At 44.3% G+C, this 72,089-nt stretch overlaps 2 protein-coding genes across 3 annotated transcripts; one reads left to right on the forward strand and one right to left on the reverse strand.

Annotated features, from left to right (window-relative positions):
• Positions 1–18,567: 18,567 nt before the first annotated feature.
• On the reverse strand, positions 18,568–40,052 carry LOC140721970 (uncharacterized). 2 transcript variants are annotated; one of them, XM_073036796.1, is made up of 3 exons: positions 39,976–40,052; positions 38,862–39,028; positions 18,568–23,222 (listed from the first exon to the last, which is right to left on the reverse strand). In XM_073036796.1, exon 3 carries the CDS (start codon positions 22,827–22,829, stop codon positions 21,456–21,458), a length of 1,374 nt encoding a protein of 457 aa, XP_072892897.1. In that variant the 5' UTR covers positions 22,830–23,222; positions 38,862–39,028; positions 39,976–40,052; the 3' UTR covers positions 18,568–21,455. The 2 variants fall into 2 exon arrangements, with proteins under 2 accessions (XP_072892897.1, XP_072892898.1); XM_073036797.1 differs by having other exon boundaries at positions 38,862–39,024; positions 39,976–40,048.
• Positions 40,053–54,117: 14,065 nt separating this feature from the next.
• On the forward strand, positions 54,118–55,840 carry LOC140721986 (uncharacterized). The gene has a single exon (XM_073036808.1). The coding sequence runs from the start codon at positions 54,449–54,451 to the stop codon at positions 55,400–55,402; it is 954 nt and encodes a 317-aa protein (XP_072892909.1). The 5' UTR covers positions 54,118–54,448; the 3' UTR covers positions 55,403–55,840.
• Positions 55,841–72,089: the final 16,249 nt, after the last annotated feature.

A 72,089-nucleotide genomic window follows, 5' to 3' on the forward strand; every position in this document is an offset into this window, starting at 1 on the left:
GAGTTCCGCCAGAATTTTGTGTGTGTTGTTTGAATTTCCAGCATCTGCAGATTTCTTTGTGGTTGCTCTTTAAAGTCTGCAGATGCAAGAAATCCAGAGCAACACAAATCGATATTCATGCCATCAGGTTGTGGGGTGGGGGGGGGGGGGGGGAGCTACCCAGACGGAATATAAGGTGCAGATCCTGGACCTAGAGGGTGGCCTTAACTTGGCACAAAAGGAGGGGATGGGTTGGCACGTAGAATCGGGTGTCATTCGACGTGTCGAATGAAAATGTTTGGACACCGGGAAGTCCCGCTGGGAGCGGATAGTTCAAAGGTCAGTTTATTATCAAAGCAGGTATCCATACACAACTCTTGCGTTTTTTTTTTCCAGAGAACCACAAAACAAAAAAAGAGCATGAAAGTCGTTCAGAGAGAAAAATCAATCTCCCACCCCACCCCCCGCATCAAAAAGAACGGCATCCGGATCATCAAACCCCGAAACCCACCCCTCCCGCACAAAAGGGAACAATAACATCGATCCGCCCCCCAAAAAAACAACCCTACCCCGCACAACTGCGGAGGAGCTGGTGTCACCAGTGTAGAGGCGGCCGCATCGGGAGCAGCGGACACAATAGGCGACCCCGGAGGATTCACAGGTGAAGTGTCGCCTCACCTGGAAGGATGTTTGGACAACGGAGAGAATTCGGCCGTCCGGCCCTTTCACTGTGACACCCCGAACTCCACATCAAATCCGTCCAAACGAATCTGGGCGAACTTTAATGACCAATAAATATAATTCCTCTCAGCGATCAGCTGTCTGAATGTATAACTGACTTTAAAGAGGAAGGGGTATCTGTGGTCCACATTGTCAGGGTGTTGAGTTTACCGGGGGACAAAGACTGCAGGGACGAGAGGTTTTCTGTTGACTAATACACTGTGTGTGGACCCCGCTGGCAATTTTGGTGGTGTGACCCGAATCGAGACAAACACCACGCTGCCCACTCCACCAACAACACGGCACAGCCGGACACATAACAGGGGACTTTACATCTCACAACACTGGATTCAGTGATGAAACCCGTGATTAATGTTGTTGTCCCACTGAAATCATCAGAAACGTCCATTCAGGCGTTTTTAAATGTGAGCGCTCCGCCACAGGTGACGTCACACAGCTCCGCCCCCCCACGAGACTGACGTCACATATAGGCTCCCCACACCGGGATCTGCCCTCACTTGCGCGGTGTCTACGTCACCCGCGCGCTGCTGTGCTCGAGCTTTATCGGGGAAGGTCAGCGGGAGACGCTCATGGAGTGAGTACTGTTTCAGATCCGCTCCATAACCTTTACTTTTTTTAACCTTTGATCACCCTTATTCAACTTATTGTTATATACACCAAAAGACTTTTGCTACTTTCTCGGGCTTATTGTTAAGATTTTATTGTGAATTTTGGAAGATATGCAAACAGAAATGGCTCTTAGATCCAAAGGACGAGAACCGGGGCGAAACCCGAACGGTAATGGAAAGAAGCCAGCTCAACCGCAACGCATTGAGTTAACTTACGAACTGCTTATGGAGCTTTTGGATAAAAAATTTGAGGAACAACATCAGGCTTTTCAACGAGATATAAAGGCTTTTCAAGATTATATGGTTAAGACGGATTCAGTAATTAACCAGCAGCAAGCGCTTATCAAATTGCTGCAAGAAGAAGCTCGGAAACGAGATTTGACAATTGAAAAATTGCAACAGGATTTAATTTCGACTATTAAACTGGTGGAGACACTTAAAGCCAAGAGTGTCGATTTGGAGAATCGGTCCAGAAGACAGAACCTACGCATACTTGGTCTCCCAGACGGTACAGAACAAGGCGATCCTTCGAAATACTTTGCTCAATTTCTAAAAGAGGTGTTTCCGTCGGTTTTTCCAGTAAACCCTCCGCTACTTGACCGAGCACATAGAATTTGGAGTCGTTCACCGACGGTTTCAGATAAGCCCCCGGTGGTAATCGTCCGATTTCATTACGTACACGATAAAGAACAACTCATTCGTGAAGCTCGAAGGGCTGGGATGATTAAATTTCGTGATTATTGCTTTCGCTTGGTGCAGGATTTCAGCCCAGAAGTTATGAAAAAAAGGCTGCTTTTTAAACCTCTGATGTCTGAATGTTATGAGAAAAATCTAAAACCTGCGCTCTTATACCCGGCGAAGCTCAGGATCTCCCCCCCGAATGCTCCGCGTAAAGTATTTTTGTCTACCTTTGAAGCGAAAAAGTATTTGGAGGAGAACTTCCCTACTGATACAGTTACTACTAGCCATTAAATGAGTGATTCTGATCGTGAAAGATGGTTTTCGATTTCTTAAACCAGGGTTAGTCTCTGGTTATTGGTGTAGGTTTATCCTATACTTCATATTTAAGTTAAAGTGTGTTTTCGTTATATTAATCGCTCTGTCTTATACACTTTAACTACTATACTATATTTTTGTCTATTATTTTTGCTCCCTTGAAGGTATATTTTTAACCTTTCGAACTGAATTTTTTGTTTAATATCAAGATAATGGTTTTTTGCAAAGTATTGGTTTAGTTTAAGATGGCGTTATTGTTTCTTTTTTTCGTCTTCTTCCTATAATGCATCGCTTATCATAGTTTAAATACTTCTTGATTTGTTTGGGATATAACCCGTTTTATAAACTTTTAGTGATTATATTCCCTTTTTCTTTACAACTCAGCATATTAAGAAGCGCAGTTCTTAGTACTGCGATCATAATTCTTAAAGTTCGGGTGGTTTTTTTTAATATATATCCGTTAAACAGGAGTGGTCTCCCGCTGATATGGGGTTAGAGTTAGTTTATTTTTTCTTTTTTCTAGCCATATTTTGGCTTTTTTTCTTTTTCATGCGGGGGTGGGGGTTGGTCTGTTTTCTTTTTTAATTTTTCTCTTATCAATTTGTTTTAGTTTTTTTACTTGGGCTGTTCTTGAACTACAAATATGTCTACGATGTCGTCACTTCCGGGTCCGCTCTTTATTTTTGTCCCTCTTCCGGATGCATGAGTTTATAACATGGTTATCCCTTTATATACCAAAGGGATGACTTTAGAAACATGGCTCAAACCATTAACTTTGTGTCTTGGAATACTAATGGATTAAACCATCCGATTAAACGAAAGAAGATTTTTAAAGTATTCCAAAGACTTAATGCTCATATTATTTTTGTACAAGAAACTCATGTGAGGAAGGAGGACAAATATCGCTTTTTTAGGTCTTGGCGGGGTCAACAGTATCATTCGAATTCGAATGCCAAAGTTAAGGGAGTTTCAATTTTTATTGACTCCTCTATTGCATTTGTTCAACATGATATCCTTTCGGATCCGAATGGTAGATTTTTGTTAATTACGGGTTTACTCGGTAATAAAAAGATTGCTATGGTTAATGTTTATGCCCCGAATGTGGATTGTCCTGACTTTTTTAAGTCCTTATTTACTTCTTTACCTAATTTAAATGAATATAAGTTAATAATGGGTGGTGACTTTAATTGTTGTTTAATTCCTTTGATGGACAAATCTACACCTATTCAGACTCTACCCAATAAGTCGGCCACTTGTATTAACTCCTTTTTGACTGATAATGGAGTTTTTGATATTTGGAGATTTCGCCATCCTAATGACAAAGAGTTTTCTTTTTTCTCACATGTTTATCACTCCTATTCGAGAATTGATTATTTTTTTATTGACTCTTGTTTTATTCCATCGGTAATTGGTTGTAATTATGATATTATAGCTATTTCAGACCATGCTCCATTAAAACTTTCTATTAACTTTACGGATACAGCTTTAAGTGCTAGACAATGGCGATTTGACTCTACCTTAGTGCAAGAACCGGACTTTATTAAATTTATGAAGGAACAGATCGATTTCTTCTTTTCAACTAATTCCACGGAGGATATCTCATGCGGAACACTTTGGGACACTTTTAAAGCGTATATACGTGGACAGATTATCTCTTATTCTGCTGGTCTGAGAAAACGCATTAAGAAGGAAACTCTTTTACTGGTTGATAAAATTAAAGAGATTGACAAGAAATATTCGACTACTCCTAGCATGGAACTTTATAAACAAAGGGTTGAACTTCAAATGGAACATAGTTTATTACTTACATCTCCGATTGAAAATCAATTAATGAAAACCAGATCTGATTTCTATATACATAGTGATAAATCGGGAAAACTGTTAGCTAGTCAGCTGAAGAATGTTTCAGTTAAACGCCAAATCACTAAGGTTCGACAGCAGAATGGGGATTTGACAGTTAACCATGATGACATAAATAAGTCTTTTCAAGACTTTTATACCTCCCTGTATAAATCTGAATTCCCTCAGGATCATAATACCATGTGTGATTTTTTCGGGAAATTGAATTTTCCAAAACTATCATCTGATGATCTTTCAGTAATAGATACTCCGTTTACGGATGCGAAAATTAAAGGGGTTATTTCCTCAATGAATTCTGGGAAAGCACCAGGTCCAGATGGGTATACAGTAGAATTTTTTAAATGTTTTTCTGATACTCTATCTCCTTGGCTATGCAAGGTTTTTGAAGAAGCAATTAGATTGGGGAAGTTGCCACAATCTTTTTATAGAGCTTCCATTTCTTTAATACTGAAGAAAGATAAAGACCCTACTGATTGTGCATCCTACAGACCAATATCTTTATTGAATGTGGATTCTAAGATCTTTTCCAAGTTGCTGGCTTCTAGGCTGGAGAAGGTATTACCCGAAATTATTTCGGAAGACCAAACTGGTTTTATTAAAAATCGCTATTCTTTTTTCAATGTTAGGAGATTATTGAACATTGTTTATACTCCTTCACATAATACTTCAGAATGTGTTATTTCATTAGATGCGGAAAAAGCATTTGATAGAGTTGAATGGCCTTACTTATTTTATGTGCTGGAGAAGTTTAATTTCAGTCCGACCTTCATTTCTTGGATTAAACTGATATATCAAACTCCAGTAGCCTCGGTGTTTACTAATAATCAAAGATCTCCATTTTTTCGTTTATTTCGGGGCACTAGACAAGGTTGTCCTCTTAGTCCATTACTATTTAACATCGCTTTAGAACCTTTGGCAATTGCCATCAGAGAATCACAGGATATTTTGGGTATTAATCGTGGAACAGATATTCATAAGGTATCTTTATATGCAGACGATTTATTATTATTCATCTCTAATCCTGAGAAATCTATTCCAGCAGTCTTATCATTGTTGGCTCAATTTAGTGAGTTTTCTGGGTATAAGTTAAATCTTAATAAGAGTGAATTGTTTCCTTTGAATAGACAGGTCCCAAATTATGGTATTTTACCTTTTAAATTATAGCTAACGATTCTTTTACTTATTTAGGGATTAAAATTACCAAAAACCATAAAGAATTATTTCGGTTTAATTTTTTACCCTTAATTGATCAGATTAAAGGTTTGTTTACTAAGTGGTCACCATTATCTTTATCTCTGATAGGTAGGATTAATGCTATTAAGATGGTTATTTTACCTAAATTTTTATATGTTTTTCAAGCGGTACCAATTTTTATTCCGAAATCCTTTTTTGCTAATGTTGATTCAAAAATTTCTACATATATATGGCAGAATAAAAATCCCAGGTTAGGTAAGATATACTTACAGAAGACAAAGAAGGATGGTGGGTTGGCATTACCCAATTTTAGATTTTATTATTGGGCAGTTAATATTAGATATTTGATATGTTGGTTGAAAGAATGGGATTGTCCTTTTGGCCCTCATTGGGTGAGTTTGGAAACCAAATCGGTTTCTGTTTATGCTCTGGGTTCTATCTTAGGGACATCTCTCCCTTTTGCTCTTTCTAAATTGCCGAAGCAAATCGACAACCCGATAGTTAAATATACCTTACGTATATGGTTTCAATTTCGGAAATTTTTCGGGTTAACTCAATTCGTGTTAAATAGTCCTATTGTATCTAATTGTTTTTTCCACCCCTCAATTATAGATCAAGCTTTTTTGGCTTGGAAAACTAAGGGATTATTAAGATTTTCCGACTTATTTTTGGACAACTGTTTTATGTCCTTTGAGCAATTAGCTAATAAATATACTTTGCCTAGATTTCATTTTTTCAGATACTTACAGGTTAGGCATTTTTTAAGTACGGTACTTCCTTCGTTCCCAAACTCTCTGTCTTCAGATACTTTGGAAAGTTTGTTTGAATTAAACCCTTTTCAAAAAGGGCTTATATCAAAACTTTATAATATAATTGATATATTATTACCCTTTGATAAGACTAAAAAGGATTGGGAAAGAGAACTTAATCTTATTATTCCTATTGAGAATTGGGATAGAATTCTTAAATTAGTTAATACATCATCTATATGTGCCAAACATTCATTAATACAATTTAAGGTTGTACATAGGGTCCATATGTCCAAGGATAAATTAGCTCATTTTTATTCTCATATAAACCCTATTTGTGACAGATGTCAATTAGAAATCGCTTCTTTAACTCATATGTTTTGGTCATGTCCACTTTTGAAAAAATATTGGAAAGATATTTTTGATATTATTTCGGCGGTACTGAACATTGATTTACAACCCCATCCTATTACCGCAATTTTTGGTTTACCGATGATGGACTTACTTCACTTATCTCCTTCCGCCTGTCGAATGATTGCTTTTCTCACTTTGATGGCTAGAAGATCTATTTTGTTGAATTGGAAGGAAATTAATCCTCCCACGGTATTTCATTGGCTTTCTCAAACTATGTTATGTCTAAATTTAGAAAAAATTAGAAGTGCTGTATTTGATACTTCTATTAAATTTGAAAAGATATGGAGACCATTTATTCAATATTTTCATATGATGTAATGGCCCTGTGCCAGGCTTATCGGTTTTTTTCAGCTTTAATCGTTATGTATGTTGAGAGGATCGGAGTTGACGTCATTGATGTTTATGTATGCTTGTGAGATACTATGAACAGCCCTTTTTTTTCTCTTTTTTTGATAAGTTTTTTTTAGTTTTTTTTTCTTTGTTTTTTTTTCTTTTTCTTGATACTAGATTAGTAGATTAGCTAACTTTCTTAGATAGATTTATTATATTTTTTTTCTCTTTTTTTTATATTATATATTATGGAATATCTAAACTTACCTTGTTCATATATATACTATATGGTTTATGTTTTGGGAAACTTACTTATGCTGTATTCATTGCTTATGTATTTCTTTATGTATAATGGGAGTCTATATATTTGTAATCCCTTACCAATATTTGAATTGTTTCTCATTCATAATACTTTAAATATTAATAAAAAGATTGAAAGAGCTTTATCGGTTTAACGGCTGAGCTACCAATCACGTGACCACCCCTCCCCCACAGCTGAAAAACAAAGCTTCAAGAGCTTCGCTTTTTCCATTGGTGCGCAGGAATGTCAATCACTGCTTACACCCAATAGTGGAGGCGGACAAGCCGATAGGGCGTTACCCCACTGAGTTCGTCTCTCGCTGCGGTGCCGGAGTCTGGACAGAGTGGAACAAATCTCAATGTAAATGTCCGCGTTCTGATTTCTATTTCCCTCCGAGGGAAGTTGGGGAGTTTGTGCAGCGTTTCCTGCGGCCGGAGTCTAATGTATCACTGAGAGGTAGGAAGAGACCGCTCGGCCCGTCGGTTTGATGCCGGTTCCCCGGGGTGAGGGAGGGAGAGGGGGATTTTACTGAAAGGATGAAGATGGTGAGAGACGGGTCGGACAGGATGTTTGTCCCGGTGAGGACAGGAGGGGCTCATCTGTGGAAATGTCTGAGCCCACTGTGGAGGCGATCAGAGGGATTCACCACATTGGGGGGCAAACACCGGTAGACTGTTGCCCTGCAAGCGGGGCCAATGGTCCGGCAAAGTGACAATTATTTGGGATTTGTTGAGACTGTACCCGGAATATGGTGTAAAATCCCGCTCCCCACACTAACACGGGTTATACAGACCAAAGAACAAACTGCCGGAGGAACTCAGTGTGTCGGACAGCATCTGTGGAGGGAAATGGACCGTCAACATTTCGGGCCGAGACCCTCCCTCTGGACTGAGAGTGGACGGGAAATAGTCAGAGAAAAGAGGTGAGGGGTGGGGATGGGGCAAGAGCTGGGGAGTGAGAGGTGGGTCCAAGTGAGGGGGGAGGTGGGAAGGTGGAAATAGTGATAGGGGTGGGAAGTGAGTGATTGGCGCAACATGGGGCTGCAGACGATGGAAATAAATTCCATAAAGGATCAACAAAGAGGTTAGAGAGTATTTGTTATAGAGAGTGTAATGAAGATTCACCAGACTGATCCCTGGAGTGGTGGGTCATCACATGGAGAAAGATCAAATGTGATAACCGTTTGATTTAGAGAGTAGAGGACTGAGAGGTGAACACATTGACATGTACAACATCATTACCGGTTGATCCAGGGATCTCAGTCTCTGAAAAACGGGGTGGACTGTCCGGGACTGAGATGAGGGGAAATGTCTCCCCTCTGAGGGTGGCGAAAGTCTGTAAATTACCACCCTCAGTGACCGTCCTCACATAAAACCGAAGCCAGCAGATGTGTGGAGACCAAAGGGATCGAGGAAATGAGGATCGGGCAGAAACATGTGGCTGAGATGGGAGAGCAGCCGCCATCTTGTTGATGGTCAGAGGGGCTGAATGGCCTCCTCCTGCTGTTTCTCACTTGATGTCTCAGTGTTCCTGTCCAGTGAGGCTGGAGGAATGTGAATAGACTGATTTAAATGAAACCTGCGCACTTCCTGTTTGGGTCAGAGTTGTGTGTTGTACCGGGATGTGAATCGAGCCCGTGACTTTGACCATGGAGGTGGAGGGAAAGGGATGGGGAAGACATGGACGGAAGAACGAAATATGTATCTGGTGTAAATATGAAATAATGTGGGAAATGCGGCCAATGGGTCGGGCAGCGTGTGAGGGTGAGGAGCAGAGTTAGCGGTTCAGGTGGGAGACCCTCCACCCATCACCTGATCCCGTTTCCTGTTCACGTTTATCTGCAAATCTGCAGCATCTGTGGGTCACTGCTCTATGTGTACGTGTAGCTTCATCTTTCACCCGTACAGACAAGGCAGTGAGATCCGGATCTGTCACTTCCTCTCATGGTGGGTGGACAATGTTCTTTTTCTGCAATATTTTCAGCATGTTTCATTCCACTGCTTTACCTGCTGAAGTGCAGCCGATGTTTCTGGATGTGTGACCCATTTATGTGAGAATTTAGCCTTTTGATTTATCTCAGCTTCTCATAAATGTGTACAGTTCAGCTAAGCTTCACTCCAGAATTTCCAAAGCAACAACCCAGTCAGTCAAATAGTTCCACACAATTAAAATAGTTTATTACATTTTTTGTACTACTTATATAATTTAACTATTTAATATGTATATTCTTATTTTAAATCACAATTGTCAATATCTATTGTTATGAGTTAGGTTCTACTGCTACCGCAGAGACAACAAATTTCATGACATATGCTGGTGCTATTAAACCTGATTCTGATATTGATATGGGAGACCCACCACCGGTCACGATCCCAGTTACCGCAGATCGTAATGCGAGATTGAAGCCTTTTATATTTATTTGCATTCCTCAGAAAAGTCAACAGTTAAGTTTCCTTCTGTGGTTCCAAAGCAGAAGCTCAGTCTGTCTAATATTTCCACACAATTAAAATGGGGATATTATTTATTATCATCATGTACTGAACTACAGTGAATAGCTTGCCTGATGTACCATCCACACAGATCAATACATTATGACAGTACATTGAGCTGATATACGACAAGACAATAACTGTAACAAAGCATTATGGCTGCAGAGAAAGTGCAGTGTAGATAGACATATGGTGCAGAGTCACGTCGAGTTACATTGTGAGGTAGAGTCCATTTTATCATTCATTTGGCTTATAACCGCAGACAGGAAGCCGACCTTGAGCCTGGTGGTACACATTTTAAGGCTTTTGTATAACTTCCTTGAAGGGAGAGCAGGTTTGCAGCAAGAATGTCCAGGTTGTGAGGATCTTTGAGTTCATATCCTGCTTTTCTGAGGCAGGGGAAGTGTAGGAGGAGTCCATGGAGGGGAGGCTTGTTTCTCTGATGGTCTCTGCTCTCCAAAGCTCTCTGCAGTTCCTTTCAGTCATAGGCAGAGCAGTAGCCATACGAAGGCGTGAAGTATCAACAAGAAGCTCAGAGACCTCGGCCTTCACCCTGTCTTGTGTAGCTGGATCCTGCACTTCCTGTCAGATCGCCAGCAGGTGCTAAGTGTGGACTCCCTCACTTCTGTCTCTCTGACCCTCAGAACATATACCCCACAGGGTTGTCTACTTGGCCCCTCCTTTACTCTCTGTGCACCCATGACTTGTGTCGCCACTCACAGCTCCAATCTGCAAATTAAATTTGTTGACGACACTACATTGATTGGCCTAATCTCAAATAATAATTTTCAATCAATTTTCTGACAAGGCTCGGTCCAAACAAACTTTTCGCCCTTCTTCAGGAGATTAGTCAGTGGAAGAGCAATACCAGCAAAGTTCTTACAGAACTTACGATAATATCCAACTGTTCCCTGAAACCTTTCAAGAGCCTTGTTACCAGTCAGAATAGAAACTTCAGAAAATTGTCTGGACTTTTGCCTGAACAGGAACCAATTTGCCTTGACCTACAACATTGCCAAGATAGGTCACAGTGACATGGCCAAATTCACTCTTAGGTAAGTTAACTGTAAGGTTGGCCTGGAAAAGCCTGTCAAACAGCTTTTCTACTGCAGAGATATGCTCTTCCCAAGTGTCACTCCCTGTGACTACGTCATTAGTACAGGTAAATGTGTGTTCCAACCCTCGAATTACAGAATCAATCATTCTCTGCAACGTTCCTAGAGCATTTTTCATTCCAAAGGGCAAAACATTGTATTCGTACAACCCAGAAGGTGTCACAAACACAGAAATTTCTCTACCTTTGTCCGTCAATGGAACACACCTATACCCTTTCAACAGGTCAATCTTTGTAAGAAATTTAGCTTTTCCAGCCTTATCGATGTAATCATCCAACCTAGGGATAGGATATGCATCTGTTTTTGTTACTGCATTTACCTTTCCATAATCAGTGCAAAATCTAGCAGTGTTATATGTTAAAGTGCCGGGGTCAGGACTGAGCTTAAGTTACCATTCAATGTATTTCTTAGTAAACTATTTAAGAACTTTTTAAAAACTATTTATTAATACTTTTTGAGAGGGTGATTTTAGATGCATATTTATATTGAGTTAAGTATTGTATGTAATTAGTTTTGCTACAATAAGTGTATGGGACATTGGAAAAATGTTGAATTTCCCCATGGGGATGAATAAAGTATCTATCTATCTATCTAGGTGTAAATATATATTTCCCAAACTTAGCTGGTAAATGATGCAGTCTTACGCTGGTGTGGTAAGGATATTTAGTTCAGTTCACGGGATTGAAGTGAGTGAGAGATCTGGCATCCAAACAGGTGTCGTCGACCCTCTTCCGATGTCCTCCAAATCTTCCAAGTTAGCCAAACATGACCAACTTAAGAGCACCGTCTTCAAGTGACAATCTACCAACCCAGGCAAGGGTTTCTAGCAGATTTCACAGGGTCGCTCTTACACGCACTAATAGTCACAGACTGATTCCTCTTAACTGATCCTCAATCCCCTCCCCCCCACCCCCCGTGGGCATTTAAAACTTCAGTGACAACTCTTCCCACTAGCCTTTGTGTGTCTGCCTGTCCTAAAAAACAAACAGCAACACTCCTTTAAATACCATTGTATTTAACAGCTGTCCATCATGCAGGCCCTCCGCTCTATCTGTCTCTGTAACAAGCTGCTTGTGCTCGTCTTCTCTCTCTTTTACAGACATGGTTCTTGGAGGCACAGTCCATAATCACAGGTCTAATAATACCATTGTTCAGCATATATTCAATTTCTTGCTCAACCAATTTACACTTTTCTACCTTCATGCAATATGGGTGTTGTTTAATCAGTTTGGCTGGACCGAAATCTACGTTGTGTACTGCGACCGTGGTTTACTTGGGAACATTGGGAAATAAACCTTTAAACTTCTGAATTAATTTCTTCAGCTGTTGTTGTTGCTTTGGCTGCAGATGAGCCAACTTGTTATCAATGTTTTCTTGAACAACCGAGTTCATTAGCCTAACTGGGACCGTGCTTGGCTTGTGAAAAGTCTCAGATGAGTTAATTGTTTCATTCTCAGGGTTGCCAGATTCATATGTTTTGATAACAACACCCACAGATGGTGCCTGCTTGTCAAAATAAGTCTGTATCATATTTATGTGTAGCACCTGTGTTGGTTTGCGTCGGTCGGGTGTCTTAATAACATAATTCACATCATTAACGAGAGACTATTTCATACGGTCCACTGAATTTCGCCTTAACTGGATTCATCCACATTGGAAATAAGGCAAGCACTTTACCCCCCACCTGGTATTTTCTTTCACAAGCCTGCTTATCAAACCAAAACTTCATTTTGCTTTGAGAAATCTATAAGTTCTGTCTTGCTAGGCTACAGGACTGGTGTAGTTTGTTTTTGAACTTCAAAACATAGTCTAAGAAGTTAACATGTACATCCCATCAATCCACTGTTCCTTTAACAAGGTCAAAGGTCCCCTCACGCTGTGACCAAATACAAATTCAAATGGACTAAAGCCCAGTGATTCCTGTACTGACTCTCTTACTGTGAACAAAAACAAATATATTCCTTCATCCCGGTATTTTCCATTTTCAACACAGTATGTCTCATTCATTGTTTTGAGGGCGGAATGAAATCTATCTAAAGCCCCTTGTGATTCCGGATGGTATGCAGATGATGTAATTCATTTAGCTCCCAGTTCATAAACCACCTGCTGGAATAAACCAGATGTAAAATTACTTCCTTGATCAGACTGGATTACTTTAGGCAAACCAAATAGAGTAAAAATCTTAGTAAGAGCCTTCGTCATGGTTTGAGCTTTAATATTCCTGGGAGGTTTTGCCTCTGGGAATCTGGATGAGGTACTCATAATAGTTAGCAAATACCGATGGCCAGCTTTAGTCTTTGGCAATGGGCCAACACAATCCACTATAACTTTGGAAAAGGGTTCACTGAATGCAGGTATAGGCCGGAGTGGGGCCACTGGGGTGACCTGATTAGGTTTATCCACAACTTGACAAGTGTGACAGGTTCTGCAAAAGGTCATATCATCTTTCCTCAAATTAGGCCGTAAAATTCCTTCATAATCCTTTTTACAGTTTAATTCACTCCAAAATGGCCACCTAAGGACATACTGTGGGCCAAAGTTAAATTTTCAGTCCTGTAAACTTTAGGAACTACAACTTGGTGAACAATTGCCCATTCCTCACTCACAGGTGTAGCAGGTGGCATCCACTTCCTCATTAACACACCATCCTTGAGATAATACCCTACTTGCATTTTCTTAATCTCATCATCTGAGAGAGCTGTTTCTTTTAAAGCTTCAATCTCAGGGTCTCGGTTCTGTTCTGCTATAAACTCCTTCCTAGACAGGGATACGTCTTTCTCATCAGACTGTCTACATGAATCCTGTTGAAACAATGAAGGCAGAAAAGTCCCTGACAAGTCAGCATAATCTGAATCCCGAATTTGGCTATCACTGGTATCAGAATCATGCTGCACAGAACTGTCTGCGTCAGCAGACTTTTTAGCCATACTGTGAGTTACTGCACAGGAAGGATAAATGATAAAATCCATCTGAGGGTCGTCAGTGGTTGGCTTAGTTGTCAACTGCACTACAGGAACAACTTTACCATCTGCCAGGTCATTCCCTAACAGCAAAGTAACATCTTCCACCAGTAAACTGGAGCACAATCTGATTTTAACAGGTCTGGAAACCAACCCTGACTGTAAAGGTACCTTCGGCAATGGCACAAAAACCACGCCGCCCCCAATGCCTTTAATAAGATTTACCTCACCAGTGTCAGTCTTATCACCAAACTTTAGAACGCTGTCTCATATAAGTGACTGAGAAGCCTCAGCATCTTGAAGAATTTTCACTGGTACCTTCGTAGACCCTTCCTTTACTAATACAAACCCATCGGACATAAAATAATCAAATCCCTTCTTAACTCGGTCAGACCTCTCAGTTCTTAACTGAGTCTGAACAGAATGTTCAGAACCCTGTGGGGTTATAGGTGCTTCAACATACTGAACACAGGCATTTGGGACTGCCTCCTTTTTCTTTTTCTTCTTCAGGATAGAACAGTTAGCCATCATATGAGCAGCTTCTTGCAATAGTAACAAGTAAGACCAGAATATTTCTCCTTCAACTGCTTCCCTACATCCTTACTCGTGTCACTAGTCCCAGCTTTAATTTCTGGTTTACCCTGGTGATCCCTGCTACTCTTTTTGGAAACTCTTATTCTGGGTAAATTTAACATTATGAGTTAAAGCGAACTCATCTGCTAATCTAGCAGACTCCTGCAATGTAGCAGCATCCTTTTCATCTAAATACGTCTTTATGTCATCAGGGACGCACCTTTTGAATTCTTCAATTACAACCAACTCTTTCAAGCTGTTAAAATCATCATTTATATTTTTATATGTGCACCAGCCAAAACACAAACTTCTCACAAGAAAATTCCGTATAAGTCTGGTTCACAGATTTCCTTGAATTTCTAAACTTTTGCCTGTATGATTCTGGGACCAACTTGTAAGTTTGAGCACAGCCTGTTTCACTATGTCATAATCAGCTGCTTCATCAACTGTCAAAGCAGAATAGGCTTGCTGAGCCTTCCCCTCAATTACACATTGTAAGAGAATAGGCCAACCCTTTTTGGCCACTTTAAACTCTGAGCAACCTTCTCAAAATGCTGAAAGTATTTATCAACCTCTGCCTCGTCAAGTGGAGGTACCAATTTAACTTCCCGACTGTCCTCAAACTTATCACCAGAGTCTAACGCTAGACCCCTTTGCTGCAATCTCTCTATCTTTTCCAGCTCGAACACCCTCTGTCTTTCTGCTTCCTCCCCCTGTTTTTCTGCCTCTCTAGCCTCAAACTGCCTCTGCCTTTCCGCAGCCTCCATCTTTAACTTTTCTAACTTGTAATGGAGCTCAAGCTCACTAGGTTTACTTTCAGGAAACACCTCCAACTCCTCCGCTTTAAACACACCTCAGATACATGATGTTCAGCTATAATCCTCTGCATCTGTGCCTTCCTCATTGTCAATTTCACCTTAGCAAGTTTAAACCTTTTCACAATACACAACAACACGATCCTTCTGGCGTCCTCTAATGCCTCAGAGGTTGGTGCTTCCAGACATTTATCAACATCCATTGCTGCTGATTTTGCAGACAAATAAATCAAAAGGGATTTCCCCAATGAAATCAATAATTAATTAATCAACACGCCCTCAAATTTGTTCATATCCCAGATGCAGGCCCCAATTTTGTTATGAACAAATATTTAGAAACTAAAGCTTTAGAAATTAACCAGCAGCAATAGACTACTCCTGGAGTCTAGTTTTGATGTTAAAACCACTATCTTTATTAGTATCTACTTATAATAAATTAAGCAAGATACTAGCAAAAGTTAACAGTGTTATGTGTATATATGTGTGTAAATTGTTACGTACCCATAACTGGGTCACTTACCAGCAAAGATAGAGAGGTCCGTTGAAGTCTGATGGTACTATTTTTAACAGTATTTATTGATAAAAATACACAAAAATAATATCAATGCAAACATACAGATAATATATGTCGTCAATACTAAATCTAAAAGCACGGGTATAATAATAATCAATAAGAAATAACTATCGTTGTGTAGGGGATAATGTATTGTCCGATGGAAATATAAAAGTCACTCAAGTTCATGCAGGCTGCAGCCTTTTGTTGCAGTCAAGAGAGACAGATGTTTTAAACTTGCCGGCTTTCCTTTTTATGATGTCGATCCTTCGAGAGTTCCATTTTCGTAGTCGGTCCTTTAGCTAAGCTGTTCCATGGAAAACTCGTCATCCGGGCAAGGATGGACACACACACGAGTCACCACCGGCTGTCGCTATTAAACGCTGTCACGGGATTTCTATCATTTCTCCTGGTGCGTCGAAAGGGGTTGTTCCCCAGGCCCTCTTTTATCCTTACTCACGGGGTCTCAGATGTCAATCAGGTTGGGATGATGTAATCCCTCAGCCAGCCCCCTCAGCTCATTCCCTGAGGGCTTCAAATAAATAGTAGAGTACTCAATACACAATTCCGTCTCCAAGAGAAAATGGCCGTTTCCCCTGGCTTTGTATCGCTGAGGGGCCAGGACATTCCAAACCCCCTCTCATTTCCTGGGTCTCCTGAGCTGAATTAATAGCGATCTTGTGATTCTCAAAAAGGAGGGTGCTACTTTGTACCCTTCAGCCCCTCAGAGTTGGGGCACAGGCGTAACACCCCCTTTCTTCAACGTGTTTTTTACCATCGGTAAAAAACGAAGTAATACAGAGTCTTACAGGATTAATACAGTTATACATTCAATTCGGCATCTGAACAGTTAACGATTACATTGTCACTTCCTTTAATACCTTAACAACTTATACCTTACTAAAGTCTTGTAGCATTAGACTTCAATTTAATAACCACCTATTTTTATTTATTTCCTTCAGCAAACAAAACTAAAGAGTTGTGATCTTAGCTTACGTGTGTACTACAAAAGTTCATGCAAAATACTAATTTTTATGTTACTTTCAAACTTAACAGTCAAGCTTCCATGGGGGTTGTCTTTATTATTCACATACTTTGTCAAAATCACTTAAAAACGGCTTCTGCTATTTAAAAATGGCGTCCCCATTAACCCTCGCCTCTTTTCCGGTTAATTCCCTCGTGGTGATCTTGGGCACCCTGGCGAAATAGGCTTTCGCCCGCTCCTTTCATAGGAGTTATTTTATCAACAATGTGTTCCAAACTTAGACCATCTTCCGAATTTCCACCCAATTCTTTAATTTTATGCAAGTTGTTAGTTTCCTCTTCAGGAACCTTCAGGCTATTAGTTTTCAGTTTAAACTCTTTGTTCAAACAGCATTTCAAATTCTGCCTTTTCACACCACAATCTAGAATAACAATAGCGTGTGGGGCCCCTTTACCTTCCAACTCAACCTGTAATTGATTCACAGGCTTTGTGGTACCAAGCCATTGTCTCTGTAGCCTGGTTGCTGCTTCTGATATCAGTCCAGCCTTTAAATTTTCTTCATTCAATTTGGGAACTACACATTTTCCTTTTCCTTCAATAATAATATTCACCTCACCACCTTTGATCTCCTCACCAACTTGTAACACACCTTCGAGCACAAACACCTGGGAACTCTCACTTCCCACTATTACCAAGGTTAACCCTTTCTTCACTGAACCAAGTCCATCTGATCCACAAGGACTGCATTCCTTTTCAACTGAATCAAATACCTCAGACTTTTCCTGAGCTCCATTACTAGGTTCAGTACCACATGCATCCACATCTTGGACAAACTCAAACAAGACATTTGCCTCTTCCAGGCTTTCAATACCCGTACCCGGTCCAAATTCTAAATTCCCCTGATCCTCCCAGCTACTCTCCGGGCAACTCCCTTCCGGAGTAAAACTCAACCCCACGGGTTGAAACAACCTCATCTGCCAACCCAGCAGACTTCTTCAAGGTAAGGGCACCCTTTTCATCGAGGTCTGCCCTCATTTCATTATCGGGAACACCTTTAGATTTTTCCACTTCTTCAAACAGTTCTGCCAAACCAGACAAATCATCCATCTCCAACCCTGGACCTTTTAACAGCTCTATCTGTTTCTCATCTTTATTTCGTGCCTCTAGAACTTTTCTCCTCGCTAAGGGAGGGTCTAACTCCTCTCCCTTACTCTCTTTCACTTTACTACTCTTAGTTTTACCACCCTCTAAACCCTCGTGGTACAGGGTCGGTAAGAACGTCTTGGCCAACTCGATACTGGCCGGATTTAAACTGCTCTCGTTCTCAGCTGCCTTTCTCAACATGCTGCGAGTGATTGCGTATGCGGGATAGATCTTGGAATCTAGGGGCGGGGCCTCCACCGGCTGTCTCCTCAGCTTCATTGCTGACCAAACCTTACCACCGGCTAAATCATTACCCAGAAGGACGTCCGCGTCAGTTCTCGGGAATTCTCATCGCACCCCCATTTCAACTGGTCCAGAGACTAGCTCACAATTCATAATGATCCCATGCAAGGGCACCGTTTCCGTCCCTTTTCCTATTCCTTTCACAGCTACCATTCCCGTCTTGCGACCAAAATCCAGTACCTTTCTGCTAATCAATGACAGTTCAGCCCCCGTGTCTCTTCAGATTCGCACGGGAACTGGTGGGTCTCCTTCTCTCACAGACACGGTTCCGTTTGACATACAAGTCTCAGACCCTTCTCGTCTTCTGTCTACCCGGGGCTCTCTGATCAATTTACTGATTACCATGGCACATCCAATAGGGACTGCTGCTTTCCCTTTTCCTGTCTCCTTCCTCGGAGCAAAGCACCTAGATGCAATATGTCCCCCCTTTCCACAATTAAAACAGTTCAAGCCCGGAAATCTCTGGCCGTCTTGCCTCTCCTCCCCAATCTTACCACTAGCTCCTGGTGGGACCTCTGACTCAGCCAGCGGGCTTTCTCTATCGTTCCCACGGTCTCTCTGGGAACTTTTATTCAAGGAAAATTTTATCTTGTGGGTTAGGGCATATTCATCTGCGAACCTAGCAAATTCGGAGATGGACTTATTCGGCTTCTCATTCAAATACATCCGGATATCCTCCGAAACACCACTTTTAAATTCTTCAATCAGAATTAACTCCCTGAGACGCCAAAAATCCTCTTCCACTATTTCTGCTGTACACCAACGATCCAAGAGCACACCCTTCTCATAGGCAAACTCAGTATACATCTGATTCCACCCTTCCTTTAGATTTCTGAACTTTTGTCTATACGCTTCAGTTACCAATTTGTAAGTCCGGAGAATGGTCGCTTTAACTTTGTCATAATCCTCCGCCTCTTCCTCCTCCATGGACAACGCCACATATGCCCATTGTGCTTTCCCTTTTAACACACTTTGTAACAACGCCACCCACTGCTCTTTGGGCCACTTCTCATTCATGCCACCTTCTCAAAAAGCAAGAAATAACTATCAACATCCGTCTCCTCGAACGGAGGTACTAACCTCAACTCCCGACTTACATTAAACCGCTCCTCTCGGTCTGACCCTTGAGCTCTTTGCTCTTGCCTTAACTTCTCCATGTCCAAGTCATGTTGCCCCTGTTTCTCTGCCTCCTCATACTCTCTCTCTTTCTCGGCTCGCTCCTTTTCCTTTTCAGCTGCCTCCAGCTGTGTTAACTGAATTTCATGCTCTCTTTGCTTCTCAGCTCTGTCCTGCTCTTTTTTCACCTCTAACCCCTTTAGCTGGAGCTCATGCTCCCGTTTCACCTCTAACTCCTTTAGCTGGAGTGCATGCTCCCTTTGTTTGTCGGCCCTTTCTTTCTTCTTCTCAGCTGCTTTAATTTAATTTCATGTTCCAACCTTGATTTCTCCAACTCTAACTGAGCCTTCCCAATAGCTGGTACCTTTTCAGGGAATATTTTCCAATACCTCAGCTGAAAGCACATTCTTCTCAATATAATACTGAGTTATGGCCCTTCGCACCTCCCACTTTTTCATTGACAACCTCACCTCTGCGAGGTTTAGCCGCTCCGCCATATTTAACAAGTCCGATTTGGTGGCCGCCTCTAGCGCCTCCAGAGTCGGGTTTTCTATAAATTCATCCACGTCCATCTTTGCTGGTTTCCCGTCTGGCTACCCACATACCAGATCCAAGTTTTGACTTACAAGCCCGAATCACTGGCCTCCCAATTTGGTGTCAAATCTCGAGACAAGAACACCAATTTGTTACTTACCCCATAATTGGGTCACTTACCAGCAAAGATAGAGAGGTCCGTTGAAGTCTGATGGTACTATTTTTAACAGTATTTATTGATAAAAATACACAAAAATAATATCAATGCAAACATACAGATAATATACATCATCAATACTAAATCTAAAAGCGCGGGTATAATAATAATCAATAAGAAATAACTCTATAATTGTCTCGGGGATAATGTATTGTCCGATGGAAATATAAAAGTCACTCAAATTCATGCAGGCTGCAGCCTTTTGTTGGAGTCAAGAGAGACAGATGTTTTAAACTTGCCTGCTTTCCTTTTTATGATGTCGATCCTTCGAGAGTTCCGTTTTTGTAGTCGGTTCTTTAGCTAAGCCGTTCCGTGGAAAACTCGTCGTCCGGGCAAGGATGGACACACACACAAGTCACCACCGGCAGTCGCTATTAAACGCTGTCACGGGATTTCTATCGTTTCTCCTGGTGCGTCTAAAGGGGTTGTTCCCCAGACCCTCTTTTATCCTTACTCACGGGGTCTCAGATGTCAATCAGGTTGGGATGATGCAATCCCTCAGCCAGCCCCCTCGGCTCATTCCCTGAGGGCTTCAAATAAATAGTACAGTACTCAATACACAATTCCGTCTCCAAGAGACAATGGCCATTTCCCGTGGCTTTGTATCGCTGAGGGGCCAGGACATTCCAAACCCCATGTGGATTCTGCGTGTCTTTCTCTCGCTTCCTGCGTCTCCTGACCTGAATTAATAGCGATCTTGCGATTCTCAAAAAGGTGGGGGCTACGTTGTACCCTTCAGCCCCTCAGAGTTGGGGCACAGGCGTAACAATATATAACTCCCAAACTATTGAGCTCGGGGGAAACAAGGCTTAGAGTCTTGAGATGGTAAAGCATGGAAGTTCAGTTCATCCACGGAATAGGTGATGAGAGAGAGATATTTGTAATCCAGGGTAAATGTCGAGAGAAGGCAATTACGTCGAATTCCAAAGGTTCCATTGTGGTGAAACGAGAGAACAGTTGCTGTAGATTTTATGCTTCATCGTTTCAAATCCACATACGAATTATCACCGAAAGTGACTTGTCACAAGGGGTATCGCCTTCAAGTGAATTATCACACCACACCCAGCCAAGCGTTAACACATAAGTAGTCTGCACAGGATACCCCAAATCCGATCCACACCTATGGGTCAAATGAGGTGATAACCACACATTCGATGTATGGTGAATCAACACTTAACCCACCCTTGTGGGCATAGGAAAGCTCTAAACAGTGACCCTTGGCCACTAGTTCCCTGGTTTCGATCCTTCCATTTTTCCTCCTTCATCTCCGCCTGACTCTGAGTGTGAGTCCTCGGTTAAAACTAAACAAGCTGTGAGCGATGTAAACAAGCTGCAAGCCCGACTGATTTGCCTTCTTAATCACTCTCTCTCTTAAAATGAATGTCCTCAGCAAGCAAAAGCAAGGAATTAATAAGAATGTGAACTGACTGGTGTGCCAGTAGTTGGGATGACTGAATGACATTCTGAGCAGGTGAATAGTTCAAAATGTGTGAACTGACTGGTGTTTCTTTAGGGTGGATGACCGAGTGAATCCCTTCCCACAGACTGAGCAGGTGAATGGTTTCTCCCCAGTGTGAACTCGCTGATGACTATGCAGGTTGGATGACGAAGTGAATCCCTTCCTACAGACTGAGCAGGTGAATGGCTTCTCCCCAGTGTGAACTCGCTGGTGAGTCTGTAGGGTGGATGATTGAGTGAATCCCTTCCCACACACTGAGCAGGTGAACGGTTTCGCTCCAGTGTGAACTCGCTGATGTACCTTCAGTTTATTTGATTCAGTGAATCTCTTCCCACATTCTGAGCAGGTGAATAGCTTCTCCCCGGTGTGAACTGACTGATGAATCAGCAGGTTGGATGATTGAGTGAATCCCTTCCCACACACTGAGCAGGTGAACGGTTTCTCCCCAGTGTGAACTCGCTGATGTACCTTCAGTTTAGATGATTCAGTGAATCTCTTCCCACATTCTGAGCAGGTGAATGGCTTCTCCCTGGTGTGAACTGACTGATGTCTCTGCAGGTTGGATAACCGAGTGAGTTTCTTCCCACAGACTGAGCAGGTGAATGGCTTCTCCCCAGTGTGAACTCGCTGGTGTCTCAGTAGGTGAGATGACCGAGTGAATCCCTTCCCACAGACTGAGCAGGTGAACGGTTTCTCCCCAGTTTGAACTCGCTGGTGTCTCAGTAGGTGAGATGACTGAGTGAATCCCTTCCCACACACTGAGCAGGTGAACGGTTTCTCCCCGGTGTGAACTGACTGATGTCTCAGCAGGCTGGATGACAAAGTGAATCCCTTCCCACAGACTGAGCAGGTGAACGGCCTCTCTCCAGTGTGAACTCGCTGATGTACCTTCAGTTGAAATGACTGAGTGAATCCCTTCCTACAGACTGAGCAGGTGAATGGCTTCTCCCCAGTGTGAACTCGCTGGTGAGTCTGTAGGGCGGATGATTGAGTGAATCCCTTCCCACACACTGAGCAGGTGAACGGTTTCTCTCCAGTGTGAACTCGCTGATGTACCTTCAGTTTATTTGATTCAGTGAATCTCTTCCCACATTCTGAGCAGGTGAATAGCTTCTCCCCGGTGTGAACTGACTGATGAATCAGCAGGTTGGATGATTGAGTGAATCCCTTCCCACACACTGAGCAGGTGAACGGTTTCTCCCCAGTGTGAACTCGCTGATGTACCTTCAGTTGAGATGACTGAGTGAATCCCTTCCTACAGACTGAGCAGGTGAATGGCTTCTCCCCAGTGTGAACTCGCTGGTGAGTCTGTAGGGTGGATGACCGAGTGAATCTCATCCCACAGTCCGAGCAAGTGAACGGCCGCACCCCGGTCTGAACTCCCTGGTGTGCCATCAGGTCAGATGTCCGAGTGAATCCTTTCCCAGAAATTCAGCAGATGACCAGCTTCTGACTGGTGTGTCCACAGGTGGGATGACAGACTAAATGCTTTCTTACACACAGAACAGGTGAATGACCTTGCCCGGTGTCAACTTGCTGATGTACCTTCAGTTGAGATGACTGACTGAATCCATTCCCAATGTCTGAGCAGAAGAATGACCTGTCCCCTGTGTAAAATGACGGGCATGCCAGTTGGTCAAATGACTGAGTGAATCCTGCCCCGTAGTCTGATCAGGTAGGATGGTCGATTGAACCCCTTGCTTCACTTCTTAAATATCTAGACAGAGACAGCAAAACTGGTGTGCCATGTCTGAGCTTCCGGGAGACAAATTCCTTCTCGTTTTTAACCTGTAAAAAGATTTACAAAATCCATCAATGGGTGTAGGACAACACTTCGGATGAGATTACTTGAGTTGCCAAGGTTTGATCCAGCATCACACTGTTACAGTGAGGTTCCACCCAAGTTGCACAGAGAAATCATCTTCTAACTGGGCACAGTGCTGATATTTGGAATAACCATCAATTCCCTGATGCTCTTCTTGTTTCTATAGGAATGGGGCATTTCTGTGGTCTCCAATTTGTGCCTTGGCTCAGTTTGGCTCCCTCCATTGGTATTATTCCCTGTTCCTGCTGAGCTGCATGGGTGCCTGGCCACACAGTAACTGAAAAATTCTCACACAAATAGTCTTTCTTGACGTGCAGCTGGGATTTTCTTATATGTATTATTAACTTAAAGTGCCACAGTTTTAATGCCTTATAAAAATTTCTTGCTGAGATGAATGGTTGGTCCGCACAGCTGTTAAAGGCTCTTGCAGAAAAGTACCAACAAAGAAACAGGCCCTTTGGGCTATCTAGCTTGTGCTAAACTACTTAAACTCCCCACTCCCAACCCCTACCATTCAGGTACCTACACAAAACTCCTTAAATGTTGAAATCCAGCTCACATTCACCATTTGTGTTGGCTGCTCATTCCGCACCCAGATGACCATCTGTGTGAAGAAGTTTCCCCTCATGTTCCCCTTAACATTTCACCTTTCACCCTTAACCCATGGCCTCTGGTTGTAGTTCCACACCATCTCCGTGGTTAAAGCCAGCTTGCATTTTATCTATGCCCCTCTATCACAATCAAATCTCTCCTCAATCTTCTACATTCCAAGGAATAAAGTCCTAACCTGTTCAATTTTTCCTCATAACCCAAGTCCTCCAGACCTGGCAAAACCCTTGTGAATTTTCTCTGAACTCTCAGAACCTCTTTTACAACTTTCATCTATCTACTGTTGTCAGTGCTTTGGTTCATGAAGGCCAATGGGCTGAAATCTTTCTTTCCGTCTCTATCTAACTGTGATACCACTTTCAGTGAATTACAGACTTGTATTCCCAGGTCCCTTTCCTCTAAAACACTCCTCAGTGCCCAACCAGTCACTGTGTAAGACCTACACTGGTAGGTCCGACCAAAGTGCAACACCTCACACTTGTCTGCATTAAGTTCCATTTTCCATTTCTCAAACCATTTTTCCAGCTGGTCCAAATCGCACTGTAAGCCATGATAGTCTTCCTCGCTGTCCACTACAGCCCAATCTTGGTGTTATCCACAAATTTACTGATCCAGTTAACCACACTATCATCCAGATTACTGATATAGATGACAAACAACAACAGATCAAGCACTGATCCCTATGACACACAACTAGTCACAGGCCTCCAGTCAGAGAGGCAACCATCTGCTACCACACTCTAGCTTCTCCCAAAGACAGTGTCTCATCCAATTTACTATCTCATCTTGAATGCTGAGTGACTGAACCTTCTTGACCCTCCTCCCAAATGAGACTTTGTCAAGTGCCTTGCCGAAGTCCATGTAGACAACATCCACTGCCTTGCCTTCATCCACTTTCCTGATAACTTCGAGAAACTCTATAAGATTGGTGAGCCATGAACTACCAAGCACAAAGCCATGTTGTCTATCCTTAATCAACTCACATCTATCCAAATACTTATATATCCGGTTCCTGCACATAAGTTCCAATAACTTCCCCCTACTGATGTCAAGCACACCAATGTACAATTTCTTAGTTTATTTTGAGAGCCTTTCTTGAACAGCGGAACAACATTGGTTGTCCTCCAATCCTCCACTACCTCACCTGTCACTAAGGATGATTTAAATATCTGTGCTTGGGCCCCGACAACTTCTGCACTTGTCTTCCAAAGGGTCCGAGGGAACAATTTGTCAGGCCCTGGGGATTTATCCATGGCAATTTGCCTTCAGACGGCAAACACCTCCACCTCTGTAATCTGTACAGTGTCCATGAAGTTGATGCTGCTTTGCCTCACTTCTATAGACTCTGTGTCCACCTCCTGAGTAAATACGAATGCAGAAAAAATCTCCCCCATCCATTTTGTCTCCTCATATGGATTACCATTCTGATTTTGTAAAGGATTATTTTTTTCCCTTGCAATCTTTTTGCACTTAACATATCTGCAGAATCCATGAGGATTCTCCTTCACCTTGTCTGCTGGGGCAACGTCATGCCTTCTTTCATCAGTGTTCACTTGAATTTCCTGTATCTCATAAGTACCCCATTTGTTCCTATCTGCCTGTATGCACCTCCTTTTTATTGATCTGGGAGACGAAAACCAAAGGGGTGATAGAGCTGCATGGTGGGGGGTGGAGGTAAGGGGGGGTTAAACTAACGTCTCAGGGGGAATGGATGCCTGAATAACAGAACAGATAGTGGAGGTGTTATGGAGACAGGTGTTGTTCAGACCTCAGACAAGGTCAGGAATGAAAAACGTTGAGCATGCTGCAGTGAATATGCTGAACCCTGTATATCTCAATGCAAGGAGCATGATAGGAAAGGTGGATGTGTTCAGGTCATGGATCAACACCTGGAATTAAGATACTAGGATCTGGCAACTGTGGACTGGGACAGGCTGCTTTATGGCAAAGGTGTGCTTGGTAAGTGGGAGGCCTTCAAAGTGAAATTTTGAAAGTACAAAGCGGGTATGTGCTTGTCAGAATAAAAGGTAAAGATAGAAACTGCAGGGAACCTTGGATTTCAAGAGATGTTGAGACCCTGGTGAAGCACAAAATGGAGTTTCATAACAGGGATAGGCAGGCAGGTTCTTATGAAGTATAAAATATACAAGAGAACACATAAGAGATAAATCAGGATGGCTAAAAGCAGGCATGAGGTTGCCATTGCAGAAAAGATTAATCATCAGGGATTCCAGAGATAGATTAAGAGCAAAAGGATTTTAAGGCACAAATTTGGTTCTCTGTAAGACCAGAATGCCAATCCACGTATGGAACCAAAGCAGATGGGAGAGATCTTAAATATGTTTTCATCTCTATTTACTCAGGAGATGGACAAAGGTTCTATTGGAGTGTGAAAAAGCCACATTAAAATCGTGGACCCTGTACAGATTAAAGAAGAGATGTTATTTCACTGTTCAACATGGAACATTGAGCATAGAAATCTACATCATATTCCAGGCCATTCAGCCTACAATTTTGTGCCAACCACATAACTTACTCTTGAAACTGCCTAGAATTTCCCTAGCACAGAGCCCTCTATTTCTCTAAGCTCCATGTGCCTATCTAAGAGGCTGTTAAAAACCCCTATTGTATCTGCCTCAACCACCACTGCTGGCAGTGGATTGCACACACACACTATTTTCTAGGTAAAAAACTTACCCTTGCCATCCCCTCGGTAACTATTTCCAAGCACCTTAAAACTATGCCCCCTCGTGTTAGCCATTTCAACCCTGGGGGTAAAACCTCTGGCTATCCACACGATCAATGCCCCTCATCACTTTATACACCTAAAAAAGGGTCTAAACATCAGAAAGTAAATTATACATTGCTTTGAGGATCTGTTAGAATTATGAGGGTATAGATAGGGTAAATGCAAACAGCTTTTTCCACTGAGGTTGGGTAGGATGACAACCAGAGGTCATGGGTAAGTGGGGAAGGTGAAAATTTAACGGGAACATTTGGGAAAGCTTTTTAATGAAATGGTCGTGAGAGTGTGGAATGAGATGCCAGCAAAAGTGGTGAATATAAGCCCAGTTTCAACAATAAGAGAAGTTTGATAGGTACTTGGATGGTAGGGGCATGAAGGGTGATTGACCAAGTGCAAGTAGTTGCATTAGACAGCTTAAATTTGTTCTCGGCATTGACTAGGTTGGCCAAATAGCCTGTTTCTGTACTGAACTTCTCCATGTTTCTATGACAGAGAAGCTGGCCAAACTTGTAAGGGGAAAGGTAGGAGTGACAACGGAGCAGCAATGGCTGGAGTTTCTGGGAGCAATTCGGGAGCTGAGTGATCGATACATCCCAAAGAAGTGGAAGCATTGGAAAGGCAGAATGACACAACCATGGCTGAAATGAGAAGCCAAAACCAACATAAAGACCAAAGAGAGAGCAAACAAAAGAGCAAAAACTATTGGGAAGCTTTTAGAAACCAACAGAAGATGACAAAAAAAAAGTCAGATGAGCTTGCATGGATTTATGATTTGTAGTCATTAATGAGTCTTGGTAGCACCCAACTGTCTGAGGCATCCAGAAGAATAAAATATCCGGGGCCTCAATATCTCTTGAAAACCAAGGTTCCCTGCACCATTTACCTTTCAACTTTTATTTTGACAGGCACATACAAACTCAATACCCTCAAAATTTCACTTCTGAAGGCCTCCCACTTACCAAGTACTCCTTTGCCAGAAAACAGCCTGTCGCAAACCATACTTATCAGATCCTTTCTGATACCATCAAAATTGACCTTTCTCCAATTTAGAATCTCAACCCGTGGTCCAGACCTCTCTTTTTCCATATTTACCTTGAATCTCATGGCATTATGATCACTAATTTTTGTCATCAGCCCTGGATCATGTCCTAACAGCTTATTGCACACTTCTACGTCGGGATTCCTACGCACTGATTAAGGGCACATTTGACAAACTTTACCCCATTTAGTCCTTTTACAGTCCTAGTCAATATATGGAAAGTTAAAATCACTTACTGCATCAAGCTTTGTTTCTTGGCATGGTCTGCGATCTCTCTAAAAATTTGTTCCTCTAAATCCCTCAGACTATTGGGTGCAACAATGTCCCAATAATGGCTACAATATTGTAATTCCCTGTCCTGAGCTCATCTGGCTTTCCTACGATGCTTCTTGCTTTGTAATATACACAGCTCAGCACATTCATCACACGATGCTCAGCAATTTGATTGTTGACTCCATCTGAGGACTGAACAACTTCAGACCAAGCCTGTAAAGATGGGAATCTGTCCCCCCAGTTTAACGCCCTCCTGCTCCAATACTAACCAACTAAGTTGGCCAACATGATTAAACAAATAATATGGATTGGCCTAACAATGACCAAAATCGAATGTGACGAGCTTTGACATCTTGTTGGGACCTGACTATCAAATCCCAATCAACCCTGAAAGGAACTAATATTAAAGGAGAAGATGTTCAGTGGGAAGAAGGATGTGAGAGGGCTATATCTGGGGATCAGAAATGGGAACAAAAACCTACCAAGGGACAGGTGGGGCAACAACCCATTTTCAAATTAACAAGCAAGGATGCTTCCTGCCGTGAGTACCACCCCTCAGGAAGAGCCCAATGTAATATTGCAAGTTGCTGGAATTCCAATTCCATTTATGATTGATATGCCGGCAACCACAACCACTCTCAATCAGGAAATAATATTGGAAAATGGATTCCAGCTATCAAACACGACAATCACTCTGTCTGGGTTCGAAGGCACGGAACGCACGTATTCACATACACAGCCACTACAGGTGGAATTCCAGGGGGATTGACAAAAGCCAGTATTATGCACCCCTCTAGGGACAAAGTTCCCAGTCACATTAGAGAGGTTAAAGGAAGAGAGAACAGTGCATTACTGGCCGAAGTTCCGGATTTCCTTTGGCGACAGACAGGACAGGTGGTTCCCCATACCACCGTGAGGGTTTGCCTTGGGTTCAAGCCAAAGAGCCTAGGGTTCCTTGCCTACACCCTGATGAAACAAGCCTCCAGCACCAAGGGAGGCTGGCCAGACTTGGCCGCATGCCAACTCTGATACTGGAAGGACTCAGGTGAAGACAGGACATCTGGTAAGACACTCTTTTAATATTGACCGAACCCAAGAGGCTGTACCCCATCTCTGGGCAATCTCAGGCCATGAAATTGGCCTTGCTTGTTAATTTCTAAAACTGCCCCCCGTCTGGATCACCATGAAAGAAGGACAGACTCTCCCATCCACTCTGCAATATCCCCTCAAGCACGAGGCAATGTTTTATGAGAATGGAAGCCCTTTTGTGGATCCAGCAGGGAAACAATATTCTGGTGATGCGATAGTGACGGACAGTGAAGTAATTGAGCAGGCCTCTTTTGAAGCAGCTGTCTCGTCCAGAAGGCTGAGCTGTTTGCTCTGACTTGTGCCTGTATCCTAGCAACAGTTAAAAGTGCGAACAATTACACGGACTCCCGTTATGCATTTGGAGTTGTACATGACTACCGGGCTCTCTGGGAACATGGGGATTCCTGACTTGCTCTGGCCACCCCATTAGTAATGCCTCCTTTGTAAACAACTTACTCACCGCTCAACAGCTACCTCGAGTTTTGGCTATTATTAAATGTGCAGCCCACACCCGCATGGCCAACCAGGTCACTAAACTCAATGCTTCAGCAGATTAGACAGCGAAAAGTGCTGCACAATCCTCGATAGTTGTAGTCTCCTCGGGTCCCCATCAAGCAATCCTCCATGACTCAAGCAGAACGAGTTTGCCAGACATGTGGGAGGTACGTACTTTTCAGGGGGACGCCTCTGAGGAGGAGTGCAAGCTGTAGTTCCAGGTGGGGTGCCAGAAAGACCCCGACCGAGGTTTCTGGATCACCCCAGCGGGACTGGTTTGTGTTCCTACACAGTTTTTACCTATATTGGTCAATTATTCACACACCTGGAAAAGGAGGGAATGGTTGTTAACCTGCACCCTGCACACCGGGTACGACTCCCTTGACCATTTTCGTGTCTACAAGTTGATGTTACTGAATTGCCTAGAGTACATTGCTATAGATACTGCTTAGTTATTATAGATGCACTTAATAGATGGATTGAAGCTATTCCAACTACCAATAATACTGTTAAGACTGTTGTGAAGGTATTATTACGGGATATAATTCCCAGGTACTGGGAATTGCCAGAGATGCTGAGCTCTGACAATGGCCCACACTTTGTGGCGAAAGCAAGCGAAGGGGTGTGTAACAAACTAGCTATCAAGCAACATTTCCACTGTGTACACCACCCACGGGCCGCTGGCTTAGTGGAAAGTGTCAATGGCACTCTGAAGAGTAAATTGGCCAAACTAACAGCGGAGACTGGAATCGCGTGGATGAAGGTCCCACTGTTAGACCTATTCTACATGAGGGTCACCCCACAGGGGAAAACAGTGCTGTCACCAGCTGAAATCATTTATGGACGGCCCATGAGGACACCCTGTGGACTAAGACCTTGTGTACCATTGTTCCCAGAAAGTCTACCAGGTAAATTGGATATGCATACCCTCGGGGAAGAGATGGGGAAATACATATGCCAACTAAACAAAATTTTCCAAACATTACATTCACAGGTACTACAGGCTTACAAGGAAGAGAACCACCCCGCAGAGAGGAGTGACTATCCCACCCTAGAACCTGGGAATTTTGTCCTGACCAAGAACTGGGATTGAGGGAAAATCAGACCTCGGTGGAGAGGACCATATTAGGTGTTACTGACCACTCCACGGCTCTGAGACTGAAGGGTTAATCTCGGTGGATACATCAAACAGACTACAATCGTGTTACTGAAGGAACTGAGTAGAAGGACTCTCTCGGACTAAAGGAAAAAGTATTGGTTGATCGTGGTGTGATGAACCTCCAGGTTTCTTGTCACTCAGAGAGTGCCTGAGTGACGTCAGCCGCCGGCTTTCTCGGCTCCTGTTTGATTCTTACTGAGAGAGAGGGAGGGGTGGAACTAATCGACTCTGCAGCGTGCTTACACTTGCTCACAGCTTGTGTTTACATAGCTCGCAGTTTGCTTTATTTAAGCAAGGACAGTCAGAGACAGACAGTCAGATGGAGAGAAAGAAAGAAGATGGAAGGTTCGAAACAAAGGACCTAGTGGCCGAAGTTTGCTGTTTGAACTCTCCTGTGCCCACAAGGGTGGGTTGATTATAGATCCAGCAAATACCTGGAAAATACCTGAGGAGGAAGGTAAAGCTGCGTGAGCGCGGGTGACGTCAGCGGCGAGCGCGGGCTTTAAAAAGCGACCCACTTTCAGGAGCGGGCAGCGGAGTGCGCAGGAGCAGAGTGCTGGGCTTTGGCTCAGCGGGCTTCGGCGCAAGAGGACTTCGGCAAGAAGCCTGCTTTTCATTTATTCTGACTAATCTAGGATCAGGTAATGGGGGAGACAGTTAGAGCAGTGGTGTGCTCCGTATGCAGTATGTGGGAGGTCAGGGTCAACACAGTTGTCCCTGATGACCACACCTGCAATAGGTGCATCCAGCTGCAGCTCCTATCAGACCGAGTTAGGGAATTGGAGCAGGAGCTGGATAAACTACGGATCATTCAGGAGGCAGAGGCAGAGATAGTTAAGAGTTATCGGGAGGTAGTCACACCGAAAAGACAGGAGGTAGGCAAATGGGTGACAGTCAAGAGAGGCAGGGGGAGCAGACAGAGAGAGAAGAGCACCCCAGTGGCCGTTCCCATCAAAAATAAGTATACCGTTTTGGATACTGTTGGTGGGGATGACCTACCAGGAACAAGCTGCAGTGGTCCTGTCTCTGGCACTGAGGTTGGACCTGCGACTAGGAAGGGAAGGAGGGAAGAGAAGAGAGCAGTAGTGATAGGGGATTCTATAGTCAGGGGGGCGGATAGGAGATTTTGTGGGGAAGATCGGGAGTCTCGGATGGTATGTTGCTTCCCTGGTGCCGGAGTCCGAGAAATCTCAGATCGGGTACAGGTTATTCTCGAGTGGGAGGGCAAGGATGCAGATGTTGTGGTCCATGTAGGGACCAATGACGTGGGTAGGATGAGTGAGGGGGTCCTGCGCAGGGAGTTCAGGGAGTTAGGTGCGAAGCTGAAGAGCAGGATCTCCAGGGTAACAATCTCAGGATTGCTACCTGTGCCACGTGCGAGTGAGGCAAGGAACAGGAGGATTATAAAGATTAATACGTGGCTGAGAGGATGGTGCAGGAGGGAGGGCTTCAGGTTTGTGGATAATTGGGCCTTGTTCCAGGGAAGGTGGGATGTGTTCCAAAGGGACGGTTTACACCTGAACTGGAGCGTAACTAACATTCTTGCAGGGAAGTTTGCTACAGCTTCTTCGGGGGGGGTTTAAACTAAATTTGCAGGGGGCGGGGATCCAGACTGTGAGAGATGATAGCGAGAGGATGAATAAAGGACAGGTGGGGACTACACGGTTCCAGAATATTAAGTGTGTAGTAGAGGGAGGTGGGGCGGAACAAGTGATAAGGAGGACTCGTGTCAGAGGGATGGTCTGACGGAACATGGAGTTAAATGTGTTGCAAGAATAAGTAAATGTAGGAAGGACAACAAAATTCTCGGGGCGTATAGACCGATGGGAGTTCAGAGAGCTGGGTTAAGCACAATAGGCAGCGATTCAAACAGAGAGAGGAGAAATGGGTTAAAAATTCTATTTCTGAATGCACGGTGTCAGGAATAGATAGATAGATAGATACTTTATTCATCCCCATGGGGAAATTCAACATTTTTTCCAATGTCCCATACACTTGTTGTAGCAAAAACTCATTACATACAATACTTAACTCAGTAATAATATGATATGCATCTAAATCACTAACTCAAAAAGCATTAATAATAGCTTTAAAAAAAGTTCTTAAGTCCTGGCAGTTGAATTGTAAAGCCTAATGGCATTGGGGAGTATTGACCTCTTCATCCTGTCTGAGGAGCATTGCATCGACAGTAACCTGTCGCTGAAACTGCTTCTCTGTCTCTGGATGGTGCTATGTAGAGGATGTTCAGGGTTTTCCATAATTGACCGTAGCCTACTCAGCGCCCTTCGCTCAGCTACCGATGTTAAACTCTCCAGTACTTTGCCCACGACAGAGCCCGCCTTCCTTACCAGCTTATTAAGACGTGAGGCGTCCCTCTTCTTAATGCTTCCTCCCCAACACGCCACCACAAAGAAGAGGGCGCTCTCCACAACTGACCTATAGAACATCTTCAGCATCTCACTGCAGACATTGAATGACGCCAACCTTCTAAGGAAGTACAGTCGACTCTGTGCCTTCCTGCACAAGGCATCTGTGTTGGCAGTCCAGTCTAGCTTCTCGTCCAACTGTACTCCCAGATACTTGTAGGTCTTAACCTGCTCCACACATTCTCCATTAATGATCACTGGCTCCATATGAGGCCTAGATCTCCTAAAGTCCACCACCATCTCCTTGGTCTTGGTGACATTGAGACGCAGGTGACATTGAGAATAAGGCGGATGAGCTTGAAGCCCAGGTGCGAATGGGTAACTATGATGTTGTTGGGATAACAGAGACATGGCTGCAGGGAGATCAGACCTGGGAAATGAACGTACAAGGGTATATGTGCATGTGGTAAAGGTAATGTTGCAGTAGTTATGGGGGATTTCAACATGCAGGTGAACTGGGAGAATCAGGTTGGTGCTGGACCACAGGATAGGGAGTTTGTAGAGTGCCTACGGGATGCATTCTTGGAACAGCTTGTATGAGAGCCGACCAGGGACAAGACTATTCTGGATTTAGTGTTATGTAATGAACAGGATTTGATAAGCGATCTCGCAGTAAAGGAGCCATTAGGAGGTAGTGATCACAATATGATAAGCTTTTATTTGCAATTTGAGAAGGATAAGGGCAGCTCGGAGGTGTCAGTGTTGCAGATGAACAGGGGAAACTATGAAGCCATGAGGGAGGAGCTGGCCAAAGTTGACTGGACGGATAGCCTAGCAGAAAAGACCGTGGCAGGTATTCTTGGGAATAATGCACAAGGTGCAAAATCAGTTCATCCCCCAGAGAAGGAAGGATTCAAAGGGGGGAAAGGGGCCTCAGTGGTTGACAAAGGAAGTCAGAGACTGCATAGCATTAAAAAAAAGGAAATATGACAGAGCTAAGGTGAGTGGGAGGACAGATGATTGGGAAGTTTTTAAGAAACAACAGAACTTAACTAAAAAGACAATACGGGGAGAAAAAAATGAGGTACGAACGCAAGCTAGCCAGGAATACAAAGGAAGATAGCAAAAGCTTTTTTAGGTATGTGAAGAGAAAGAAGATAGTTAAGAACAATGTTGGGCCCTTGAAGAATGAATTGGGTGAAATTGTTATGGGAAACAGAGAAATGGCAGAAGAATTTAATGAGTACTTCAGATCTGTTTTCACTAAGGAAGACACAAGCAATCTCCCAGATGTATGGATGGGCCAAGGACATAGGGTAACAGAGGAAATGAAACAGATTGACATTCTGAAGGAAACGGTGATGAGAAGACTGATGGGACTGAAGGCTGACAAATCCCCAGGTCCAGATGGTCTGCACCCTAGGGTACTAAGAAGGTGGCTCTGGAAATTGCGGATGCATTGGTAATCATTTTCCAATGTTCCTTGGATTCAGGATCAGTTCCTGAGGATTGGAGAATGGCTAATGTTATCCCACTTTTTAAGAAAGGAGGGAGGGAGAAAACAGAACTATTGACCTGTCAGCCTGACATCGGTGGTGGGAGAGGTGCTGGAGTCCATTATTAAGGATGAAATAGTGGCATATCTAGATAGCAGTGATAGGATTGGGCCAAGCCAGCATCGATTTACCAAGGGTAAATCATGCTTGACTAATCTGTTGGAGTTTTTTGAGGATGTAACCAGGAAGTTAGACGGGGGAGATCCAGTGGATGTAGTGTACCTCGATTTTCAGAAGGCATTTGATAAGGTCCCACATAGAAGATTAGTGGGTAAAATCAAAGCTCAGGGCATCGGGGGGAAGGCATTGACATGGATAGAAAACCGGTTGGCAGATAGAAAGCAAAGGGTAGCGGTGAATGGGTGTTTCTCGGAATGGCAGGTGGTGACTAGTGGGGTGCCACAGGGCTCGGTATTGGGACCACAGCTGTTTACCATTTACGTTAACGATTTGGATGAAGGCATAGAGAATAGCATCAGCAAATTTGCTGATGATACTAAGCTGGGTGGCAGTGTGACATGTGATGAGGCTGTTAGGAGAATTCAGGGTGACTTGGATAGAATGGGTGAGTGGGCAGATACTTGGCAGATGACATTTAATGTGAATAAGTGTGAGGTTATCCACTTTGGGAGTAAGAACAGGAAGGCAGATTATTATCTGAATGGTATAGAGTTGGGTAAGGGAGTAATACAAAGAGATCTCGGAGTCCTTGTTCATCAGTCACTGAAGGTGAATGAGCAAGTGCAGCAGGCAGTGAAGAAGGCTAATGGAATGTTGGCCTTTATTACAAAGGGAATTGCGTACAAGATCAAGGAAATCCTCTTGCATTTGTACAGGGCCCTGGTGAGACCACACCTGGAGTATTGTGTACAGTTTTGGTCTCCAGGGTTAAGGAAGGTCATCCTGGCTGTAGAGGAAGTACAGCGTAGATTCACAAGGTTAATTCCTGGGATGTCTGGACTGTCTTACGCTCAGAGCTTAGAGAGACTGGGCTTGTACACACTGGAATTAAGGAGATTGAGAGGGGATCTAATTCAAACATATAAGATTATTAAGGGATTGGACAAGATAGAAGCAGGAAATATGTTCCAGATGCTGGGAGAGTCCAGTACCAGAGGGCATGGTTTGAGAATAAGGGGTAGGTCATTTAGGACAGAGTTAAGGAAAAACTTCTTCTCCCAGAGAGTTGTGGGGGTCTGGAATGCACTGCCTCGGAAGGTAGTGGAGGCCAATTCCTTGGATGCTTTCAAGAAGGAGCTAGATAGGTATCTTATGGATAGGGGAATCAAGGGATATGGGGACAAGGCAGGAACCGGGTATTGATATTAGATGATCAGCCATGATCTCAAAATGGTGGTGCAGGCTGGAAGGGCCAAATGGTCTACTTCTGCACCTATTGTCTATTGAATGTGTGATTGTCACTTTGTTTGATCCACTGGAGTGGATCTTTAGGTTTGGCAGTATCCTGTGAAGACCACTTGTGCTAACCCTTGCCTGGGGGTGGTAATTCACTTGTACAGGGTACCCCGTGACAAATCACTGTTGGTGATAATTCCTATAATCCATATGGGGATTTTGATGGAGTATCCCGTGGCTACCACTTTTGTTAACCCTTAACTGGATTTGGGTGTGTTATGTGGTAACCACTTGTGAGAAAGAGATTCTGTGGAAATCACTGTCCGTAATACTTTGTGTGTTGGACCTGGATTGGGAGTACCTTGTGGAATCTACCTGTGTGTTAACCCTTGCCTGGGTGGTAGTTCCCTTTGAAGATGGTGCCCCTGTTATCAGCTAGTTTTGGTGATAATTCATATGTGGATTTGGAACAAAGACGGATAAGATCTTCGGTGACTGTTATCCTGTTTTATCACCATGGAACTTGTGGAATTGGAAGCAATTGCCTACTCTCGACATTCACCTTTGATTACAAATATCTCTCTCTCATCATTTATTCCGTGGATGAGCTGAACTTTCATACTTTACCATCTTAAGACTCTAAGCTTGGTATTCCCTGAGCTCAATGGTTTGGGAGTTATATTTACACATATGTACACACATAACACTGTTAACCATAGAACACTACAGCACAGTACAGGCCCTTCAGCCCTCCATGTTGTGCCGACCCATATAATCCTTTAAAAAATGTACTAAATCCACACTACCACATAACCCTCTATTTTTCCGTCATCCATGTGCCTGTCCAAGAGGCTCTTAAATAGCCCTAATGTTATAGCCTCCACCACCATCCCTGGCAAGTCATTCCAGGCACCCACAACCCTCTGTGTAAAATAACTTACCAGTGATGTCTCCCCTAGACTTCCCTCCCTTAATTTTGTACATATGCCCTCTGGTATTTGCTATTGCTGCCCTGGGAAACAGATACTGACTACCCACCCTGTCTATGCTTCTCATAATCTTGTAGACCTCTATCGTCCCCTCTCATTCTTCTACTCTCCAAAGAGAAAAGTCCCAGCTCTGCTAACCTTGATTCATATGACTTGTTCTCCAAACCAGGCAACATCCTGGTAAATCTCCTCTGCACCCTCTCCATAGCATCCTCATCCTTCCTATAATGAGTTGACCAGAATTAAACATTAAGAGCAGTCTCACCAGAGATTTGTAGAGTTGCAACATGACCTCTCTACTCTTGAACTCAATCCCCCTGTTAATGAAGCCTAGCATACCATAGGCCTTCTTAACCACCCTATCAACCTGTGCAGCAACCTTGAGGGATGTATGGATTTGAACCCCAAGGTCCCTTTTGATTGTTTTGCTTAAGTTGTTATATTATAAGTAGATACAAATAAAGATAGTGGTGTTAACATCAAAACCAGACTCCATGTGTGGTCTATTGCTGCTGGTTCATTTAAATTGCTACAGGTATGTAACAGTGGTGTTCGTGTTTATGTCTTTGAGAGGGATCACCCCAGCATCCGGGGTCCCCATGTTAACACATTTCTGTGTCTCTGTCACACCAATGCCAAACAGGTAGAACTAGTGGCCACCAAACTCAACTTCCCAGACTGGGAAGCATGCAACCTGGCCATACTTGCAGGTGCCCAGCAGCGGAGAGGAACAACTGAGACTGAGTGATTTTGGATGATCACTTTTCTCTCCTATGTAGTAGCCAGGAATCCACCAAAGATAATCAATTTGGCTACAGCACTTGAGGAGCCGGACACAATACTGCAGGGGCCCTGACAGAAACAAAGGCCCAAGTAACAGAAATATCCACTGAAATGACTGCAATCCGGCAAACAGTCGTACAGAATCATATGGCTTTAGATTTTATCCAAGCTGAGAAAGGGGGAACCTGTGTTATTATTGACACAGAATGCTGCACCTATATCCCTGATGAGTCTACTAACATTACATCCCTCTCCAAGCACACTGCCAGGGAGATTGACAGCATCAAGAAAGTAGGGCAGGATTTACACAGGTTCACCGAAGGGTCGAAATGGTAGTATTTGAAGGCCTGTTTGGTAATATGTGAGGCATGATATTGCATTATGGCTTAATAGTTGTGCATATCATTGTTATAATTACTGTTGTGCATTGTTTTTATTCATTGATAAAAATGAATCAAAAGGAGGGAGTGGTAAAGTATGTAAAAGGGTTAACACTTTCTTAAACAATAGCCGCCTGTTCTTCTGAAAGAAATTGCTGATGATTAGCCAATGTACTAAGCCATGCTGAGCCATATTTCTTCTTGAGGGTAGCTAGCTAGGGTTTCTGGATGTTTATCTGAATTGTGCACTCATGCGTAGAGATAGGACAGCTTCAGTCCGTTCTGTGTGTGTAAGCCATTATGACTATTTTGTAATTTATCTTAAGGGGCTGTAATATAGTAAATAACTTTGGCTCCAGCCTGCCTTGTGTGGTGGGTATCTGGACAGATATATCTGTGGTGTAAGGGGAATTGTTAGTCAGTTAGTGGATTGGATACTAACGACACTAACGACATAAACAGTCTATGACTGTTCCTGTTTGAGCGACTAACTGAGTAAGCCCCAGGTGCTTGGAGTAAAGAGTTTGTATTTATACGGTCTCTGAGTGACTTTATCCGGATTCGACTTCCACAGAATGGGAGTGGTTTTAAAGGACTGGGCTGCTGGAAGCACATTACCAGACCTGGAGTGATTGCAACTGGATCTGACAGAGGCATAACTGGCTCCTCTGGGCACATTCAGTCTCACTCCAACAATTTCCTACCTTCCTTTTACAGGTATGTAATGTCTAAAGGACCAGCGTTTGAGTAAATGAGACTCACCAAACTTTCTCCTGACTGAATCACTGGATTCTCTGAGTCAGATGGGTTCTCTCCAGTTGACGCTCTCAATCCTCGGGCTGGTTCACTTGTTGATGTTCCACTGTCTTCAGTTGTGGTTTGCTTCCAGTTGGGTTTTTCTTCCAATAAATCTCTCACTGCAGGTCTAACTTTAACATGAAAGATAATGAAGCACACTGACAATAGAAAGGAGAACCAAACATTTCTGCTTAATGTTACTAACAGCAAAACTCAATGAAATTTAAATGTTGAAGGTAGATATAATGATCTCAGTGAACAATCTTTTATTGTCCCTCACAAGTCACAAAACGATATGGGATAAGAAAGAGCCATCATTCAGTTATGGTAAGACATAAGACACAGGAACAGAATTAGGTGATTCGATCAATCTGGTCTGCCCCACCACTCAACCATGGCTGATTTTCATTCCAACACCATATTCCTGCCTTCCTCCAGTAACCCTGAAGCTACTTAGCAATCATCAATATATTAATCTCTGTCATAAACATACTCAAATGGCAGCCTCAACCACCCTCTACAGCAACAAATTCCACAAATCAGACTTCCTTTGGCTGAAGAAATTTTCTCACCTCAATTTTAAAGGGAAGCATCTTTATTCTGAGCCTGTGCTGTCAGATCACAGATTCTCTGTCTAATGGAAACATCCTTTCCATGTCCATTTTATCCAGGCTTTTCAGCATTCGGTAGGTTTACTTAACCATACTTCCCTCCACCACCCCCCACTCTGAACTCCATTGAGCACAGGTCCAGAACCATCAAATACTTTTCATACATAAAGCCGATCATTCCTGAGATTATTCTTGTAAACATTGTTAGCAACACACCACGTGATCGTGCGTCACAAAGCAGATCTGCGGCGCACAGCCTCACGTGACCTGTTGGCGGGACTCCCCTTTCAATTCTGCGGAAATAGGCAGCCTGGGCTCCTGGTTTGGATCGCTCAATGCAGATTCAGTGAAGTCGACACATTTCTGACGAGCCCAGATAACTGGGTACTAAATGAGTAATTGGCCCTCAGTTCGGGGCTCAAGGCCAATATCGGATCTCCCCGCCCGGGATCGGTCTCAATACTCACCGATGGGAAAGTGATATTTTCGGCCCGCAGACAGTGATCCCGAATCCGCAGAACGGCGCCAGCCTGGAGACTGTGAGCATGCGCAAAGTGATTGGTGCATCATCCGGAGGGCGGGGCCTCGGCAGCGACGCACAGATGCTGCCCATCTGTGGTTAAATGGGAGGGGAAAATGGGATCACCTGACTCCTCCTTCCCCCCCCCCGGCTGTGACTCCAGCTATCCATTACTCTGTGGAAAGAAGCAAACTTGCCACTCACATCTCCTCTCACCCTAAATGTATTAGCCATTTCACCCCCAGGAAAAATATATCGTCTTTCCACTATTTATTCCTCTCGTAATCTTATAAATGTCCATCCAGTCTCACCCCAGTCTGCGCCGCTCTGGAGTAAACAACACAAGTTTGTGCAACCTCTCGTTACAGCTCATGCTTCTAATCCAGGCAATATTCTGGTAAAACTCTTCTGCGAACAGAACTGTATGAAATTCTTCAGATGTGGTCTAACTAGTTGAATAAAACTGTGTTACGAACTGTAACGTTTTAGAAACGAAACAGCAGCAATAGAGTTCACATTGGTGTCTGGTTTTGATGTTAAAACCACTTATTTATTAGTATCTACTTATAGTAACTTAACGAAATAAAGGAAAGGTAACAGTGTTATGTGTAAATATAACTCCCAAACTATCGAGCCTGAGGGAACAAAGCTTAGAGTCTTGAGATGGTAAAGTAGGAAAGTTCAGTAATCCCCGGAATAAATGATGGGAGAGAGATATTTGTAATCCAGGGTGAAACGTAGAGAAAAGGCCGTTACTTCGAAATAACCGTCGTCGAAAATTTTATCCGTTGAATCTGTCCATATACGAGTTATCAGCGAAAGTGACCTGTCACAGTAATACCGTCTATCAGGGGTTACCGCACAACATACCCAGGCAAGGGTTAACACAAGTGACAACCGCACACATTTGTTGTGGTTCCGTGTACCGATGATCAACCCACTCTTGTGGGCCGAGGCGAGTTCCAAGCCTCAGCTGCGACTAACTGAAGCTATCAGCTTTTCCAGTCTCTCTCTCTCTCTCTCCTCTCTCTCTCTCTCCTCTCCTCTCTCTCTCTCTCTCTCTCTCTCTCTCTCTCTCCTCCTCTCTCTCTCTCTCTCTCTCTCCTCTCTCTCTCTCCTCTCTCTCTCTCTCTCTCTCTCTCTCTCTCCTCTCTCTCTCTCATCTCTCCTCTCTCTTTTTCTCTCTCTCTCTCTCTCTCTCTCTCTCTCTCTCTCTCTCTCTCTCATGATTAATCCACAGTTAGCGCTGTCAGCCTGTGACTGACGTCATAGTCCCGCCTCCTCACGCCGGCGCTCTTAAAGAAACAGTCACAGTACGGACCGCAGGCTCGTAACAGCTGCAACACAACTTCCCGACTTTTGAACTCAATGCTTCAACTAATAAAGACAACCACGCCATTTGCCTTCTTAACCACCCGATCAATCTGTGCAGTCTCTTTCAGGAGCGATGAACTTGGAGTCTGAGATCCCTCTGATCATCAACACTGTTCAGGGTTTTGCATTTAACAGTGTACTGTCTCATACATTCGACCTACCGAGCTGCCAAGATGATCATCACTGATCAAATCTCACTGAGATTTCTCAGGTCCTGTTGAATTTATTGCCAAGTGCACAAGTACGGAAGGTACAGATACAGAGAAACATTGACTTGTGGCAGCATCACAGGCAAGTACATTCGGATAACACACGGAACACAGATTATACGATTCTCTGTCAGTAACAATCTATTATCTATTAAACATGTCATTAAACCGTATTTTATATACAGTACTTTCTGTCATGATCAATATTTAAATGTGCAATAACGGACTTGAACATGTTGAATTTGGTCCATGTTTCCATTCCTCCTGTAATCCACAACCAGCTCCTTTGTTTTTGACACAATGAGGGGAGAGGTTATTTTCTTGACACCACTGTGTCGGGGTGATGACTTCTTCTCTGTCGGCTGTCTCGTTATTATTTGAGATTAGGCCAGTCAGTGTAGTGTTCGTCAGCAAATTTAATAAGCAGATTGGAGCTGTGGGTGACGACACAAGTCATGGATATACAGAGAGTAAGGAGGGGGCAAGGAGACACCTCTGTGGTGTATGTGTGCTGGGGGTCAGAGAGACAGAGGTGAGGGGAGCCCACTCTCGCGATCTGACAGGAAGTCCAGGATCCAGCATACACAAGACAGGGTGAAGGCCGAGGTCTCTGAGATTCTTGTCGATACTTCTCCGCCTTCGTATGGCTACTGCTCTGCCCATGACTGCAGAGAACTTTGGAGAGCAGAGAACATCAGAGAAACAAGCCTCCCCTCCATGGACTCTTCCTACACTTCCCCTGCCTCGGAAAAGCAGGCCATATACTCAAAGATCCTCACAACCTGGACATTCTTGCTGCAAACCCGCTCCCCCATCGGGGAAGAGATACAAAAGCTTTAAAGCGCGAACCACCCGGCTCAAGGTCGGCTTCCTGTCTGTGGTTATAAGCCAAATGAATGATAAAATGTAATCGACCTCACAGTGTAACTCGACGTGACCCTGCACCATATGTCTATCTGCACTGCACTTTCTCTGCAGCCATAATGCTTTGTTACAGTTATTGTCTTGTCATATATCAACTCAATGTACTGTCGTAACGTATTGATCTGTGTGGATGGTACGTCAGGCAAGCTATTCACTGTAGCTCAGTACGTGATATGAATAAACAATATCCCATTTTAATTGTGTGGAAATATTAGGACAGACTTAGCTTCTGCTTTGGAAACTCAGAAGGAAACTTTACTGACTGTTGTAATTTCTGAGGAATGCAAATAAATGGAAAAGGCTTCAATCTCGCATTACGATCTGCGGTAACTGGGATCAGGTGACCGGTGGTGTGTCTCCCATATCAATATCAGGATCAGGTTTAATAGCACCGGCATATGTCATGAAATCTGTTGTCTCTGCGGCAACAGGAGACCTAATTCATAACAATAGATTTTAACAACTATGAATTACAATAATATACATATTAAATCGTTAAATTATATAAGTAGTGCAAAAATAAACAAAAAAACTAAACTAAACACTTTTAATTGTGTGGATATTCTGGAGCAAAGCTTAACTGAAACTGTCCACATTGATGAGAAGCTCAGAAAAATAGTAAAGGTTAAATTCTCATATGAATGGGTCAGGCATCCAGAAATATTGGCTGCACTTTGGCAGGGACAAACAGTGGAATAGACCATAAGTCCATAAAATTATTGGAGCAGAAGTTGGCCATTCGGCCCACCGAGTCTTTCCGTCATTCAATAATGGGCTGTTCCCAATTCTTCCTGTCATCTCCACTCCCCTGACTTGGTCCCATACCCCTTTGATGCGCTGGCTAATCAAGAGGCTATCTATCTCTGCCTTAAATACACCCAATGACTCTGGCTTCACAGCCACTCATGGCAACAAATTCCACAGATTTACCACCCACTGACTGAAGTAATTTATCCGCATCTCCATTCCAAAATGGACGTCCTTCAATTCTGAAGACATCCCCATCTTGTCCTAGTATCCCCTACCATTGGAAATTTACTTTGCCATATCTAATCTTTAATGGTCTTTTAACATTCAGAATGTTTCTATGAGATCCCTATTATTCTCCAGAACTCCAAGGGACACAGCCCAAGAGCTGTCAGACCTTGCTCATATGGTAACCTTTCATTGCTGGAATAAATTCTAGTGAATCTTCTCTAAACCCCTCTACAATGACAGTATATCATTTCTAAAATAAGGATCCCAAAACTGCACACAATAGTCTGTGTGATCTCACGAGTGCCTTACAGAGACTCACCCATCGCATCCCTGCTCTTAATTCAACCCCATAGAGGACTCTACACCTTCCAGTCATATGTCATCTCCATCCAATGATTTAATATTGTACACAGGGCCACACCACTTCCTGTGCCTACTCCCCTCTCTTTCAGATACACCGTACATCGTTGGACTTCCAGCTGCAAATGGCCGCCCATTCTTTAGCCAAGTTTCACAGATAGCCACAGCGTCATGTTGCCAATCTGTAGGTGGATTTCAAGATTGTCCATTGTATTCCTGATGCTGCCGTGCATTCAAATACAGCACTCTCAGTCCAGTATGTGCTGCTTTCTGTTTTAATTGCACAATGACTCTATTGCCCTGTAACTCATGCCACTGGTTTGATTAAGCTTCATCTCTGCCTGTTCTTTCTATAATCTCCGTTGCACGCCATCTTTGATTTATTTCTGTTTTCCCCCTTCCTCAGTCCAATCACTACCTCGGGTCCCATCTTTGTATACCTGTCTGGACACGCCCCCTCTGCTGACTGCTCCTCCTCCTCCCTCAGTCACCTACTCCTGAGGTCAATAACATTGCTGACTCTGAGTTTACCACCGTCAAATGCCAGGAGGGACATAATAATAATAATAATAATAATATAATAATAAAAGAAGAAGAAGAAGAAGAAGAAGAAGAAGAAGAAGAAGAAGAAGAAGAAGAAGAAGAAGAAGAAGAAGAAGAAGAAGAAGAAGAAGAAGAAGAAGAAGAAGAAGAAAGTTTCTGGTGGCAGCCGTGTAAATAAAATGTGATCTAGCGTGTCCAATCCATTAATAATCTTACCTGTTTCATTCAGATCCCCTCTCATCCTTCTAAGAATGCGAAGGAGACAGACAAACTGAGCCAAGTCACAGACTGATGAAGGGGAGGAATGATCCATTTTGATACAGAGAGGGAAGCAGAGAGTTTGATATTGTCCCTGATGCCGGAACTGTAGCCAGTTAGAAGATGAAGTCTTGTTCCTCCAAATTGTTTTGAGCTGTGACAGTGTTTTTATCAGAAGGCACCATGGAGACTAAAATTATCTGAGTTGAAATGTTGTCCCTTCTCCCAGTGACGTGCTTTGTAAACTTTCAACAGTGTAGAAAGATCAAGGATTTGTGTATGGGAATCTCAAACGTTGTTTCCGCTGTATCTGTCAGTTCACCAGCGCTTGCATGTCACCGATCCTTGAATGTGGGGGCGGAGATACGGGAGAAGACAGCGCCCCACTCGCTGCAAGACAGCCCGATCACGTGTTCGTGATCTGATTGGATACATTGCCACGACGTTGATAGCAGTGTGATGTCATTCACTGACGAAGTGTCTCGGCCCGAAAAGTTGACAGCTCGTTTCAACGGATGCTGAGTTCATCCAGCTTGTTTGTACGTGTTGATGTCATTCACTGGCACTCATTTTGGAAGGGATTCAATCGGCCATCGCAGATACACCAACAGCTTCGCACTGGGAAGCGGCCGTTCACCTGCTCCGTGTGTGCAAAGAGACACATTCAGTTAACCCACCTTGTGATGCTCCGGTGATTTCACAATAAATAGAGGCCACATTTCTGTCCGGAGTGAGCAAAGAGTTTTACTCAGTCATCCCAGCTGCTGCAACACCAGCAACTTCACATCAGGGAGGAAGTTCAAATCAGCTCTGTGTTAAATGTTTAACCCATCACGGTGGACTGAAGGCAGCTGCAGGTTCATGAGGGACTGTTACTGTCAGATTCTGCAGTTCTTTCAGCTGCTCATCGCACCCAGGACTGAACCCTGGTCACTGAGCATTGGAAGAGTCTGTTCTGCTGATGTTAACCTTAAACTGGACTGATGTTTAATATTGTGGATCTGTGAAAGATAAACCAGTTCTGTTTCAAATCCCGTGTCTCAGGTACTGACTGTCTCTGCCAGACTCAGAATGTACACTAGAGAGGCCATGTTTCTGTTCCATATCAGTATTTAGAAATATATCCCTGCCACTCCCCATTCAATCTCCCTGTGATTACCGGTTGCAGCTAGTCGCCACTCTAGGAGATTTCCCTTGAATTTCATAAAATCATAGAAATCTACAGGACATTACAGACGCTTTGGCCCACAATGTTGTGCCGACCATGTAACTTACTCTAACTCTGCCTGAATTACCCTACCGCATAGCCACCTATTTTCCTAAGCTCCATGTACCTATCTAAGAGTCTCTTAAAAGACCCTATTCTATCCGCCTCTACAACCGTCGCTCGCAGTCCATTCCACACGCACACACACCACTCTTTGCTTTAAAAAACTTTGCTCTGACATCTCCTCTGCAGTACTTCCAAGCAGCTTAAACCTCTGCCCCTCGTGTTAGCCGTTTCAGCCCTGGGAAAAAGCCTCTGACTATCCACACGACCAATGCCTCTCATCATCTTATACACCTGCATGAATTCCCTGCATGATTTTCTCCAGGGCTGAATAAGACGATGAGCTCACTGTGGTTTTGACTTTCTTCAGGGCTCTGGACAAAGTTGGTTAAAACTCCTTCTTCCCTGCTCCTTTTCAACGTTTGGGTCATTTTCACCAATTTTAAAGGACGGTGCCTCAGACAGCTGGGTTGTTGCAATTGTTACGTACCAGGAGCAACAGATCACTAATGGAGTCTGGTTTCGATGTGAAAAACCACTATCTTTATTAGTATCTACTCCAAATATAAAAGATTAAACAAAATAAACAGAAGTTAACAGTGTAATGCGTATATGTAGCTCCTAAACTATCAAGCTTGGGAAACAATGTTTAACGTCTTAAGATGGTAAAGTAGAAAAGTTCAGTAATCCACGGAATAAGTGAGTGAAAGGAGAGATTTGTAAATCCACACGAACATGTAGAGAGAAGGCAATTACGAAGAATTCCACGCACACATTTTACGCTGGGTAAACGAAATTAACAGTCGCCGAAGATCTTAGCCGTCGATTCGTTCCGAAATTCACTTCAAAATATCACCAGGTGACAGTGACAGGAATTATCGTCTTCAAGTGGTTACCACAGAACACCCCGATTCCCAGGTAATGGCCAACAGAAGTGATAGCACGGGATACTCCAACAAATCCACACGTATGAATTAACATCAAGATGGCGGCGCGACGACGCAGGGCGCAGCGGCCACTCCAGTAAGGAATATCCGTTATCTGTAAGTAGGGGCCGTGCACAATCCTGATTTGATTGAGACGGATGTGTGAAGCACGGGAGGAACATCTGGCGAAACTTCTGACATGCCTGTGCTGCTGACGCTGCTACTGAGCGATCGGAGAGATCTCCAGAGGAGGAAGGCCCCGAATCCTCGGCTTTGCCTGTTGCTTGGTGGCCGGAGCCGGGGTTGAAGCACTCGGCAGAGATGGTGCTCGGTGCTCGGTGTCGGAGGGCTGGTCGGAGGCACGAAGTTGTCGGAAGTTTTCGGACGGACTCACAGTTGGCTGTGCTCGGGTGCTTCCAGAGGCTGCATCGGGAAGTTTTGCCACGTTGGAGGTTTCTTCCTTCTGCCATCTGCGTGAGATGATGGGGCTATCTGGGACTTGAGACTTTTTTTTACCGTGCCCATGGTCTGCTCTTATCAAATTATGGTATTGCTTTGCACTGTTGTAAACTGTATGTTATAATTATGTGGTTTTTTTGGTCAGTTAGTCTTGGTCTGTCTTGTGTTTATGTGATATCATACTGGAGGAACATTGAATTTCCCCTTGGGGATGAATAAAGTATCTATCTATCTATCTATCTAATTATACGAAGTGACAGTCACACATACGTTTTGCACTGCGTGCTGATGATCAACCCAGTCTTTTGGGCATGGAAGAGTTCCAACTCGTAGCAGTGAGAAGCTGATGTTCCAACAGTCTCTCTCTCTCTCTCTCTCTCTCTCTCTCTTTCTCTCTCTCTCTCTCTCTCTCTGTGTGTGTCTCTCTCTCTCTCTCGCTCTCTCTGACGTCACAGTCCCGCCTTACTCTGGCACTTAAAGCGACACTCAAGTAAACGAACCCGCGGTTTCGTAAAACAATGCACCTCTAAAGTCTGACAGCAGACTAGTGAATGAATCTTCGATGGAGCAGAGTCAGAAACCAGAGAGTTGCCAGCCTGAGCCAGGGCTTTGGGGCTCCGGAGAAGGATGCAGTCCAGAGTTTACGAGGAGGAGGAGGAGCAGGAATCAGACCAGCAGCATGCGGCTACAAAAGAAAGATCAGAAACATTTGGAAACTGGCTGACCGAAAAAGAAGGTGGTTAAGTTCTGCAAAATACTGGTGGAAATCAACAGATGAGGCAGCAAATATGGAGAGGAATAAACAGTCTACGTTTAGGCCGAGCCCCTTCAGCATGCCGAGTCTGTGTACTCCTCTGCTTAGTTGCCGGCTGAACTGCAGAGCTCCTCCAGCATTTTGTGTGTGTACGTCTCTGTATTTCCAGTAACTGCAGAATCTCTCGTGTTTCACATCTGCATTTTACCTTGGCATGAGATACACGTTGATATTGAGTATATTGTATATGGGAGCCGCTTTCTGCGTTAAAACAGCTGCTGATTTTTCTATACACACGAAAAAAAATGAGGTATGGACATTGAACCAGTGCTTGCAGAAATGTTTAATGGCGTCGTGATTACCCATAAGGACTTGCGTCACAGTTTTTGGCCGGCGCTGATGCACCGATCGAATGAGCAGGCGTCAGGGCTGTTGACGTCACTGTGTACACGTATGCGCGCAGTACAGAAAAGGCCTTGGAAAATTTCAATGCAGGTGAGAGTTATTCTCCATTCAGCTAATTTAAACTCCAACTTCGGGACAATGCCCTTGAGGTGTGGCCATTATGGCCCGCAATCCCGGGACAGTCCTGTCTTTTTTTTCCCTCTCTGTCATCCCCACGATCCGTGCACGGGCCCCGGGGAGCTTAGGGCTGATGAGGGAATGGGAGCCAATGCATCTCTCAGACAGAGCTGAGCTCCAGCTATCTGAATGCAAGGATTAGGAACTCGGAGAAAGGGAACTTTTTTTTACATCAGCTGTGAGAAAGCCACCTTTGTTCTACCTCCAATCCTTAATAAGAGAAAATCCACAGATGTTGGAAATCCAAACAACAAACACAAAATGCCGGCGGAATTCATCATTAGTACACTTTTCGATGGTTGCTGCCTGGTCTGCTGAGTTCCTCCTGCATTTTGTGTGTGTGTGTTGCTTGTTCAAACTCCTCTTGTTCTGGACTTTTCTACCGGTGAGAAGATATTTTGTCCCATTCTCTCTGGGTACATAATGATATCAAACAAGTAGCTTTCACATCTGGAATGTGCCAGACTCCAATGAGATGGACTACATTGCCATCAATGAGTTCACCACCATCTGTCACCTGGGAGAGGATTCATGGGAAATATTTATGTACACTACAGAAACTGGTGATACATGTGTGCATTGTGATGATGCAAAAGTTGCTGGAGAATTTGCAAGTGAGAAGAAATGGCTTGATATTTGGAAATCTGACTTTTTAAAGCATATATGTCAAACTCAAGGCCCGTGAGATAATATCTAATTACTATTAAAGCTGGCCCCAGTAATGCGAAGAGCCTATGGCGTATGATATGGCTAATGCTGAGTTTATTCAGGTACCAGGTTTTCAGGGTTTTTAGTGTTTATTCGGCAGTCTTGCTTGGCAGTCTTCTTCATAAGAAACCAAATTTGTAAAGAAAAACACTTTGTAGTTATAGCAGAGGCTGAGACACATGAGAGCAGGCTGAAAAAACGGAGGCAACGAAAGCTGCGTTCGCACGCGTCCGACTGATCCGGCCCGTATGAAGCTGCATTTTGCTCAATCCGGCCCGTGACCTAAAATGAGTTTGACACCCCTGTTTTAAAGCATCATTTAGCAAGCCAACCAGATATTGACAATATGCAAAGGCTTTGGTGAGAAAATCCTTCATTACCCATTCCAGGCCTGCTACATAGGTTGTGTGAGAGTGCAGATGAACTGGATCAAACCCAGAAGAGGTCAAATTTCCTATCGACAGTGATTTGCCAGCTGTGAAAATGAATTCCTCTCTATATTAAATTCACTGTGCGCATGTTGTCACTGGGTTAAAAAAATGCACAGTACAAGGTTTATGTGCACAAGGGTCATTACAAATTAGAGGGGACATTGGTGGGAAGTTGGGGAGACCTCCAGTGTCCCTGATGCCCTCACCTACAAGATGTGCATCCAGCTGCAGCTTGTAACCCTGCACTTCAAGGAGCTGGAATTTGAAATGGGTGAATTCCAGATCATCCAGCAGTTGGAGGGGGTGATAGATATGACATGAATATGGGTAAGTTACACCCAAGGTTCAGGACACAGGACACTGGGTGAGAGCCAGGAAGGGGAATAAGGTTAAATAGCAGAGTACTCTTGTTGATATCCCACACAACAACAGTAGACCACTTTATTGGGGGGAATTACCTGGCAAAGGAAAGTCAAATAGCTGATAGGGGATTTGTTAGTTAGTGGAACAGAACAACAGGGGATGAATATCCTAGTGGTAAGGCTTGCTGGTGGGGGGGAGAGGTGATGTGGTTACAATAAGCTGTAGAAGGTATGGGAGTCAGAATGACAGAACAGATAGTGGAGAGGGTGAATTGAGTTGACTTTATCACATACATACTTCATAAACATGAGGAAAATGCAATTGTATCAGCATGAATTAATCAGTCTGATTGCCTGGTGGAAGATGATGTCCCGGAGCCTGTTGGTCCTTTTGCTGTGGTACTGTTACCTCGATGGTCACAGCAGGAACAGTTTGTGGTGGTGGTGAATTTGGCCTGTTCTTCCCTGATATCCTTTGGGCCCTTTTTACACACCTGTCTGTGTAAGTGTACTGAATTGTGGAAAGTAGATTGTGCAATGTATAATTTCCTTGTTTATATTTAGAGCCTTTTTTAGGTGTATAAAATGATGAGGGGTATTGAGCGTGTGGGTGGCCAGAAGATTTTTCTCCAGGGTTGAAATGGTTAACACGAGGGGGCATAGTTTTAAGGTGCTTTGAAATAGTTACCGAGGGGATGTCATGGGGTAAGTTCTTTATACGGAGAGTGGTGGGTGGGTGGAATGCACTGCCAGTAGCAGTGGTCCAGGCAGGTACAATGGGGTCTTTTAACAGACTCTTAGATAGGTACATGGAACTTAGAAAATTAGAGGGCTATGCAGTTTCTACCTTGTCATGCCCTGGAGATGTATCCACCCTAATCTGCCACAGAATAGCAAACAGCTCCTCTTCTTTAATCTGTACAGGGTCCATGATTTTTTCTAAAATCTAGGCAGTTACTAGAGTAAGTTACATTGTTAGCGCAACATTTTAGGCTGAATGGCATGGAATACACTGTAGATTTCGATGTTCTATTTTGAACAGCAAAATAACTTCTCTTCTTTAAACTGTAGAGGGTCCACGATTTTAATGCCTCTTTTCCACACTCCCATAGACCCTGTGTCCATCTCCTGAGTAAATAGAGATGAAAACATATTTAACATCTCCCCCATCTGCTTTGGTTCCACACGTGGATTGCCATTCCAGTCTTCCAGAGGATCAACTTTGTGCCTTGCAATCCTTTTGCTCTTAATCTATCTCTGGAATCCCTGATGATTATCCTTCATCTTTTCTGCGACAGCAACCTCATGCCTTCTTTTAGTCATCCTGATTTATTTCTTATGTGTTCTCTTGCATTTCTTATACTCCGTAAGAACCTGCCTGCCTATCCCTGTTATGCAACTCCATTTTGTCCTTCACCAGGGTCTCAATATCTCTTAAAAACCAAGGTTCCCTACAGTTTCTACCTTTTCCTTTTATTCTGACAAGCACATACCCGCTTTGTACTATCAATATTTAGATTTGAAGGCCTCCCATTTACCAAGCACACCTTTTCCATAAAGCAGCCTGTCACAGTTGCCAGATCCTGGTGTCATAATTCCAGGTGTTGATCCATCCCTGAACACATCTGCCTGTCCTACACTGCTCCTTGTATTGAAATATACAGGGGTCAGCATAGTCACTGCACTATTCCTGACTTTGTCTGAGGACACTGAGGACAGAACAACAACTGTCTCCAAAACCCCTCCACCCTCTGTTCCATTATTCCGGCCCCCTGCAACTTTAGTTTAAACCCCCCCCCCCCACCTACGCCCTCCTCCCACCATGCAGCTCTATCACCCCTTTGACTTTCATCACCCAAATCTATAAATAGGAGGTGCATACCAGGTACAGGCAGATAAAGAACAAATGGGGGTACTTATGAAGTACAGGAAATTCAAGTGAACACTTATGAAAGAAATAAAAGAAGGCATGAGGTTGCCCCAGCAGACAAGGTGAAGGAGAATCCTCAGGGATTCTGCAGATAGGTTAAGAGCAAAAAGATTGCAAGGGAAAAAATTAAACCTCTGGTAGATCAGAATGGTAATCCACATGAGGTAACAAAATAGATCGGTGTGATTTTTTGCACATGTGCAGGAACCGGATATATAAGTATTTGGATAGTTGTGGATTGATTAAGGATAGACAGCATGGCTTTGTGCATGGTAGGTCATGTCTAACCAACCTTACAGAGTCTCCCGAGGAAGTTATCAGGAAATTGGATGAAGGCAAGGCAGTGGATGTTGTCTGCATGAACTTTGGCAAGGCACTTGGCAAAGTCTCATATGGGAGGTTGGTCAAGAAGGTTCAGTTACTCAGCATTCAAGATGAAACAGTAAATTGGATGAGACAGTTTCTTTGGGAGAAGCCAGAGTGTGGTAGCAGATGGTTGCCTCTCTGACTGGAAGCCTGTGACTATTGGTGTGCCAGAGGGATCAGTGATGGATCTGTTGTTGTTTGTCATCTGTATCAGTAATCTGGATGATAACATGTTTAGCTGGATCAGCAAATTTGTGGATGACACCAAGACTGGGGGTGTAGTGGACTGTGAGGAAGACTATCATGGTTTACAGTGTGAACTGGACCAGCTCGGAAAATGGCTTGAGAAATGGAAAATGGAATTTAATGCAGACAAGTGTGAGGTGTTGCACTTTGGTAGGACCTACCAGGGTAGGTCTTACACAGTGACTGGTCGGGCTCTGAGGAGTGTTGTAGAAGAAAGGAATCTAGAAATACAGGTTTTCTCTGAAAGTGGTGTCACAGTTCGATAGGGATGGAATGAAAGATTTTGGCACATTGGCCTTCGTGAACCGAAGTACTGCGTACTGGAGATAGATGTTATGTTGACTTTGTACAAGATATTGGTGATGCAGAATTTGGAGTATTGTGTGTAATTTTAGACACCAACCTGCAGGAAAGATGTAAAAGAGTTTGAAGGAGTTCAGAGAAAATTCACAAGGATGTTGTCAGGTCTGGAGGACGGGTTATAAGGAGAAATTGAACAGGTCTGGGCTTTATTCCTTGGAATGTAGAAGATTAAGGGGAAATTTTGATGGAGGTGTACCACAATTGTGAGGGCTATAGATGAGGTAAATGCAAGCTGGCTTTTACCACTAAGATGGGGTGGGACTACAACCAGAGGCCATGTGTTAAGGGTGAAAGGTGAAACTTTAAGGGCAATATGAGGGGAAACTTCTTCACACAGATGGTCATCCGGGTGTGCAATGAGCAGCCAGCACAAGTGGTGCATGCGAGCTCATTTTCAACATCTAAAAGGTTTGTATATGTACCTGGATGGTAGGGGTATGTGAGTAGACAATTTAAATAGTTCAACACAAACTAGATGGGCCAAAGGGCCTGCATCTGTGTTGTACTTTTCCATGACTGACAAGAACCTTAAATAATACTAACATTCACTTGAATTCCTTTTAACAGCTGTGCATACCAACCATACATCTGAGTAGGAGATATTTACATGGCATTAAAACTGGCACTTTAAATTAACAGTACCGAAAGGAAAATCCCAGCTGCATGTCAACAAAGCCTATTTTCATGAGAGTGTTTCAGTTACTGTGGGGCCAGGCACCCATGCAGCTCAATGGGAACAGGGAATAATACCAATGGAGAGAGTCAAACTGATCCAAGTAACAGTTTGAAGATGGAAAAAATGCCCCATTCATACAGAGACAGGAAGAGCATCAGAGAGTTTGATTTCAGATACCAGCACTGTGCCCAGTTAGAAGATAATTTCTCTCTCCAACTTGGGTTGTACCTCGCTGTAACAGTGTGATGACAGATCACACCTTGACAACTATAGTGATCTCATCTGAAATGTTGTCCTTCATTCGTTGATGGATTTTGTAAATCTTTTTACAGGTTAAAAATGACAAGGAAGTTTTGCTGTCTCTGTCCAGATATTTAAGAACTGGAGCAAGGGATTCACTCGATCATCTTTCCTGCTCAGACTGTGGGGAGGGATTCACTTGATCATCTGACTAACTGGCATGTCTGTCATTTTACACGGGGGATCCCATTCATCTGCTCAGAAAGTGGGAATGAATTCAGTCTGTCATTTCAACTGAAGGTACATCAGCAAGTTCATACTGGGCAAGGCCATTCACCTGTTCTGTGTGTAAGAAAGCATTTAGTCTGTCATCCCACTTGTGGACACACCAGTCAGTTCACACTGGGCAGAGGCTGTTCATCTGAACTTGTGGGGAAGGATTCACTCGGTCATCTGACCTAATGGCTCACCAGCGAGTTCACACCGGGGAGCGGCCGTTCACCTGCTCGGACTGTGGGAAAGGATTCACTTACTCATCTAAGCTGAAGGTACATCAGCGAGTTCACACTGGAGAGAGGCCGTTCATCTGCTCGGACTGTGGGAAGGGATTCACTCAGTCATCCACCCTACAGAGTCACCAACGAGTTCACACTGGGGAGAAGCCATTCACCTGCTCAGACTGTGGGAAGGGATTCACTCAGTCATCCACCCTACAGAGTCATCAACGGGTTCACACTGGGGAGAAACCATTCACCTGCCCAGACTGTGGGAAGGGATTCACTTTATTATCTCACCTACAGAGACACCAATCAGTACACACTGGAAAGAGGCCATTCACTTGCTCAGTCTGTGGGAAGACATTCACTCAGTCATCCCACCTACAGAGTCACCAGCGAGTTCACACTGGGGAGAAGCCGTTCACCTGCTCAGACTGTGGGAAAAGATTCACTTGGTCATCTGATCTACTGAGACACCAGCGATTTCACACTGGGGAGAAGCCATTCACCTGCCCAGACTGTGGGAAAGGATTCACTTTATTGTCTCACCTACAGAGACACCAGTTAGTACACACTGGAAAGAGGCCATTCACCTGCTCAGTCTGTGGGAAGGGATTCACTCAGTCATCCCACCTACAGAGTCACCAACGAGTTCACACCGGGGAGAGGCCATTCTCCTGCTCAGACTGTGGGAAGGGATTCACTCATTTATCCGAACTACAGAGTCACCAACGAGTTCACACTAGGGAGAAGCCGTACACCTGCTCAGACTGTGGAAAGCATTTCACTAGATCATCCACCCTATTGGCACACCAGTCAGTTCACACTGGGGAGTGGCCGTTCACCTGCTGTGAATGTGGGAAGGGATTCACTCGGTCATCTCATCTACTGAAACACCAGCGAGTTCACTCTGGGTAGCGGCCAATCACCTGCTCAAACATTGGAAAGAGATTCTCTCAGCCATCTCCACCAAATGAGCATCAGTGAATTCACATTGGGGAGAGGCTGTTCACCTGCTGTGAATGTGGGAAGGGATTCACTCAGTTATCTAACCTTGTGACACACTACTGGGTTCACACTGGGAAGAAAGTTTCAATAAGCTGCATGCTGGATATTTGTCCATCACCGTTGCTGAATGTAATTTCGAGAGTGACTGTCGGTGCTGAACTCTGCAATTATTGCTGCTGCTCACCACACCCAGTTCTGCACCCTGGTCACTGGGCACGGGAGGAGTTTCATATAACCATATAACAATTACAGCACAGAAACAGGCCATCTTGGCCCTTCTAATCCGTGCCGAACACTTACTCTCACCTAGTCCCACTGGCACACACTCAGCCCCATAACCCTCCATTCCTATCCTGTCCATATACCTATCCAATTTTACTTTAAATGACAATACCAAACTTGTTTCTCGCACTTCTACTGGAAGCTTGTTCCACACAGCTACCACTCTCTGAGTATAGAAATTCCCCCTTGTGTTACCCTTAAATTTTTGCCCCCTAACTCTCAACTCATGTACTTTTGTTTGAATCTCCCATGCTCTCAATGGCAATAGCTTATCCACGTCAACTCTTATCTATCCCCCTCATAATTTTAAATACCTCTATCAAGTTCAGCCTCAACCTTCTACGCTCCACAGAATAAAGACCTAACTTGTTCAACCTTTCCCTGTAACTTAGATGCTGAAACCCAGGTAACATTATAGTAAATCTTCTCTGTACTCTCTCTATTTTGTTGACATCTTTCCTATAATTCTGTGAACAGAACTGCACACAATACTCCAAATTCGGCCTTGCCGATGCCCTGTACAATTTTAACTTTGCATCCCAACTCCTATACCAATGCTCTGATTTATAAAGCCCAACATACCAAAAGCTTTCTTCACCACCCTATCCACATGAGATTCCACCTTCAGGGAACTATGCACCATTATTCCCAGGTCACTCTATTCTACTGCATTCTTCAATCCCCTACCATTTACCTTGTATGTCCTATTTGGATTATTCATTCCCAAAATGTAGCACTTCACACTTCTCAGCATTAAACTCCATCTGCCATCGTTCAGCCCACTCTTCTAACTGGCCTAAATCTCTCTGCAAGCTTAGAAAACCTACTTTATTATCCAGAACGCCACCTTCCTTAGTATCATCTGCATACATACTAATCCGATTTACCACTCCATCATCCTGATCATTAATGTAAATAACAAACAACTTTGGACCCAGTACAGATCCCTGAGGCACAGCACTAGTCACCGGCCTCCAACCTGACAAACAGTTATCCACCACTACTCTCTGGCATCTCCCATACAGCCACTGTTGAACCCATTTTACTACTTCAATAATAATACCTAACAATTGAACCTTCTAAACTAACCTTCCATGTGGAACCTTGTCAAAGGCCTTACTCAAGTCCATATAGACAACATCAACATCAACTCATCAACTTTCCTCGTAACCTCTTCAAAAAATTCAATAAGATTTGTCAAACGTAACCTTCCATGCACAAATCCATGTTGACTGTTCCTAATTAGACCCTGTCTGTCCAGATAATTATATATATATATATATACCATATCTAAGAATACTTTTCATTAATTTACCCACCACGAACATCAAACTGACAGGCCTATAATTGCTAGGTTTACTCTTAGAACCCTTTTTAAACAACGGAACCACATGAGCGATACGCCAATCCTCTGACACCATCCCTATTTCTAATGACATTTGAAATATTTTTGTCCCCTGCTATTTCTACACTAACTTCCCTCAAGTTCCTAGGGAATATCCTGTCAGGACCCGGAGATGTATCCACTTATAGATTCCTTAAAAGCGCCAGTATTTCCTCCTCTTTAATCATCATAGTTTCCATAAATTCCCTACTTGTTCCCCTTACCTTACACAATTCAATATCTTTCTCCTTAGTGAATACCGAAGAAAAAAAATTGTTCAAAATCTCCCCCATCTCTTTTGGCTCCACACATAGCTGTCCACTCTGATTCTGTAAGGGACCAATTTTATCCCTCACTATCATTTTGCTATTAATATAACTGTAGAAACCCTTTGGATTTATTTTCACCTTCCTTGCCAAAGCAACCTTGTATCTTCTTTTAGCTTTTCTAATTTTTTTCTTACATTCTTTATATTCCTCGAGCACTTTATTTACCCCATGCTGCCTATATTTATTGTAGATATCTCTCTTTTTCCTAACCAAGTTTCCGATATCCTGTAGCGGGGTGCTACGCGCAGCGCTGAAATTACGACACGGAGTCGATAAACTGCAGCCACAGAATAAGTTTATTTCAAAAAACTTTTAAAGTCTTGCTTTAAAGCCTGTCTCCCCCACTCGATACTTCGAGAGGCACGTAACTGAAACCCCTTGAGGCTATCTCCCTTTGTCTCTGGCTCTGGCTAATTGTCAGCCGGTTCGAGTGAGCTAGTAATTGGGTCACCACAATCCTTTAAAAACTATGGCTCTCTCAAATTTCTAACCTTTACTTTCAACCTAACAGGAACATAAACATTCTGTACCCTTAAAATTTCACCTTTAAATGACCTCCATTTCTCTATTACATCCTTCCCATAAAACAAATTGTCCCAATCCATTCTTTCTAAATCCTTTAACATCTCCTGAAAGTAGGGCCTTTCTCCAATCAAAAATCTCAACCCTGGGTCCAGTCCTATCTTTCTCCATTATTATATTGAAACTAATGGCATTATAGTCACTAGACCCGAAGTGCTCCCCAACATATACCTCTGTCACCAGGCCTATTTCATTCCCTAACAGAAGATCCAACACTTCCCCTTCTCTAGTCAGTACCTCTATGTATTGCTGCAAAAAACAATCCTGCACACATTTTACAAACCCTAAACCATCCATCCCTTTTACAGTATGGGCTTCCCAGTCTATGTGGAGAATTAAAATCTCCCACAATCACAACCCTGTGCTTACTACAAATGTCTGCTATCTCCTTGCAAGTTTGTTCCTCCAATTCTGGCTCCCCATTAGGTGGTCTATAATACACCCTTATGTATTACTACACCTTTCCCATTCCTCAATTCCACCCAAATAGACTCCCTAGATGAGCCCTCTAATCTATCCTGCCAGAGCACCGCTGTAATATTTTCTTTGACAAGCAAAGCAACACCAGCCCCTCTTGTCCTTCTGATTCGATCACACCTGAAGCAATGAAATCCAGGAATATTTACTTTTCAATCACACCCCTCCTGCAACCATGTTTCACTGATAGCAACAACATCATATTTCCAGGTATCAATCCATGCTCTAAGCTCATCCACCTTTCTTACAGTGCCCCTAGCATTAAAATAAATGCATTAAAGAAATTCTCCACCTCTTCCTCTCTGTTTATCTCTAACAATACAAAGAACTTTACTGTCTTATTTTTCTTCCTTCTCCCATACATCTGTTCCTAATCTCTGGTTCCCCTCCACACTCCCCCCCCCACCCCCCCCCCCTGCCGTATCTAGCTTAAATCCACAGGCGCCTCTCTAGCAAACCTGCCTGCAAGAATATTTGTCCCCCTCCAGTTCAGATGTAAAACGTCCCGCTGGAACAGGTCCCACCTTCACTGGAAAACTGCCCAATTATCTACAATTCTGAAGCCCTCCCTCCTGCACCATGTCTTCAGCCATGTGTTGATCTGCACTATCTTACTATTTCTAAACCCACCTGCACGTGGCACTGGTAGCAATCCTGAGATTGCTATCCTGGAGGTCCTGTCCTTTAACTTAGCACCTAGCTCCCTAAACTCACCTTTCAGGACCTCCTCACTCTTCCTACTCATGCCATTGGTCCCTACATAGACCACGACATCCGGCTCCTCTCCCTCCCTCTTGAGAATACTGAGATCTCGATCCGAGATATCACGGACCCTGGCACCAGGAAGGCAACAGACCATCCGGGACTCTCGATCTCTTCCACAGAACCTCTTATCTGTCCCCCCTAACTATCGAATCCCCTATCACTACTGTTCTCCTCTTTTCCTTCCTTCCCTTCTGAGCTGAGGGTCCAGTCTCGGTGCCAGAGACACAATCACTGCATCTTGTCCCTGGTAGGTCATTGCCACCAACAGTATCCAAAACGGTATACTTGTTGCTAATGGGAACAGCCACAGGGGTGCTTTGCTCTTCCTGTCTATTCCCCTTCCCTCTCCTGATAGTCACCCAACTACCTGTCTGCTGACTCCTAGGGGTGACAATCTCCCTGAGACTCCTGTCTATTTCTGCCTCTGCCTCCCAAATGATCCGAAGTTCATCCAGCTCCGGCTCCAGTTCCCTAACACGGTTTGTCAGGTGCTGCAGCTGGATGCACCTTTTGCAGACAACAGTGCTCGCCCTGACTTCCCACATGCTGCAATCGGAGCACTCAACTGCCCTAACTGCTGCCTCCTCCTAAGCTAATTAGATTAGTTAAAGGTGCTTACCCGGCCTTACCTCACCTGGAGTTAAGCTCGTTCTCAGCCTCTGCTCACTATTTAAATTCTCCCGCTGCCACACGGGCCGACGTTTTATGCGCTTGCGCAGTTGTGCCCCGTTCAAACCTCGCCAAAGCCTGACTGAGCCAAAGCCGTCCCACTCTGCCTCAGTCCACTCCGACGATGGCCACTGTATATGGCGGTCTTTCTTTTTAAAACTTTGGCGCGCTGCGTCACGCGCCTGTGCAGTCTTTGCCCCGATCAGTTAAAAAAAACAGCTTCTCTCTGAGCTTCTTTTACCTTTTCCCTCTCCGCCTCTTGCCGTGATTGAAATAACCATTGAAAACTTCCTCTCCTTTTTATACCTTTGGCGCGCTACGTTTCTTCTGCAGAGTGAAGAAGCCGAGCTGACTGAAATTCTGTCTGCGATGTCCTTCGCCCCTCTAATCTCTGGGCTGAGGAAGAATGACATTGGTAGTTGACCTCCTTAATCTCGACGCATTTCCATATTATGGGTTATTTTCTCTCCTGAGAAAGCACTCCTGTCCTCTGAAGACTGAAAGCAGAATGGGAAACCATCAGTTGGATGTTCCAACGAAGCAGGGACAGAAACCAGAGGCAGGTCTGCACAGGGCAGAGTTTGGGGCTCCGAACGATGGTCGGGGTAAGTTCGTATGATGAGGAGAAGGGAATCATCAGCTGGGTGTGGCAACGAATGACAGAGTAGCAACATTTGGAAGCTGATTGACAGAGAAAATCTTTTGGTTGTCTGACTGATGACACAAACAATACCCGTGGTGAGGTGCTCCACTGGTTGAGGAAGATGTGTGTGTTGGGAATGGTTTTATCTATTCAGGGAGTTGTTCCTGCTTGTTATCCTGTAATATTATTAATGGCCTCCTAGGTTCCCCAGCGTTTTGTGTATGTGTTGCTTGGATATGTAGAGTCCACTGATTTTCTCCTGTTTTTGAAAAGAGCAAAAGCGGGGTTATATAATATAGCAAGAAAATAGTAGGAAGTCAGAGGATTGGAAAGCTTTGACATAACCAACAGAAGACAACTAAAACACACACACAGGAGAGGCAAGATGAAAAATTGAGGTAAGTGAGCCAATAATATCAAGTATCAAAAGTTTTTCAGATACATAAAGAGTACAAGAGAGGCAAGAGTTGATATTGTACCACTGGAAGATGATGCTGGCGAGTTAATAATAAAGGAAAGAACCAGCGGCCGAATGTAATAAGTATTTTGTGCCAATCTTCACTGTGTAAGACACTCGCAGTATAAGACCATAAGACATTGGGGCAGAATTAGGCCATTCAGCCCCATCGATTCTGCTCCAGCGTTCTATCATGGCTGATCCCGGTTCTCACTCAACCCCACGCAGCTTCCTCCTCGACATATCCTGCAATGCCCTGACTGATCAACAAACTATTAGCTTCTGCCTTAAATGTACTCACAGACTTGGCCCCCACCTCTGTCTGTGTCAGAGAATTCCACAGCTTCACCGCTCTCGGACTAATTAAAATCCTCCTTAACTGCTCTAAAAGGTCACTCCTCAGTTTTGAGGCTGTGCCCTCTGTTATGGCTACCCCCACCATACAAACTGTCCTCTCCTCATCCACCCTATCTAGAGCTTTCCGCATTCGGTAGGTTTCAGTGAGATTTACCCCCATCATCCACATTTATTAAACATAGGTCAGTGCAGGAGTACAGGCCCAAGGCTGGCAAACGCTCCTCATTTCTTAACCCCTTCATTCCCGGAAACATCTTCTTGAACATCCTCTGGCCTCTCTCCAACGACAACACTCCTTTTTTGAGATATGGGTCCCACATCCTCTAAGTGCAGCCTAAGTAATGTCTTCTAAAATATCCACATTATCTCCTTCCTTATATATTCTGATTCACTTTAAGTAAATGCCAGAATTGCATTTGCCTTCTTTACCACAGGCTCAACCTATAAATTAACCTTCTGGGAGTCTCGCCCGAGGACTCATATTTCCCGCTGTACTTCTGATGTTTGAAACTTCTCCCCAATCAGATAATAGTTCACTATTGTTCCTTTTACCAAAATGCATTATCATACACTTCCTAATAATGTATTCTATCTGCCACTTTTTTGCCCGGTCTTCAAATTTGTCTGTGTCCTGCTGCAATCGTATTGCTTCCTCAGCCGGACCAACACCTCCACCTATCTTTGAATCATCCGTAAACCTTGCCACAAAGCCATCAGTTCCATTATCCAACTCATTGACAAGCAATGTGAATAGTACCGGACCGAATACTGACCCTTGTAGACCACAAGTCACTGCTAGCCAAACAGAAAAGGCTCCTTTTATTCCCACTTGCTGCCTCTTGGCTGTTAGCCATTCCTCTATCCATGCCAGTATTTCTTCTGATTTTCATCCTGTTAAGCATTCTCATGTGTGACACCTTCTCAGAAGCCTTCTGAAAGTTTAATTAAATTATATCCACTGCCGCTCGTTTCTCCATCCTGCTTATGACTTCCTCGAAGAACTCTAACAGGCAAGATTGCCCTGTACAGAAGCTATGCTGGCATTGACTTTTTTTCTCATTAGTCTCCTGGCACCTCAAAACCTCATCTGTTATAATAGACTCAAACGCTTTCCCAGCCACTGAGGTTAGGCTAACAGGACTATAATTTGTTTTAATTGCCTGGTGTTGAATTTTAAAAGATACCCAATTATCTAACTTCCTTCTCACTTTTGCTTTCTTATATGCACTTTTCTTGGCTTTTATGCAGTCCATAACTTCCTTTGTCAGCCACGGTAGCCTAGCCCCGCTGTTTCAGAACTGCTTCTGCGGGACATAACTATCCTGTACATTATGAACTATTCTCAGAAATGGGGAATTCTCACCTGGGGAATCACCTCTCCCATGCCTCTGTAATTCCCTTTATTCCATTGCGATACTACGCATGTGACCTATGGTTCTCCCTCACAGATTGCAGTAGGAATTCAATCATTTTATGATCCCTACCTTCTATTGGTTCCTTTACATTAACCTCCCGAATAAGATCTGCGTTGTTACACAACACCAGAACTGAGATAGCAGTTCCCCGATTAGGCTCAACCATCAGCTGCTCTAAAAAATCTGTTTCGTAAGCATTCACTCTCTTGTGATCGGACACACATCTGACTTTCCCAATTCTCCTGCAGATTGAGGTCACCCACTACAATTGTGTCATTAAATTTATTACATAAATGCCAAACATTCAGAAGTATCTGGGGCAGAATTGAGGATAAATGCTTCTACCAAGGAGAGAAGGTGTCACTAAAGATTCATTTTCTGCATTCATATTTAGACTTCTTCCCTGCAAATCTTGGTGCTGTTAGTGACGAGCATGGTGAAAGGTTTCACGAAGATGTTGTGGTCAAGGAGAAAATATACAAGGGCAACTGAATCCAGCAATGCTGCAATTTATTGTTGGACACTTAAGCGAGCAACCTCAGATACGGAGTACAAAGGAAAATCATTAACAAAATATTTTTAACTTAGTTGAGCTATTGCAAAGCATTAGCACCATTATGCAATTAAACACATTATATTCAATAAAAGTTAATTTGTCGTTTTTCCAAATTCCTACGTGATACATGTAGTCTGAAATTCTATTTGTGTTAATCTTCAAGCAGTCTATCATAAACAAAAAAAAAATTGAAGAAGCAACACTTTTGAAAAAGATTGTTGTCCAGTGAAATTACAGGACAGTTAGTCTGACCTCAGTGGTCAGGAAGATGTTCGAGTGTATTAAGGGTGAGTTTTTTGGGTACTGTAATTGGGGAGGCATGATGAAGTAGGACAAAGTTAGCAGGATTCCTTTACAGGAAATAGTGCCTCATAAATACCTTGGAATATTTTGAGGAAATAACAGGCAGGATAGATAAAGCAGAGGCAATGGATGTTGTTTGCTTTGATTTTCAGATGATTTTAACAAGGTACGCCATGCAAGGCTGATTGAGAAAGTAAGGAGGCATGGAATCCAAGAGGACATTGCTTTATGGATCCAGAACTGGCTTGCCACAGAAGGCAAAGAGTGGTTGTAGACGGGTCATATTCTGAATGGAGGTCAGTGACCAGTGGTGTGCCTCAGATCTGTTCTGGGTCTCCTACTCTTCGTGATTTTTATAAATGACCTGGATGAGGAAGCGGAGGGATTACTAAGTTTGCTGATGACACAAATGTTGGGTGCGTTGTGGATAGTGTGGAGGGCTGTCAGAGGTTACAGCAGGATATTGATAGAATGCAAAACTGGGCTGAGAATTGGCAGATGGAGTTCAACCCAGACAAGTGTGAGGTGGTTCATTTTAGTAGGTCAAATATGATGGCAGAATATAGCATTGATGGTAAGACTCTTGGCAGTGTGGATGATTGGAGGGATTTTGAGGTCCGAGAGCATAGGATGTGGAAACCATAGAACGGGTGCAGATGGGATATAGAAGAATGTTGCCTGGATTGGGCAGCATGCCTTATGAGAGAAGGTTCAGTGAACTCGGCCTTTTCTCCTTGGAGTGACGGAGGATGAGAGGTGACCTGATAGAGGTGTATATCATGATGAGAGGCATCGGTCTTGTGGTGAGTCAGAGGCTTTTTCCCAGGGCTGAAATGGTTAACACGAGAGGGCACAGTTTTAAGGTGCTTGGAAGTAGGTACAGAGGAGATATCAGGGGTAAGTTTTTTATGCAGAGAGTAGTGAGTGCATGGAATGGGCAGCCAGCGACGGTGGTCGAGGCAGAAATGATAGGGTCTTTTAAGAGTCTCCTGGATAGGTATATGGAGATTAGAAATTTAGAGGATTCTTGGTAAGCCTAGGTAGTTCTAGGGTAAGGGCATTTTCTGCACAGCTTTGTGGGCAGAAGTGCCTGTATTTTGTTGCAGGTTTTCGATGTTTCTAAGGTGCTGCACGTGAGGCTGCTTAACAAGATCACAGCTCATGGAATTACAGTAAAGATACTTGTATGGATCGAAGAGTGGCTGACTGACAAGGGAGAAAGAGTCCGAGAATCTGCAATTCTGTATTGCTGTTGGTAACTAATAGTGTTCCGTAGGGGGTCGGTATTGAGACCGGACCTTTTCATGTTATATCTGAATGATATGGATGACGGATTTGATACCTTGGAGACTGCTGCACCCTTGGCTTTATCACAGGCCAGAGAAGTCGTGTCAGAGCTTTGGAATGTGCAAAATATTATTCCTTTGTTTAAAAAGAGAAGTGGAGATAACTCTGAAAATTATAGTTTAGTGAGTCTTACGTTTGTGTGCAAACTATTGGAAAAGATTGTTAGAGAGATAATTTAAGAGAAATTGGAGACGGGAATTGAAATAGTCATTATTGCTTTCAGAGGGGCAGCTCTTGTCTCAGAAGCCGTGTTGTATTTTGTGAGGGTATGACAAAGCACATTGATAAAGGTAGAGACGCTGATATGGGAAAATGGATTTTAATAAAACATTTGATAGGTTTCACCGAAGTCACCGACAGCAAAAGTTATCTAGCAGGATCCTTGCCTCGCCCTGCCTCTGCCTGGAGCTTTGCCTTGCCTTGCCTCGCCTTGCCTGTGTCTGAGTCTCGCCCTGTTTGCAACTGTACGTCCGTGTCCGCGTCTTCGATAGGCAGGTCGGGCCATTTTGCCGCTACTTAGCGTTGGGAACTGTCTCATCGTGTCCGCATTCTGTGTGATGACTCCCGGCCCTACGTCCTGTACCCAAGGAGGGGTCCCGGCTCGGTGTTCCATGTTCCTATCCTCCCTCGACCCAGGCTCAGTGTTCTGCGTTCCTGTCTCTTTCTCGACCAAGGCTCTGGTGTTCCAAGTATCAAGTCCTGGCTCTGGCGTTCCAAGGATCAAGTCCTGGCTCTGTCGTTCCAAGGATCAAGTCCTGGCTCTGGTGTTCCAAGTATCAAGTCCTGGCTCTGGCGTTCCAAGGATCAAGTCCCGGCTCTGGCGTTCCAAGGATCAAGTCCTGGCTCTGGTGTTCCAAGGATCAAGTCCTGGCTCAGGCGTTCCAAGTATCAAGTCCTGGCTCTGTCGTTCCAAGGATCAAGTCCTGGCTCTGGTGTTCCAAGGATCAAGTCCTGGCTCAGGCGTTCCAAGTATCAAGTCCTGGCTCTGTCGTTCCAAGGATCAAGTCCTGGCTCTGGCGTTTCAAGTATCAAGTCCTGGCTCTGGCGTTCCAAGGATCAAGTCCTGGCTCTGGTGTTCCAAGGATCAAGTCCTGGCTCTGGCGTTTCAAGTATCAAGTCCTGGCTCTGGCGTTCCAAGGATCAAGTCCTGGCTCTGGTGTTCCAAGGATCAAGTCCTGGCTCAGGCGTTCCAAGTATCAAGTCCTGGCTCTGTCGTTCCAAGGATCAAGTCCTGGCTCTGGCGTTTCAAGTATCAAGTCCTGGCTCTGGCGTTCCAAGGATCAAGTCCTGGCTCTGGCGTTCCAAGAATCAAGTCCTGGCTCTGGTGTTCCAAGGATCAAGTCCTGGCTCAGGCGTTCCAAGTATCAAGTCCTGGCTCTGTCGTTCCAAGGATCAAGTCCTGGCTCTAGTGTTCCAAGGATCAAGTCCTGGCTCAGGCGTTCCAAGTATCAAGTCCTGGCTCTGTCGTTCCAAGGATCAAGTCCTGGCTCTGGCGTTTCAAGTATCAAGTCCTGGCTCAGGCGTTCCAAGTATCAAGTCCTGGCTCTGTCGTTCCAAGGATCAAGTCCTGGCTCAGGCGTTTCAAGTATCAAGTCCTGGCTCTGGCGTTTCAAGTATCAAGTCCTGGCTCTGGCGTTCCAAGGATCAAGTCCTGGCTCTGTCGTTCCAAGGATCAAGTCCTGGCTCTGGCGTTTCAAGTATCAAGTCCTGGCTCTGGCGTTCCAAGGATCAAGTCCTGGCTCTGGTGTTCCAAGGATCAAGTCCTGGCTCAGGCGTTCCAAGTATCAAGTCCTGGCTCTGTCGTTCCAAGGATCAAGTCCTGGCTCAGGCGTTTCAAGTATCAAGTCCTGGCTCTGGCGTTCCAAGGATCAAGTCCTGGCTCTGGCATTCCAAGGATCAAGTCCTGGCTCTGTCGTTCCAAGAATCAAGTCCTGGCTCTGGCGTTCCAAGGATCAAGTCCTGACTCTGGCGTTCCAAGGATCAAGTCCTGGCTCTGGCGTTCCAAGGATCAAGTCCTGACTCTGGCGTTTCAAGTATCAAGTCCTGGCTCTGGCGCTCCAAGGATCAAGTCCTGGCTCTGGCGTTCCAAGGATCAAGTCCTGGCTCTGTCGTTCCAAGGATCAAGTCCTGGCTCTGGCGTTCCAAGTATCAAGTCCTGGCTCTGGCGTTCCAAGGATCAAGTCCTGGCTCTGTCGTTCCAAGGATCAAGTCCTGGCTCTGTCGTTCCAAGGATCAAGTCCTGGCTCTGGCGTTCCAAGGATCAAGTCCTGGCTCTGGCGTTCCAAGGATCAAGTCCTGACTCTGGCGTTTCAAGTATCAAGTCCTGGCTCTGGCGCTCCAAGGATCAAGTCCTGGCTCTGGCGTTTCAAGTATCAATTCCTGGCTCTGGCGTTCCAAGGATCAAGTCCTGGCTCTGGCGTTCCAAGGATCAAGTCCTGGCTCTGGCGTTTCAAGTATCAAGTCCTGGCTCTGGCGTTCCAAGGATCAAGTCCTGGCTCTGGCGTTCCAAGGATCAAGTCCTGGCCCTGGCGTTTCAAGTATCAAGTCCTAGCTCTGTCGCTCCAAGGATCAAGTCCTGGCTCTGGCGTTTCAAGTATCAAGTCCTGGCTCTGGCGTTCCAAGGATCAAGTCCTGGCTCTGGCGTTCCAAGGATCAAGTCCTGACTCTGGCGTTCCAAGGATCAAGTCCTGGCTCTGGCGTTCCAAGGATCAAGTCCTGACTCTGGCGTTCCAAGGATCAAGTCCTGGCTCTGGCGTTTCAAGTATCAAGTCCTGGCTCTGGCGTTCCAAGGATCAAGTCCTGGCTCTGGCGTTCCAAATATCAAGTCCCGGCTCAGGCGCTCCAAGAATCAAGTCCTGGCTCTTACCCCCGAGCTCCTAGTCCTAACCCCAGACGCTGACTCCCAGCCTAGTCCCAGGCCTGAGTCCTCGGCCATAACGCCTATTCCCGCTTCCTCTTTGCTCTCCTTGATTTCTCTCCGTTCTATCCTTGCGTCACGGCTCTCCTTGTAAATAGTAATAAACTCTATTTAGTTAACCTTACGAAACGTGTTTGTGTCCTGCATTTGGGTCCTCCTCCAGCAGCCTTGCCGCTCCACGTTTTGACATGATTGTTAGCAGTCTCGTGGAACAGAGGGATGTTAGCGTCCACATCCACAGATTCTGCAATGTTTCTTCATGCTTTGACAGGCAGTTTAAGAAGACGAATTGGGTGTCAGCTGCATTAGGTAGGGGATTGAGTTCAGGAGCCACGAGGTCATGTGGCAACATCCTTGTAAATCTCCTCTGCACCCTTTCTATAGTTTCCACATCCTTCCTGCAGTGAGGTGACCAGAACTGAGCAGAGTACTCCAAGTAGGGTCTGAGCAGGGTCCTTTATAGCTGTAATATTATCTCTTGGCTCTTGAACCCAATCCCACAGTTGATGAAGGCCAATGCACGGTATGCATTCTTAACCACACATCCAACTTGCATAGAAGCTTTGAGTGTCCAATGCACTCGTCCCCAAGATCCCTCTGATCCTCCACGCTGCCAAAAGTGTTACTATTAATCCTATATTCTGCCATCATATTTGACCTGCGAAAGTCAACCACCTCACACTTATCTTCGTTGAACTCCATCTGCCATCTCTCAGCCCAGTTTTGCATCCTATTGATGTCCTGATGTAACCTCTGACAGCCCTCCACACTATCCACAACACGTCCAACCTTTGTGTCATCAGAAAACTTACTAACCCATACCTCCCCTTCCTCATCCAGGTCTTTCATAAAAATCATGAAGAGAAGGGATCCCAGAACAGATCCCTGAGGTACACTACCGGTCACCAACCTCCATTCAGAATATGACCCGTCTACAACCACACTTTGCAAGCCAAATCCCGATCCACAAAGCAATGTCCCCTTGGATCCCATGCCTCCTCACTTTCTCAATAAGTCTTGCATGGGGTTCCTTATCAAACGATTTTCTAAAATCCATATACACTACAGCTATGGCTCTACCTTCATCGGTGTGTTTATTCACATCCTCAAAACATACAATCAGGCTCGTAAGGCACGACCTGCCTTTGACAAAGCCATTGTGACTATTCATTATCATATTCTACCCCCTGAAACGGTCATAAATCCTGCCTCACAGGATATTCTCCATCAACTTACCAACCACTGAAGTAAGACTCACTGGTCTATAATTTCCTGTGCTATCTTAGCTCCCTTTTTTGGAATAAGGAAACAACATCTGCAAACCTGCAATCCTCTGGAACCTCTCCCATCCCCATTGATGATGCAGAGATCATTGCCAGAGGCGCAACAATCTCCTCCCTCGCTTCCCACAGTAACCTGGGGTGTATCTTGTCTGCTTCCAGTGACTTAATTAACTTGATGCTTTTGAAAAGCTCCAGCACATCCTCTTTCTTAACGTCTATATGCTCAAGCTTTTCAGTCCGCTGTAAGTCATCCCTCCAGTCGCCAAGGTCCTTTTCCGTAGTGAGTACTGAAACAGGTTTGTGGGGTGCCTGGGTTTGTCGTGCCTCAGTGTGTTAGGACCCTCCCAGGGTGTGTGTGGTCTCACAGTATATCAGGATCCTTCCAGGGGTGTCTGAAGTCTCATAGTGCGTTAGATCCCTTCCAGGGATCCGTGGGGTCTCTCGGTGTGTCAGGACACTACCAGGGGAATGTGGGTCTCACTGTCTCTCAGGAAACTTCGGTGTGTGTAGGGTCTCACAGTTTATCAGGACATGGCGGGGTGTGGGATCTCACAGTGTGGAACAGTGTCAAATATTACAAGTAGAAGGCAGAGATTGAAGCAGAGGGCAAAGGGGATCTGAGGAAGAGATTTTTCACTCAGAGGGTAGTTGAAATCTGGAACACACTGCCTGAGGTGGTGGTGGAGGCAGGTCCCTTCACAACATTAACGAAGTGGATGAGCATTGAAACTGCCGAGATACAGTCGGCTATGAACCAAGTGCTGATAAATGGGACCAGTGTAGACAGTGAGTGGATGGTCAGAACAGGTATGGCCGGCCAAAGGCCTGTTTCCGTGCTGTGTGATCCGCCACTCCGGACATGCTAAATTAACGATGGTGGCACCGCAAGGCGTTGATTTCAAAACTCCACACCCCTCCCCAACCGGCATCCCTTTGTCTCCACTGCGAATATCTGTTTCCGTTAAGATAACATATAAATTGGTCACTTCTACTAAACAACTGGCAATTGATGAAGTTCCTGTGTCTTCTTCCATTAATGTTGCTTCCTTACAATAAAACTAACCCTCTCACTGTGTCAGAATCAGTGACTAAATCCGGCCCCAAACACTGTGCTTTCATCCCTGCACATTGTAACTTGAACCATCTCACTGAGGGTCTGATGGAGACACAACTCCTGCCCTCTGCACATGCGATCGCATTTCCCCTGCTTCTGACATTGCAAATGCCCTCAGAATGGTTTTCTGATTCAGTCTGAAGGTGATGGTACATTCAGCCCGTCGTCAGACCTGACAAACCATGTCTTCCCACAGCTGGTCCCACCTGTTGGTGTGTCCTCTTTCCTCCATCTCCGGGGAAGCTGCATCTCCACACAAACTCCTCACTTGAGACGACAGTCTGTACCCGTGACACAGGAAATCACATCTCTGTCAATCTCCTGATACTGTGCATGACCTGCTCACCTCCGGGTATCCTCCCTCAACAAGCTTCCTCCTCAGTCACCGTCTGTGAGATTATATATATAAAAAAAGCAATTAAAACCATCTATCAGGCAGCTCCTGTACCCCTCCACCCCAGACGATGGCTCGCTGGTTAAAACTCTCTTTCCTCAGCCCCAGATATGTCAGCAGATCCGAATCCACTGTAGGGACATTTACATCTCACAAGAGGCTGTACAAACCCGTGTCTTTCTCTGATGCAAGGTCACTGACACCCCTCCCCCTTTCCCATTCTGCACTCGCAGCCCATGACGGTGACAGCTGTTCCCAGACTCTGGGGCTTTGTAACAAACACAATGTCAACATCACGATTAGACAATAATTAATTTGAAGAGAGTATTGTTGCTTCCTTAAAGGATACCCGAGCGTCCAATACAACGGAGGAGATCCTCCCCTGTTTACAACTGTATTTGACCCGGGTCACGGAACCGGAGATCCCTACAGACCTCCTACAGTATCGGAGGCCGGAGGGACAACGGAGAGGTAAATCACAAACACGACAAAGTCTGCAGATGCTGGAAGTCCAGAGCAACACAAACAAAATGCTGGCGGAACTCAGCAGGCCGGGCAGAATCTATCAACAGTTGACGTTTCCCGTTGAGATCCTTCTTCAGGACTGAGAAGGAAGGGGAAACGTATCGGAATAAAAACGGGGCGGGTGAGGAAGGGGTAACTATGGGTCACATTGTCAGGGTGTTAAGTTTACCAGGAGACAGACACAAACCGAGACAAACACCACGCTGCCCACTCCACCAACAACACGGCAGACCCGGACACATAACAGGGGACTTTACATCTCACAACACTGGATTCAGTGATGAAACCCGTGATTAAAGTTGTTGGCCCACTGAAATCATCAGAAACGTCAATTAAAGTGTTTTTATATGTGAGCCTCTCCCACAGGTGACGTCAGACCCCCCACGCGGCTGACGTCACACATGGGCTCCACACACCTGGAACTGCCCTCGCGTGAGCAGTGTCTTACGTCACCCACGAGCTGGAGAGGTCGAGCTTTATCGGTTTAATGGCTGGGCTACTAACCACGTGACCATCCCCTCCCCCCCACCGCTGTCAACGGAGGGTTCGGGAGCTGCGCTATTCCTATTGGTGCGAAGCGATGTCAATCACTGGTTAAACCAAGTCTCGGAGGCGGACAAGCGGAGTGGGCGTTACCACCGCTTCGTTCGTCTCCCGCTGAAGCGCCGACCGCCTCATCAGAGCTGAGAAAACCTCAAAGTAAATGGCCGCTTTCTGATTTATTTCCATTTCCCTCCGAGGGAAGTTGGGGCGTTTGTGAAACGTCTCTTGCGGCCGGAGACTGATGTATCGCTGAGA

This window comes from Hemitrygon akajei, unplaced genomic scaffold (genome assembly GCF_048418815.1).
Source record: "Hemitrygon akajei unplaced genomic scaffold, sHemAka1.3 Scf000066, whole genome shotgun sequence".
Lineage (NCBI taxonomy): Eukaryota > Metazoa > Chordata > Chondrichthyes > Myliobatiformes > Dasyatidae > Hemitrygon > Hemitrygon akajei.

Coding starts and splice junctions, on each gene's coding strand:
- LOC140721986 (XM_073036808.1), top strand. CDS start 54,449: ATGGCTCACCAGCGAGTTCACACCGGGGAGCGGCCGTTCACCTGCTCG.
- LOC140721970 (XM_073036796.1), bottom strand. CDS start 22,829: ATGGCACACCAGGGAGTTCAGACCGGGGTGCGGCCGTTCACTTGCTCG.